Below are 72089 nucleotides of genomic sequence, written 5' to 3' on the forward strand. Positions count from 1 at the left end.
TCTCCTCATGGCTATTAAGTAGTTTGGAAACTACTGCAATTGTCTTTTTTGTATAGCTGTTTTTATTTTAATGACGCAGTAAAATGTATTTTTATTTTTATATATTAATTTTGCAATTAATGATGCTGTAAAATGTTTCTTTTAGATTTGTATTTTTACGGGTATGTTTTTACTTGGTGATGTAAATGATCATAAATTGTTAGAATAAATTACTTACTATTAATATGTATAAAAAACACACACGATGGCACAGTGGTATACAAGTCAAACACGTGCTGTCAATCAGATGTACATACAGCATGGAAACAGCACGGAAACAAAGTGACACACAGCAAAGACAGAGTGTCACACAATACATACACAATGACATAAAACTTGCACACTGTGACACTGTAGCATACAACACAAATACAGCGAAACACAGATCAAAAGCACAATGACACATAGCACAGAAAACAGTCCCACAACACACAGTACAGGCTCATAGTAATACAAAGCACATAAGTCATGACACGCAGCACGGACAGTGATGGCCACCACACAGCACAGGGATGCAGCAGAGACCACATCACAGCAAAACACACATCTGTGGCATGCACACACCTGTTGCTGCTGAAGACCCCATTGTCACAACAACGTCTAACACACCCAGACTTAACATAGCCAGACACACAGAGAGACTAATATATCAGACACAAGACACAGTCACAACGATGACTAACACAACTGCATTTGCTATATCAAGCCACACATGTACCACAGCCACAACCTTACCACCAGACCTCAGCCTTGGCCTGTTTCTGCCTGTGAAAATGATTCCTGTTCTGGGAACATCTCTCCACAGACCACAGCCCTGGCCTGGTCCTGTCTGTGGAAATAATTCATCCGGGTTCTACGCTGCATGGTGGAGTGAGTTTCTTGAGAGGAGGCTGACCGCACCACACTAGAGCCTCCAGTTTGCAAATGAGAGGCTGGGGTGCCGCCCATGCCCCAAATAATGTTTGCTCAGGTTCTTTTGTTGCACATACCTTCAGATTAGGGCCCAATCTGATGGTATTTGCAAAAAAATTAATTGGGCCTGTATTACTCATTGGCAAGGCCCCATGCCGCCCCTGAGAGGCCCAGCAATCACAATAGGCCATGATTAGATTAGGAGAACGGACATAGCAGGCAGCCTGCCTTAGCTTAGTTCTCCTACTTTAATCGCAGCCCAGCCGCCCGCACCATGCGCACCAAATCAAAAATTGTAATCATGATGACGAATCTGATTGTTTGTCACGGTCCCTGACGGTAACAATCATCATGGATTCATCATGATTACGAATTTTGATTTATTGCCTGCAGCCACAGCCCGCGACGGTCCTGTTAGAGCGTGCAACTAAGGCCAGTGAGGTCACCTCGCTCCACACTGCCTCCGCCCTGCTCACAACTTCACAAGTCACCACAACAATCAAATGAAATCAAAACTGGGAGCAACGCCCGGCCCGTGCCAACTGTGCCACCACTGCCCATTATTAATTGCTGACGACTGGAGTGGACAGAAAAACTCACCTGCTGCTGGCGGCAGACACGAGGGGGTAGGAATAATTTAATTGTGGCCATTGGCCGCACGGTCAAGCCTGGGCACAGTGCCTCTTTCTCAGTCGTCTGGGATCATGATGCAGGCATACACGGGCACTTTTAATTGGGAATGCGATATGACATCAGCCCCAACCTATCAATCAATCAATCAATCACAGCATTTATATAGTGCACTACTCACCCAGAGGGTCTCAAGGCGCTAGGGGGGTCCGCTACTGCTCGAACAGCCAGGTCTTGAGTTGCTTCCTGAAGGCGAGGTGGTCCTGGGTCAGGCGGAGGTGGGTCAGGAGGGAGTTCCATGTCTTGGCGGCGAGGTAGGAGAAGGACCGTCCCCCTGTGGTGGCTCTTCGAATGCGGGGGACGGCGGCGAGGGCGTGGCCGGTCGATCGAAGCTGGCGTTTGGGAGCGTAGAAGTTGAGGCGGCTGTTGAGGTATCCTGGGCCTTGGTTGTGTAGGGCTTTGTGTGCGTGGGTGAGGAGTCGGAAGGTGATTCTCTTGTTGACCGGGAGCCAGTGCAGGTCTCTCAGGTGTCCGGGGATGTGGCTGCGACGGGGGATGTCCAGGATGAGTCGTGCCGAGGCGTTCTGGATCCGCTGGAGTCTCTTATGGAGTTTGGCGGTGGTTCCGGCGTAGAGGGAGTTGCCGTAGTCCAGACGGCTGGTGACGAGGGCTTGGGTGACCGTCTTCCTGGTCTCGGTGGGGATCAACCTAAAGGTGAACTGAAGAGTGGCGCGCAGATGCGGCGGAGGAGGAGACAATGCATCTGCGTGCTGCGCACAGGCACCTCCTTCACCTGATTACTAAATGTTGCCGGCACGGTCTGCAATGCAGGTGTGCTTTTTTCGTGCAGGCTGTCCCTGCACTCCGGAGCGGAGACACGGACAGAGAGAGGAGTATTAGTCTCAGTCTTTCAGACTCAGACAGACAGTCAGACTTCTCTCTGAAGTGACTCACGTGAAGTCACTCACGGACCGAAAATCGTCCCCAGCCACAAAACCAGCCCCCTGTTAGAAAACCGGCCCCCACCCCATCCAGCCTACCGGGGGATTGCCCGGTGCACGGAAGTACCAGTCCAGTCATTGTTCGAGGTTCACAATGCAGACACGAAGGACCACTCGTATTTCCCCTCCACTGCCGTATATCGGTTCAGGGTTAATACATTAAAAGACAGAGGGGATGTGTTTGGCAGACAGTTCATACTCAGAGCACAAGTCACAGATGGATGGATGTCGTTACAACGCATACTTTTACAACGCATACCTTTACAACGCATTTTTTACACCGCAACATCCATTAAAACGCATTCCATTACAACACATGCCATTACAACGAATTCTTTGAAACTACCTTTACAACGCATTCCACTACAACGCATACTACATTTACAACTTATACCATTACAACGCATACCATTACATTGCATGTATGGTAAGTATTGGATAGTGTAGGGGTAAAAATTACTATTCTAACTCCAGGGGGGTGCAACAGAAGGGTAAGTGTTGGATAGTGTAGGGGTCAAAATTACTATTTTAACTCCAGGGGCTGCAACAGTAGGGTAAGTATTGGATAGTGTAGGGGTAAAAATTACTATTCTAAATCCAGGGGGTGCAACAGTAGGGTAATTGTTGGATAGTGTAGGTATGCGTTGTAGTGACATGCGTTGTAATGGTTGAGTTGTAATGGATGTTGCGTTGTAAAAGTTTCGTTGTAAAGGTAGTGCATTGTAAAAGTTGCGTTGTAAGTGTTGTTTCCCGTCACAGATAGCAGGGGGGGCAGAACGGGGAATGACATCAGCCCTATCCTTCCCACGTGGTGTATGTCATTTTGCAAGACTATTCATCCAGACTCTATGTCAACGTGCTGCACTCTGCCTGAGGTCTCACTTTGACACCTGCAGGAACTGCTTTTTCAGAGACAGCAAAAACCAAATTATTGGGAATTAATATTGAAATCCATATACTTGAATCTAGGTGTATTCAAAAGTAAGGGATAATGTAGGAGAGCATTGCAGCTAGTCCAGCCTTGGAGTCTGCGAAAATGCATTTTGCAAAATGTCATTAAAAATCTTGAAATTATGAGAATTTTTTTTGTGGAATATGTAATTTGTCAGTATTTTGCAATATCATCTTGCATGACTCATGTGAGGACATATCTTGAATATTTAAGAAACCAGGAGGAGATTGGTTTGAGCTGAAAATGTCTCTTGGCGAAGCATTTTCTGTATGAACCTGTCTCCAGCAGGTGGAAATTATATAAAAAAGTTCTAATGTAAAATGTAACTGTCACACGGATCTTAAGGGCCGGACAGGCCTTGTATTCCAACAGGCATGTCCCTAGTGGACTGGAGCCCTTGGAGCCAGTTTTAAAATTTCAGAGCCATTCCTGGTGCCTCTGTCTCTTTCCTCCCTAAGGGGAGTGGCAGTGGGCATGGGATGCTTCAAGCGAGAAAGAGCATAGGAGGGAGGGGGAGAAAGTTAGAGAGAAATCACAGAGAAAGAAGAGGAAAGGAGAGAAGAAGAGAGAGTGGATAGAGAGAGAGAGAGAGGGAGTTTGAGTGAAGAGATGAAGGGAGTGAGGCTAGTATGAGCATTTTTGACAGGGCTGTGTTTGGTTCTAAGTCCGGCCCTGCAGACCATGCCAGTTGGCAATCTTCACAGTGAAGTTGAGGTAAAGTCTGCAGCCCACAGATCAGTACTAGAATTAGCAGACATCAACTGTTGGCAGTGGTCACTCATTACAGGTGCCATGATACTGCCCTCCTCCCTTTTCCGAAAAGTGAGGGGCAGGTTGTCAAGCAGACACTGTACCAATCACTTTAAACCCAGCAATCATGGTGCACTTTTGAAGTCATCCACCTCTATTTCATGCCAACAATACTGTTCAGAGTATTCATTCAAATGTGGTTCTTCGGAGCCAGTGGGTGTAGTGGGCACTTGTACTGTACAGAAAATCATCACTAAATTATCTTCCAAGTTGGAATATCATTGTTGTGGAATTTATCTACAAAATCTTAATTACGTTGCAAAAGAATCTTACATTGGAGTTAATACAGTGGGCATATAAAGAAAGTAATCTGTAACGTTGCAAGCAACATAAACATTAAAAGTGCTGCATGCTGTGTAAAATTTAACATATAAAGCCTTTTCTCATTGTCCATCGTCTTGCAGATTTTGACATATTTAATCTTAGAATATATGCAGTACTCCACCACAGTAATGCCCATTCCTTTGCAATCTCATTCAAATATTCAATATGTGAAAAATGAAGCTACTACCTTCTATGTAGAGCATCCATTTCTTAGTAAGTGCACAACACATAGGATGCAAAGTCAGCTTCCATGACAAATCAGAACATCATCTATAACATCATCTATAAGGCATCAATGACAACAATCCAACCTTCTCAACAAGTAAAATTACCAAAACTATGTAAAGCTTAAAATAATGGTTCTAAGGGAATCACACTCATTAAAACAACATTGCAATTGGGGTTGGCAGTTCGAGAATGGGCGCTCTACCATTTAAAGATTTAAAAACAAAATGCAATATCACCTAATAAATCAGATTCTAGTGTTCGCCAATTTATTGATTATATTTTAAACTGTGGATTATTATTATCAGCCAACACGCAAGAATGTTCAATCACATAATTTTATAATATAGATTTCAGTTAATCAGAGCATTGCCTACCATTGGTTTACTATCCTGTAAGTTTAAGATTTACATTAAAATATCGACCACTGTCCATTTGTGTATGGGGTGTTGGGAACTACATCTCATGTAGAAACTTACCATAATAATGTAGGGCTTTTTATATAAAGTCAATTTGTGTTCATAAACCCTGCCAGTTTTAAAACCACAGGCAGTAGCGGCTTCTGGAGGGAGTGCTGCGGGGCGGTGAGGCAGGGGAGGGGCAGCGTGGGGGGTAGTAAACTCTGGCATATGGCCGACCAGAGTTAACTACATAAATAAATAAATAAAACAAATTACATTGCGCGCACGCTGCAACGCAAACGGCGTTGCAGCGCGCGCAATATAATTTGTTTTAATTATTTTTTTTATGTACTTAACTCCAGGTGGCCGTATGTCGGAGTTTACTACCCCCACCCTGCCCCTCCCCCACCCCACCCCCCGCCTGTAGCACTATCACCAGGAGCTGCTACTGACCACAGGATTTGCAGCCGCAAAATGGGTTAACTGACCCATTCCGAATCTCAATTAGGAAGTGCTAAGAAAGGGGTATCCCTCCTAATTGCAATTTGGAATGGTATGTTTCCATGTTTGCATTGACAATTCTAGTTGAAAAGGAACTGACTCCTCAACGAGGAAGAGATTTGCAAATGGGAAGTCATCCTCATTGTACAGCTTCCCATATAAAATATGTGTAGGCTGACCTACGAGAGAGTAGGGCCATTGCCTGTCATCCATGATGTGCTTCCTATCAGGATTTTATTTCGAAGCTGCACTGGTTTCTTTAATGAATATGATTGCTTAATAAAAAATTGAATGGGCCATATTTACAATGAAAGTGACTCAGTGTGTGCCGCAAGCCATTTGGCTGAACTATACTGAGTCCCTTTTAAAGCACAGGAATACAACATATGAACAGCAATATCTTGCATCTCTGTGCTTTCCCCTGCACTGCCGCACACTTGGTTGCCATGCACTGGCACAGGCACCCTTGCACCACGGTACAAGGATGCCTGCATCATGGGGAGATTGTTTTTGTGCTGGAAGAGACACCTTCCGGCACAAAAACAATCAATTGAGGTGATTTCCTCTTTCCATCCGTGCTATAGATGCAGCACGCGTTGAAAGAGGAAAAAAACGAGGAGAAACGTAAACAATTCTCCTTATTGCTCCTCGCTACGCCACCCCTGGGGTAGGGCAGCATTCTGATGCATTTCTAGTTTTACAATTTCTCGTGATTTTGGAAATGCATCAGAACACATGGGTGATTGGTAGGAACACCCTCGGAAACACCCATGTCCCGCCAAAGTGCTGGGTGAGCGATATTTACAAGCACATGTAAAGCCAAGCAGGGTGGCTTTACATGTCCATGTAAATATTGGGCAGAAGGTTGTGATGCTGTTGATCACGCAACGTGATGTACCGGTGGCGCAAGGGGCTTGTACATAAGCCCCAATGTTTTCTGTTTCAGAATGAAAACGTAGGGATGGTAGTCTGCTGTTACTTGCGGGATACCATCCCTTTGTTTGTAGCTAATCACAAGAGGTTTGCAAATAGTATAATGTCTAATTAATATACATTAGGCACGTCATTTTGAAACCCCCTTCGACTGCAGATTTTGCGATGTGACCGATTAGCCATAGTTTGAATAGGTACATTGAAGACTGTCCACAAAAAGTCAGTGCAGAATTTGATTCTTTTCATTCATTTTGCCTTCAATTTTTTTAACAGGAAACAAATCTATGTTTATTGATGAGCCAATTGGTCTATGTAATATAGAATGAAACAAGTTTCATCTGATTTCCTCATGTGTAATCATCTGAATTTTGAAGTAACATGAACAGTTTGGATAATATCAGATTCATATTTAGTGATGCAAATTCGGATTTATGTACAAATCATTGGATATTAATGTGCACAGGTTCTCACTTCTAGCCACATCAACTTCTTACTAAGTAGGAACATCAGACACAGAAGACGACCGTGCACCTACCTGAAGAAAATAACTTGGCTGTCTTTAGCAATTTGAAGTAGTTGAAGTTGCTCCGTGACTTCAGAGTCCTTTATTCATGCATCAACATCCATCTCTCAGATGTATACATTACTGAAGTACGCTGTATCTGCCTTTACCAGCATTCTGCAAATTAGTGCTGCATCGCCCCGACAGGGGAAGGCTCCCCGCACCAAAACCATCTCCAGGCTGTTGGAACCCCCTTCGTTTCCCTCCCGCCGTCCTGCTGTTTCGTAACATCTACAGCGGGGCCGCTGAGTGGAGCGAGGCGAGGGGCTGCCTACAACTCCCGGCAGCCCTCGAGGTCTCCAGCCACACCCCCAGCACGCCGCGCCAGGAGGCGCATAAAGGATGTCACCGTTCCCTCTTGCGGGACGCGAGCGGGACGCTGGGCCAAGCCTGGGCCAAGGGTGGGCCCGTCCTAGCCCGTCACAGACCAGAGGAGACCGGGCCGGAGCACCCCCCTAACATCCAAGCCAAGGTAAAATTTCGTGCCAAAGTCTGCTACGAAGTTATAGTGTTTAACCACCATTCACAACACATTATCAATCCAATGTTTATTCACCTCACTCTACACGGTCAAAAAATATACAATGACAACAAGAGGCTCCAGAAGTAAAACCATAAAAAAACATGGCGACCACTGTCGGCCCCATTGAACACTTTCTCCATAAAGTGAACGAAACCATAGATCAAACAGTATTGATGATCGATCGCCGCGTCTCATACGAGCTAGACCAAAACGACATTCATCTATGGGTATGCTGGCACAGGCCCAAACTCCAAACGCTGTACTTCAAAACAAGTCGACTTCGGAAACAAATGTCGAAATACACGCACTTCCAAACACAGTCGACCTATCAGTAACCTCGCAACTGTCTAATTCACAATCTTCTCAGGATCTCGAACAGACTCCCGATATTTTTGCAAGTTTACAACCAACTAATAATGACTTAACACAGCCAGAATCCAGAGGTATAAGGGAAGGAGCAATCCCTAAACAACAGATTCATACAGAATCACGTCCTAAGACTCCAACACATATTATTGTCACAAACTCTGATTCTGAATTATTTCTTAGTCACCAAAACCAACAGAATTTTGTTATCACAGAATCTACTAAGAACATTACGTCTAACGTGCTCATAGTCGAAGACCATGTGAACAGACCCAATTCTAAACAGAATCGACAAGAAATGTTGGTTCCTCACCCGACAAGAAGCACAAGTCATTCCAAGGTAGAATCATCCCTGCTAAAAGAAATCTTGGAAATAGTAAAACATCAACTACAACCTATACAAAAAAGTCTCGAAATAATAGAAAAACAAATGGCTATATTAATTGCCACCGCCAAAACAACCACCAACCTAAGGAAAAATGACCTCTCTGCTTCTTTAGGCACTACCACCAATTCCGGAAAAACTAATGCTACCAATACATCAAAACAATTAGTGAATAAACCGACTACCACAAATACCGCAAACACCTTAATCAAAAATACAAGAGAATCGGAAAATAAATCAACTAATCAAACTATTCCCCCGAAAACTAAGCCTAACCAGGACAATGTCAAAATCACTTCTGGTCCCCAAAACCAACCAGTTGCAAATCCTATTCCTACAAAAGCCATTCCGGTAACAACTCCTTCCATTCCACCCGCATCAAATACTCCCCGTCACGAACAAACACAGAGACAAACCAGTAAACCAGAACGACCTAATAAAAGATGGCCAAAAGTAGTAAATCTTCCACCGGAAGCAGCTCCCTTTGTAGCTATATTACCAGGTGTCCCAGAACTAAGTAAGGACACAGATGAACCTACCTGGTCCCTACTAAATAAAGCACGCTATTGGCTAAATAGCAACAGGCCCAATCACCCTAACAACATCACCAGAATCACCACGGTGAGAATGGTCTCTTGGATAGGCCACCAGCCAAAAACAATCCATGGTGATTGTATAATAGTTAACTTTGAAAACCCACGAGCAGTGGACTACACCTGTTCTTGGGATACTCCAGAAAATAATGAAGGAATAAATGTTAAACGTTTATCCTTTTTTTACCCTCGACAAAAACATCGCTTCGAGGACCCCAATTGGCCATCAAATTGGTCCTGGAGTCAACCCGACCAAGGACCAAGAAACTGGAATCAGGGTGACAGGGGTCAGGGAATCAACCAAAGTTACCATCCCCAGGGGGACTGGGGATATGAACACAGAGAATGAGGCGACTGGAATAATTATGGCAGGAGAGCATATCAACATCTGTACAGAGAACCCTGGACTGGAATTCCAACTTTCAATCATTACAGCTGCCTAGACATGGTCGACTGACCATCATCACAGCTTCACACTTCGAGTCATCTGCTTAAAACTAGAGTACATTTACTTTCCCCAGCTAGTACCCCAAAGTTTAAGACGTCTGAAAAGGTTCAAAGCTCATCAAAACTTAGAATACATGACCGCACCTCAAAACTCATAACTCAAAACGCAGGCAGTCAGATCAAAGTTGGTCCTCATCATCCCAAATCTGTCACTGGTCTGCAGACTATGCCACTACCTGCCTCAAATAAACGAATATGCGAGGCAGCTTTGAACATAGACCCTCCAAACTCAATGGCAGAAGTAGTACCCCTCGACCTGCTGATCCAACCTGTTAACATCACAACTGACGCCGAGAGGAACATGTTATTCTGGAACGTGGCGGGTCTAGCAACTAAACATCTGGAGAAAACTTTCCTGGACCTGGTTCACACAAATGACTTAATCTGTCTTCAGGAGACATGGTTGAACGATCCAGTCCACCTGGTGGGATATAGAACATACTTGTCCCATGCAACAAAATCACATTCAGGGAGAAGCAAAGGGGGTCTAATTACATACATCTCTAACCTTTGGCCCTGTCAGGAAACAACGCCTATAGTACTACACCAGAATTATCAGGTCATCAACATTAAAGTAACTAACCAAGTTATTTACACTATAATAAACTTTTATAACAATATGAGCCCGACGGAACTAACCAAAGCTTTAAGCGAAATCAGCGATGTAACAAATGAGCAAAAAATCAAATACGCCAAAGTCACACACTCAATAATCTGGGGCGGAGACTTCAATCTACATATATGCAGCAAAAGCAATGCCCCTACATGTGGGATCACAGACGATCAGAGTAACCTTTTAACTCACTTTTCTCACACGGAGGAAGGATTCAATATGCAGGCCATCATGTTCGAGCTAGATATAGGGTTCGCGAATATGTTAATGACGCCGATAACCCAATTTACATCAACTTTCAACGGAAGAGGCGCTCAAACATTAATTGACTACATTCTAGTTTCTACCAATAATGCCACAGCATAAAGCACTTTGAAGTGAATAACAACGCACTCAGTGACCTCTATCCACTCAAATTAACCTATCTAGAGCCTGATCACCACAAGAACCAAGTTAAGGACCATTTGGCTTTATTGCACCAAGAAACACTCACATTAAACAGATTGAACGGCTTCACCCTAAAATGGGGTAACCTAGACCAAGAAATAATCAGCGCAAGAATAATTAAAAAATGCAGGACTCACATTGACAATTGCCTAAACCCTACTGCAACTGCATCTGAAATTCTGATCGACTACAATGCAATAGTGAAAACTATAGGAAACGAATTAACCAAACCCAGAAAACAAAACAACACACTAAGAAAAGGTTGGTTTAACACCAAGTGCACAAAAGCTTATTCGAACCTAAAGAAAGCCCTAGCAAAGAAAGATCGAAATAGAGAAGAGATAGTGCAACTAAGGAAATCATATGCGTACGCACTCAAACAAAGGAAAAAAGAGATACAATGTAACCTCTGGACTCAACTTCTAAACAGCAGCACTCAAAAAAACAGTCTAGCCTTTTGGAGAATAGTCAAGACTCCATTTTTAGCTGGAAACAACGAGGGTCCCTCCTTAGATGTTGCAATAAATGCGGAGGACTGGGTGCAGCATTTCTCAGGGGTTTTTGGAGAAGTTAAATCCGGAGACTCAGCTCCTCCACCTCTCCTCCCATTGGTGAAATACCCAATAGAAATACACTTCACCATTAACGAAACAAAGAAAGCTATTAAGACAGCAAAAAACGGCAAAGCGCTAGGACCAGACTCCGTTCCCATGGACCTTTACAAACTCCTTCCTGATCTCTGGTCCCCTCTTTTAACCAAGGTTCTGAACGCAGCTAAGGAAATTAACCTCCCTAACTCTTGGCCAACATCAATCTTGGTCCCCATTTTCAAGAAAGGCAACAGAGACAGTCCTTCCTGTTATCGACCCATCTCGCTTCTGGACTCGGTTGGAAAGATGGCAGGGAGGATACTTCTTGATCGTCTCCAGGAGTGGTCTAAAGAACACGGGGTACTTTCAGATCTTCCATACGGGTTCAGGGCTGGCCTGAGTACCGTGGACCAAGTCTTGAATTTAACCTTACTGGCCGGAAAATACACAACAGTGAAAAAAGCAAGTCTACACATGGTCTACGTTGACCTTATGGCAGCGTTCGACTGTGTAGAACATTCTAAACTCTGGTTAATAATGCTGAAAATGGGGATTGAGCCTGAAATTGTAGACTTCTTACGCGAGTTATACTCTGGCGCCACGGGAAAGGTACGATATGGGCTGGAAGGTCAAATTACAGATAGCTTCCCAATACAGAAGGGGGTCAGGCAAGGGTGTGTGCTGGCCCCCTTCTTATTTACGCTCTACACTAATGAACTCGAAGCTGCAATGCTACAGGGCGTAAAAGATTTCCCAGCAGCGGGCCGGCGACCGATCCCAGCATTGCTATACGCCGATGATGCGGTGATCCTCGCACGAACCCCGATCCAGCTACAGCGGGCCCTAAACAACTACTGCACTTTTATGACAAATCTCAACTTAAAAGTCAATATAAAAAAAACCTATGTGATGCACGCCGGTACCAAGGGGAAAAAAGTGAAGACAATTTTTGTGGACAATCTGCCCCTTGAAAGAACTAAAACGTACCCATATCTCGGCATCACCATTGACGAAGAGTTTAATTGGAAAGAAGCAATCATCTCTCGTAAGTTATCACTCATAAGAACAGTGGGCGCTCTAAAAGCTTTCTCTCTCCGTCTAGGAAAAAGACCTCTGGCAGAGATGATAAAGATCTACAATGCAAAATGCATCAGCACGGCTATCTTCGGAGCAGGAGTTTGGGGAATAACAAACATTGAACAAATCCAGAAAATCGAAAATTCTTTCCTGAAATTCTTACTAGCTGTCCCAAAGAGCACGACTACCTTTGGCTGCCATTTAGAACTCGGAGTGGATCATATTTCAGATCTTATTAAGATCCAGCCCATTATGTTATGGCGCAGAATATGGGCCACGGACGAATGCCAGCTCACAAGAGCAATCATTGAGGACTGTATGAAACTAGAGCATATGAAAAAGATAAAATGGTTATGCTACGTAAAATCTTTCCTTGCAGATATTGGTCTTTCGAGGTTCTTTGACGAACCACAGTCAGTAACAGAAAAAAGCTATGCCTGTCCCACTTAACCCAACTACGGATGATGACAGAAATAGGTAAGCCATCAGTTCAAAACTGTCTAATGATACAAACGGCTCCATCTATCCAACCGTATCTGCAGCACGACCTGACGCAATTTGAAAAACTACTTCTCACCCGTTTCAGGTTCAATCTTTTTCATATTATGGTTTCATTCCCTTCTCAGAATATCTGGACACACAACACTACAGCGTGCCCTTGTGACTTTATTTCCCCTCAGTCCACAATTCATGTTCTTTTCTTCTGTAAATTTTATACGCCATTCCGTAAGAGGTGGATTCTACCAATTTTAAAAGTAATGAAGGTCAGAAGATGCCGCCCAGCATACCTGGCGTTGCAGTTTTTGGAAAATAGCTTAGTGTCAAAATCCGTGGCACATTACCTTAAAATGTGCCTCAGGCATCGTACAAACTTATGAGAATTATAGAGCTGCCTTAAATATGGACCTTAGTAAATGCTCTGTCCTTTCTAAGAGAGACTAATTTTAACATACCATGAATTTTAATGTTTTTAATAGTTTTTTACTGTGTATATTTGTCCTTTTATGGCTCTCATAATGAAAACCGAATAAAGTTGTTTTGAATTGAATTGAATTTACTGAAGTAATAGATATAGAAGCTTGTTAGACACTTTTCCATGAAGAAGCCATTGATGGTGCCCATTCATAGGAAAGGAAGAGTGACAGACAGCCAAAGAGGGTGTTCAGCAAAAATAACTCATGTACCCCTTGCTCTGGAAGATTTCTCTCAGAGTGTGGGTGCATTTCTGGATTTTTTCTGTCTGCAATCACCGCGGTTGGCATAGTGGACTCAGACAGAACAGACAACAGTGGAAAATGGAGTCAGATCCTCTATACTCAATTTCTGCAGAATGTTAATGAAGAGTGGCATTGAGAGGAGGGCATCTTCCAGTATTTTCAGGCCTCCTGTTATTACCATGCTCTATATTAGGACCCTGATGTAACAAAAGCTAAAGACATACTTACTTTTAAAAGCTCATCAGGCATACTGATTAAATAATAGGAGTTGAAAGCAGTTCACATGCCTTTTAAAAATTAACTTTTCACCTTTCTTTATAATAGGTGAAATTTCTTTATAATAGGTGCCATTTCTTTATAATAGGTGACTTGTGATGCACCCAATCACCCAATAACAAACAGTTGAGTACTGTAATCACAATTCCTGTGGCCAGAGCCGGCAACCAAGGGGTAAGATGGATCAGGTCAAGGAGCATAATTAAATCAGCTGTTTACACCAAATATGGCTAATCTTCCTTCTGCTTTTCTAGCTTTATAGTGACAAGTAGAAAGAAGATACTTATTGAAACGTTTATTTGTGTACTCCAATGGTAATTATAGAAAAGTTAGAATCTTTTCCATGTTTCTACATATTCTGAGCTACTATAGCTTTTTAGCTGATTCTAATATATTTTTCCAAAAAATATCTAACAACGTTTTGTGATTAAGTATGCACTCAAATTCTATTTTATTTTTCATGTTTTCAAACATGCTCGCTCTTTCATATGAAAGAACTATACACCAAGGATGTAAATGGTTTGTGGAAAGGGGATAATGTGATCATGAATTATAAGGAATAAAGTCCCCTCACCTTACATGATGAAGATATTCTAAGTCACCTTTGAGTTAAATAACCTTATAAATGATCTCTGCCTTTCGTTCATTCCTCTGTATGGTCATGGAACTCCTCAGTCACTTGCTGTATAATTACTGAGGGGGTTCTTTATCTCACATAAAACGAATAGACAAGTCTCTGAAAATTATATACCAGTGCTACATGTTGAATGATATCACAGTACTAAGATTTAAAGTTTGACACACCTGCATTCTGCTTTATGGTCAGTTTATCACAGAGTTTGATGTTGTGATTGGCAGTCATGACACACTAACCCAAAGACCTGAGGAAGCCAGAATAAAAGGCACAGCTCTAGCTTGGATCATATTGTACCTACACAATATAACAAACATTTTAAACACTCCTTCATTCTCTTCTTAATCATAAAACAATAAAGCAGGTGTCATTCAAGGATCAATCATCTCATTCATGCTTTTCAACATCTACATGAAACCCTTACCAGATTTGATCAATGGTTTTTACTTCACCTGGTATAACTATGCAGATGACACACAATTTTTTTCTGAAATTGGAAAGCACTTGGCCTGATGATCTAGGACCATTGCCATTACCATGGATGACAAGCTGTCAATGAATGCCCAAGCGGGGAAGATAACCAAATCAAGCTTTCTAACAATGAGAACAATATAACACAACTTTCTGTACCTAGGATTCCCCCACAAGGTTCAAGCCACCATCTCTCTTGTCCTATCGAAACTGGAGTATGCTAATGGTCTATATCATTGTTCACCTTGTCAACTATGAGATTAGAGATAATTAGGAAAGCTATTGCTAAATGCCTATGACAAGGAAAGCCACAATCACCTATTTCACCTCCAGTGAGGGCTCCACACTAGTTCCCAAATGCCAGAAGATCCACCTTCAAGCTGCTTTGTATCACACACAAAACAATACTTGGCTAAGGACCACTTTTTAGTAAGAAAAAAATCAACAGATGCATACAACAAAGGAATCTAAGCTCTAGAATGGCTCCCGCCTCATAATTCCTACCTACAAGATAAAAATAAAACATGTGGGAAACATCTTTCTAAAACCAAACTATGGCATTCACTGCCCACAAACATGATATCCAGTGACAACCAGCTTAAACTCAGAAGATTTGTCAAGAGCTGGCTCTTCCCCACATAATGAATATACTCAGTATACTCAGAACATGACAAACTATGCTGTTCATGGTATATTATTATTATTATTATTATTCTGAGTCTTGTATAGCGCCTGGTTACCAATAGGCATCCCAGCGCTTACCAGAGCATAACAAGTTCGCAAAACTTGCGACCCGACAGGTAAGTTCGCAATTTGCGAAAGTGTACAAAACCCTCGCGAACTGGCAGAAACACGGGCGAACACAAAAAAAAAAAAAATCCGCAAATTTGCGGGAATTCGCGGATTTTGCGGATTGCGAATCCGCAAATCCGCAAAATTCGCGAACGCGAGATCCGCAAAATTCGCTCATGCTTAGCCAGCAGTCTTTTTGGCGTGTGTTTTAAACGATAGGTCCTGCTCCAGCCATACCCCCAGGCTCTTGATCTCCTGCTTGGGGGGGGTACCGGTCCCAGACAGTCTGGCCAGCTGCTGGGGGACAGAGATGGAGAAGAGTTCCCCAGCAGCATCAATTCCGTCTTGGAGCCATTTAACTTTAGGGCTGAGCTGCACATCCACGTGTAGATCTTCTCAAGACATGTGTGCAGCCGGTCGGGATGGTGCGCCGACTGGGAAAGGCCTACCACCAGCTGAGTATCATCAGCATAACTGATGATTTTAATACCCAGCGGCAGTACCACACTCTCCAGGGGGGCCATGTAAACATTGAATAAGGTAGGGCTCAATGAAGAGCCCTGTGGCACACCACACTGGAGAGGGGTTGAAGATGATTTTTCCTGGCCTTCCCACACCTCAAATGTACGACCTTCCAAGAAGGAAGCGAACCATTTGAGGGCCAGACCCGTGACCCCCACCCCCGACAGCCGTTGGAGAAGCACCTGATGGTCCATGGTATCAAAAGCAGCACTGAGGTCCAGGAGGATCACTGCCACTGATCCCCCCGAATCCAGCATGCTCCTCGCATTCTCCACGACCGCCAGCAGGGCGGTGTCAGTCCCCTGACCGGGGCGAAAACCCGTTTGGGAGTCGCCCCGGAGGGAATTGGCTTCCAAGAAGTCCGAGAGGCGGCGGTTCACCAGCTTCTCAGCCACCTTACTGATACCCGGCAGCAAGGAGATAGGCCGAAAGTTGGCGAGATCAGCGGGATCGAGGTTAGGCTTTTTCAAAAGGGCCTTAACCACCGCCCCTTTCCAACTGGGGGGGACTACCCCTTGGGCGAGAGACAGGTTTATCAGGTCCGTCACAGGGCCGCCAATTGTAGATGACACCTGTTTGAGATATTTAATAGGTGCTGGGTCTTTCGGGGAGCCACTCTTCATAGACCTCAGAACCGCCAGAACTTCCTCCTTAGTGACCGGACAAAGGGAGGCCAGCTCCACCGATTGCATCTTAAGTTGAGAGCTGGAATTATCATCCAAGAAAGAGACCTCGCCTAGCCGGGGAAGGGAAGCCAATATGTTGTCAATTTTGGTTTTGAAAAACGAGGCCAGTTCTGTGCATTTTTTGCGAGGGTCCTCGTGGAAAACCTGAGGTTCGGGGGGATTCAGTATAGAGATGAGGTTGTTGGTATACATGCATCATTGTACATTGAACTAATCTTTCTGTTATAATCAGATGCATTTGTATAAGGAGCCAAAATGTATATTACCCAACAAGATACATGTGCATCAGACCATGACAAACATATTGCTTCTATGTATATGTAGGTGCATAGATAGAGGGGTTTATGCCTGTTACGAAAACTTTAAGAAGTGTTGTGTGTCTATGTATGTATAAGTTAATTGCATTATTTGATAAAAAATAAATGCATACATCACCACGAGATGCATTTTAAATGTGCACATACCATGTACATATTGCAGCTTCTATGTACATATGGGCATTATAGAGAGGGTTTTCCTCCAGCCACTAAAACGTTTACCAATTATCTGTGTACAAATGTATGCGTAAGTTAATTTTGGTTTTGTTATAAAAAAATACTCTACTCAACCTTAGACCCATCCCTCTTCTCACAAAACATTTTTTTAAATCGATATACTCCCGAACCTCCTTCTCAAACTTCCTCCTCCTTTTCATCCATTTCATCCAACTAACAAGCAGAAGGTTCACTGTTTACGAAACCAACTTTCTACTTTCCCTAGCAAATTCTTTCCCAACATTCGATCTCTAATTGAAGACACCCAAATGCACAACGAAGGAGGGTTAACATGAATTCAAGAGCCCAAACCTAACACAAATAGTGCACAAGTCAAAAACTCTTAATACTTATCTACAAAATATTAAGCTTTAATCTTGTGTTCCAAAATAGCATGCTACTCACCACAATTGACATCAAAGTCTCCTCAGGGGTAGTAAATGCAATATAAATGCAATTTACAATTACAATCACATGAAGATGTTTTTCCTCATTTTGGAAGCGGGGAAAGCTTTTGTCTGCAATAAAGTACATGCAGTAAACTACTGCTAGGAAGCATTATGCTGCAGCACTCACCACATCAACAAACAAGTACAAGAGTAATGGATTAAGCTAAGATTATGATACCACTGTGCCTTGACAGGTCTAATTTTAAATAATAACATGTTTTTTTCCTCAGAAGAAGACAATGATAATTGTGTGGAAGTTCCAAGTTTTGAGGTGCGCCCATAGTCACTGAGTGACCACTACCCTCCTATCATTAGTATTGCCATGCTATACCATCTTCTACTCTTATGAGTGCTCATCACTGTTTAATATATGGATCAATCCAGGCCGTTCGGAAAAAAATGGTCCCACCCTGATCCTAATTTAGTTTTTGGATCTGCACTCTAATAATAAAATAGAGATTTTAAGGTGCCTCTCAGAGGAAGTTGACCCAGTGGGTAAATGTGAAAGTTTTGCCAATATCTAAAAATCATTTGCATCAGTATTAACTTCAAATAGGCCTAGAACAGTTAATCAAGTGCAATCTTGGTTTAATCATGAATGCTCAAACGCCTATTAAAATCTTTAAAAATCACCAATGAGATGCCTCGAGACCAGCTAGTGGTTAGAACTGTGAGAGTGATTTACAAATAAGCAATTTAAAAATAGGAAAGCAATTTAAAATTAGGAAAGCAGAAATTAGAAATATAGCCTGGGAGGACTTTAAAGTAGTTCCCTCCAAAAGGATAGCAGGGTCCTTTGGGAGATACTAAATTGACCTTTTTTTCTGGAAAGACATCCACAGGTACTGAATGCTACATTATGGAACAGGCATGGGCTATACATTTCACAGCCATTTGTAACCCAACTAATAGAGGCAACAGGCCTTTTACCTCCAAATGACTGTTTTGTTTCACCTGCAGACCTTTTAAACTTTAGTAAGACCATTATGGTAAAGGAAGATCGCACAGTGATTTTAATGTTTCCCACAGGGAAAGATCTAGGATCAGATGGGGTTCCACCTGAGCTTTTCAAACATAATCTTGACTTCTTGGCCCTTCTGGTAAAAAATATTTTTAGAGCAACTGTTATGAAGGGAACTCTAGAGACTTGTAGGGAATCTATAATAATACCCACCTTTGAGAAAGGACAAAGAGATTACCCCTCCAATGATAGGCCAATCTTCGCTGCTGGATGCATCTGCTAAAATATTTGGCAGGGTAATGTTAGCAACTCTAGAAGATTGAGTGGTGGATAAATCCTTCTTTACTGAAGTGCAATATGGGTTTCACCCAGGTTTGGGAACAACAGAGCCAGCCTTGAACCTTACACTGATCCTAGGTAAATATGTCAAGGCCAGGAGAGAAGTAATTCACATGCCGTTCATGTACCTCTACTGTGCCTTCGAATAAGTGACAGGATATCCTATGGTACATTTTGGGTTCGGGTAGGGGTTGAACACACATTATTGCAAATTCTAAAATGTTTATATCAAAATACCCGTATGAGGGTTCGAAATTCCCAACATGGAGAGTGTTCTCTCCACATTCAGGCTAAACGAGGTGTCAAGCCAGGTTGCATTTTAGCCCCTTTTCTATTTTTAGCTTATATAAATACCTTAGAACCCTTTTTAACAACATGCACCTGTGACGTCCCTACAATAGGGTCTCATTTACTTCTTGTTTTATTGTATGACAATGACGCTGTATTAATTGCACAAACCGCAAATGGGCTACAATCACTTGTAAATGGTTTTAACCACTTCATGGAAGACCTGAAGCTCATGGTGAACCATAAGCAATGCTATGTAATGGCCTGCGGCCCAAAGAATACCCGCTCGAAGAAACATTTTATTGGGGGAACGGAAACTTTAAAACCTAAAGATTTAGACTATGTAGGCCTTATGTTTAACACCTTGGCTGCTATGGGTTTTCCCCCTGGGTGCTGCAATGCCGTAAATCCCACTTTACATGATGTAATGGCAGAGTTTTTGGCTTTATTTAGCAGTGATATAGATCATTAGTCTTGCTCGCATCTAGTATAGGTATTCTTAGCCTGTGTTGGCCCTTTTAAGCCTTTTTTCCAGATCTAGAAGAGGATAGCTGCTTAATATGCCTTTATTCTTGACTTTAACCTGTCTATTGCCTATTGGCTTTGACATATTAGACACTTTGGTATGGTTTATGTAGGTATTCTGACAGAGCTAAGGAGCATTTTGTCAGGATCCGACCTGTGCCTACCCAGTGATAGTGGAACTACAGCTCCCAGAAAGCTCAGCGAGCACCGAGTCGGGATGAGAACATAAAAACCCGTGAGAACCGGAGTGCGGTGCACGTAATTTTGTCTTTTCGGAGATCAGAGTCGAGAGCGTCAGGAATAGTATTCTGGATTACTAGTGCTCCATAGAGTGTTACCGTAACCCGCGGCTGCGGGGTTACCTAGTCAGGGACATTGGATCTACCCGAAACCGAGAGACGCAGGATTGCACCCTCTCGTGTATTTTTGAGAACTTTTGTTTGGACACGTTTCTTTTGTGCATTCGGGGAGACGTTGGATTTCACCCTCCCGAGTGCGACACTGTTTTGGGATTATTATTTTGTTCACTGGTGTTGGGAGTTTGTGGTTCTTGAGAGAGACGCGGGATTTGCACCCTCTCTATTTGACAAGAGGTTGAGCGGTTCTGGAACCCGTTTGAATCCGTTACCGTGAGAGACGCAGGATTGCACCCTCTCTATTTTGACAAGGGGTAATGGTAGGTTTCGGAGGAACATTTCTTCGGATCCCGTACTGGTAAGAGACACCAACTTGCTAGGGTGGGGGCAGAACCTACCATCCGTATTTTCTGGTGAAGAGTGTACTCCGTATCAAACCAGAACCATCGAACTTTTTTCCTCTCTTGGTTTCTGTGGGAATTGTGGCATTGGTATCCATAACCTTAAAGCCTGAGTAGAACCTTTTTAAAGCAAGGGACTGGGAACTAACAAGTAGGTATAGGACACCACATCAAGCTTTGTAGTCAGCGCAGCGGGGGGGGGAAAAGTGTATATAACCTGTGTGCGTGTTCTTGTGTTTTGCAGAAAACGTATTTGTGGAGAGACTGTATCTCACAGGTAGAAGAGGGAGGTCCTGAGGCGCATCAGGTAGGAAAGAGGCCAGAGGAGAAGAGAGTTCATAGGAAACAGGAAGCATAGGACTCTCGTCTTACGGTGTGTTCTTTGTATCCTTACAGAGACCGCATCTACCCTCGTTTCCAGTTCCGGACCAGTTATCCCTCGCCTGCTTACTATCGTGCTCTGTCGGATATTCTTTCCGGAGCACGGAGAAAGCGGGAGGTGGAACCCAAATAGCATCAATCGATCCAGAGGAGTCGTTGGACCGTGACAGAATTACGTGCCCACGAAATAACCTCCTCTTGATCGAGTAGTGATGGCTACCTTGGAAGATGTAATGGCGGCCTTGTTGCTGGTACAACAAGAACTAGTCACTTCAAGAGCAGAGGCAGCTGCTCTAAAAGAACAGGTAGAGAGACAAGGCAGGAATCCCTTCAATGCTTCTGCAGGTGTGCAGCAGGTTCAGGTCACCGTCCCTCAGCCTATTCCATTGGCCAGTCCCGAGAGATATTCGGGGAGTCCCACATCTGTCCAAAATTTCTTGACGCAAATTACATTACATTTTGCATGTCGCCCTGCGTCGTTCCCCTCTAATACGTCAAGAGTAGCCTTTGCTATCTCGTATCTGACAGGGGATGCGGCGAATTGGGCCGGGCCGTTAGTGAAAAATGATGACCCTCTCCTATCAGATTGGGGGGCGTTTCGGAGAGAATTCGAAAGGGTATTCGATAGAAGAGCTACGACCCTAAGTGCAGACACGGATATCCTGGATTTGAAACAAGGGCGGAATGATTTAATCACGTACATGACAGCCTTCAACCGTCTGGTAGCAGAAACAGCTTGGCCAGAGGAGAAGAGAAAGGCCTTATATTATCATGGTCTTTCAGACGAGTTGAAGGATGTTCTGGCGCAAATCGATCCGCAGCCTGTTACTTGTACCGATCTTATTAACCTGACGCTGAGGCTTGACCATCGTCGAGCGGACCGTGTGGGTGAACGGAGACGTGGGTATCAACCCCTTGGGGGTCAGAAGAAAGTTGAAGGAGGGATACCCCCGGAGAAGGGTGGTGGAGCTGAACCTATGGAGTTGGGGGCGGTTAGGGCTCCTTTATCGAGAGCAGAAAGGGAGAGCCGCCGTACCTTGGGCCTCTGCATGTATTGCGGAAAAAAGGGCCATTACGTCAAGGATTGTACGGTAAAACCCAAGAAAGGCCGTCCGTATTCAATGGGAAGGACCCAAGCTGTTCCAGTGGTAAAGGGGGATTCAGAGAGTGCATCCTTGGTATTGGAGGAGAACCCTGAGGAGCAAGGGTGGCGGTTGCCATCGCTGGCGGGGGGTTCCGCCACGACCACGGAAGCACACATTGTGTTGTCTATGTTGTTGCGAGTGCGAGGAAATTTATACCCAGTACATAGTATGGTAGACTCGGGAGCCACGGGTAACTTCATAGACGAAGGGTTGGTAGCACGTTTGGGGTTGGTGAGAGTGGCGATGCAGAAACCAGAGAGAGTGCTGGCAGTAGATGGCACGCCGCTGAAGTCCGGCCCTATCATTGAACACACTGAGGAAGTAGAGCTGCACCTCCCGGGAGATCCTATGGAGCACGTAGAAACCATTGTGCTGAATATTATCGAAGCACCTCAATATGAGGTTATCCTAGGCATGCCTTGGTTAGGTCTGCACAATCCTACTATGGATTGGAAACGGAAAACCATCAGCTTTCAGTCGACAGAATGCCAAACAACCTGCATGAGGGAAAAGGTCCATCATCTCCTTGCTCTATCACAAGGGTATCAAGTAGCGACAGCGGTTGAGAAAGATGTTAGCCTCCCCGCCGAGTACGAAGAGTATAGTGAGGTGTTTAGTGAAACCAAGGCTGCGTCCTTACCGCCTCACAGAGAATACGACTGTCGTATTGATCTGGTAGAAGGAGCAGCGATACCCTCATGTAGAGTATACGCCCTTTCAGAGCCTGAAACCAAACACCTGCAGGAGTATTTGAGAGAGTTTTGTGCCATGGGGTTTATTCGGCCCTCACGATCCCCGGCGGCCTCACCTCTGTTCTTCATAGCCAAAGCCAACGGGGAGCTACGTACCTGTATTGATTACCGCCTGTTGAATAGACAGACCATTAAGAACCGGTATCCGTTACCACTCATCCCTGTACTGTTGGACCAAGTAAGGGAGGCCAACATTTACACTCGGTTGGACCTCCGGGGTGCGTACCATCTGGTGAGGATCCGCAGTGGGGATGAGTGGAAAACGGCCTTCAAGACTCGATACGGGCTATTCGAGTACTTGGTAATGCCGTTCGGGCTTTGCAATGCCCCTGCGGCGTTTCAATACTTCTTAAATGACGTGTTGAAGGATTATATAGACCAGTTTGTCATCGTATACATCGACGACATCTTGGTGTATTCAAGGTCTATTCCTCAACATGCTAGTCACGTCATTTTGGTTCTGAAGAGACTACTGGACAACAGCTTGTATTGCAAGCTTAGCAAGTGCGAGTTCGGAGTGGAGGAGGTGGAGTTTCTGGGTGTTATCTTGAGCCCCTTGGGTTTCCGCATGGCAGATCGTAAGGTGGAGGCTGTTCAGCAGTGGCCAACTCCCAAGAGTGTGAAGGAAGTGCAATGTTTCTTGGGGTTTTCCAACTACTACCGAAGATTCATTGCACAGTTCTCAGCAGTGGCGGCTCCGATTACTCGATTGCTGAGAAAGGGAACGACATTTGAGTGGACGAATGAGGCGGACGTGGCTTTCAATACATTGAAAGAAGCGTTCTGTATGGCTCCCATTTTGAAACATCCCCAAATGGATGTTCCGTTCGTGGTAGAGGCGGATGCCTCGGATGCCGCGGTCGGAGCTATCCTCTCACAAAGGGACAAGCACACTGGACAATTGCACCCGGTGGCTTTTCTATCGAAAAAGCTGTCATCCGCTGAGGCCAATTATACCGTGGCGGAGAAGGAATTGTTCGCCATAAAGAAGGCCTTCATGGAGTGGAGGCATTATTTGTGGGGTGCGAGACATTCCATCACGGTGTATTCGGATCACCGGAATTTGGTCTACATGAAAACAGCTCGCCATCTATCACAGAGACAGATGAGATGGATGTTGTTTTTTGCGGGTTTTGACTTTGTGGTCACGTTCCGTCCCGGGGCGGACAATAAGAAGGCTGACTCCCTGTCAAGGCAGACAGAAAAAGAAACATCAATACAAAAATCACAGGCCATCATACCCGCAGAGAAAGTGTTGTGTGCGAGTGCGATAGAACAGTTTGTGTCTCAAGTGGTGAAGCAGAAAAGCCCACAACAGTGGTCTACGTGGGCGACTCAGAATACCAATCGAGCCCTGACACATGGGGTGCCCTTATGTAATGGAAAGCTATACCTGCCCACGCATTCCCTCAGGTTGCAAGCCTTTAATTGGTGTCATAATGCTGTAGTGGCAGGCCATACAGGGATAAAGAAGACCCTTCTCCTGATGCAACGCCATTTTTGGTGGGAAGGGATGGGTAAAGACGTGGAGAACTGGGTAGGACAGTGCGAGGTGTGTGCAAGGGCTAAGGGGGAGCAATGTAGGGCGAAAGGGAAACTCATGCCACTTCCAACTCCTTCCCATCCCTGGCATACTATCAGCGTAGACTTCATAGTGGGGCTGCCAACAGATCAACAGTGCAACGCCATATTAGTGGTAGTAGATAGCCTTACAAAAATGGCGCATTTCATTCCATGCCATAATCTCCCAACAGCCAAACAAACAGCACAGCTACTGTTGACTCAGGTGGTGCGTCTGCACGGGATTCCTCGAGTCATTATATCTGACAGAGGGCCCCAGTTCATCGCCCGGTTCTGGCACATGTGGTGCACCGCCCTACAGGTGGAAGATGCATTGTCCACCAGCTTCCATCCGCAATCTGATGGTCAGACGGAGAGGATGAATCAAACGCTCAAGAAATATCTGAGGTGTTATGCAAAGGAGGCGGAAAAATCATGGGTCTCTATGTTGTGGCTCGCGGAACTGTCTTATAATAACACCTGGCACAGTTCCATCCAGGAAACACCATTCAGGGCCAACAACGGGTTTCATGCTAAGACCTTGCCCATTGTGATACCGGGTGAAGTGCAGAATCATCCCTCTGTGGCGGCCCATGTGGAGGAGTTGGTTAAACTCCACAAAGTCATCCGAACCACCTTGAAAAGATCGAAATTAACTTATAAGGTTTGGGCGGACAAACATAGGCAGGATGGGCCAGAATACAAAGTCGGGGACAGAGTATGGCTCTCGACTAAGAATATCCGGTTCCGCTATCACAGTGTGTTCCATCCTCGCTTCATTGGGCCCTATACTGTACTACGGAAGGTCAATCGGGTGGCGTTCAAACTCAAACTTCCGGGGCATTTAAGAATACATCCAGTATTCCATTGCAGCTTGTTGAAGCCCGCTGGGAAGGCGAAAAGGTCGGCGGCTCCTCCGGTTTTGAGGGATGAGCAGTTGGAGTACGAGGTCCGGAGGATTCTGGACTCGAGATTCCGCCAGGGCAAGCTGTGGTTCCTCATTTCATGGAAGGGATACCAGCCTGAGGATGATTCGTGGGAACCGAGTACGGCGGTGCATGCTCCAAGAGCAGTCCGTGCTTTCTATCGCCGACACCCGGGGAAGCCGGGCGCTAGGAGGCACGGTGGAGGGGGGCATACTGTCAGGATCCGACCTGTGCCTACCCAGTGATAGTGGAACTACAGCTCCCAGAAAGCTCAGCGAGCACCGAGTCGGGATGAGAACATAAAAACCCGTGAGAACCGGAGTGCGGTGCACGTAATTTTGTCTTTTCGGAGATCAGAGTCGAGAGCGTCAGGAATAGTATTCTGGATTACTAGTGCTCCATAGAGTGTTACCGTAACCCGCGGCTGCGGGGTTACCTAGTCAGGGACATTGGATCTACCCGAAACCGAGAGACGCAGGATTGCACCCTCTCGTGTATTTTTGAGAACTTTTGTTTGGACACGTTTCTTTTGTGCATTCGGGGAGACGCTGGATTTCACCCTCCCGAGTGCGACACTGTTTTGGGATTATTATTTTGTTCACTGGTGTTGGGAGTTTGTGGTTCTTGAGAGAGACGCGGGATTTGCACCCTCTCTATTTGACAAGAGGTTGAGCGGTTCTGGAACCCGTTTGAATCCGTTACCGTGAGAGACGCAGGATTGCACCCTCTCTATTTTGACAAGGGGTAATGGTAGGTTTCGGAGGAACATTTCTTCGGATCCCGTACTGGTAAGAGACACCAACTTGCTAGGGTGGGGGCAGAACCTACCATCCGTATTTTCTGGTGAAGAGTGTACTCCGTATCAAACCAGAACCATCGAACTTTTTTCCTCTCTTGGTTTCTGTGGGAATTGTGGCATTGGTATCCATAACCTTAAAGCCTGAGTAGAACCTTTTTAAAGCAAGGGACTGGGAACTAACAAGTAGGTATAGGACACCACATCAAGCTTTGTAGTCAGCGCAGCGGGGGGGGGAAAAGTGTATATAACCTGTGTGCGTGTTCTTGTGTTTTGCAGAAAACGTATTTGTGGAGAGACTGTATCTCACAGGTAGAAGAGGGAGGTCCTGAGGCGCATCAGGTAGGAAAGAGGCCAGAGGAGAAGAGAGTTCATAGGAAACAGGAAGCATAGGACTCTCGTCTTACGGTGTGTTCTTTGTATCCTTACAGAGACCGCATCTACCCTCGTTTCCAGTTCCGGACCAGTTATCCCTCGCCTGCTTACTATCGTGCTCTGTCGGATATTCTTTCCGGAGCACGGAGAAAGCGGGAGGTGGAACCCAAATAGCATCAATCGATCCAGAGGAGTCGTTGGACCGTGACACATTTCACTCCTTTCAGGCCTACAGGCCTAGAGCTAGAGAGACTCCATCTTGATGGAAGCAGAGAGGCTTTTTAGGGCAAAGGCAATGTTTTCAGTTAAGGCTGTTGTGCTAGAGGGAAAATCCAGTTAGGACTGCTTCTTATCCGAGAAATGTGTTTTTCTCTTGGGCCCAGACGTAACATGCAGAGGCGCACTGCGGTTGCGTGGAAGCCTGGGAGCTGGCACAGGAATTCGGTAGGAGACAGCCCTCCGATGGAAATTTCCATGAGGGGAGAGGAATCCATATTAGTGAGCTACAGGAGAGGAGGAGTGGTCAGTTCAGTTTTGGAAGTCAGTGCAGCGTGGTGTGCAGTTCAGCGTGGTGCTCAGAACAGCTTGGAGCACAGGACTGCTGGGAGCCCAGAACAGCTTGGAGCTCCGAATAGCTTGCAGAGAGAGAGAGGATGTCTGCTGGGAGCTGCAGAATAGAGTGCAGTTCTTGAATGGAGAAATAAGGCAGACGATTGCTGAAGATGAGGAGAGAGAAAGCAGTGCAGAGAGCATCAAAGAAGGCTGTCAGCTGGAGCAACTGAACCAGAGGCGTGGTGATGTGGTGAAGGAGGGAGAGACAGAGAGAGCCCTAATCCCACCAGAGGCAGAGAGAGAGCCCTAATCCCACCAGAGGCAGAGAGAGAAATCTTCCTTCTAATAGGTGAGGTAGTCTGAATTAGTTACATTTACACTTTATGTCCAATCTCTTCCCTTTCAGCGGAGTGTTCCTGTTATGTTTAATCTTTTCTCTTTCAAGCGGTGTGTTCTACCTATAGTCTTTGTCATATCTGTGTGAAGGTTTATATTGTACTAATAATAAATGACCCCATTGATTAGTGAATTAGTGTGCATGAGTTCTTTTATGATAAAGTTATCCTGGCTTCAAGCCAGTTGCTGTTGAGCCACTGATGGATAAGGGGGGTAGGAGCGCTTAAATCAGGAAAGAACTCAGTCACGTAGTGTGTATATCTTTATCCCCATACAGTGAGATTACTCACTCCTGGTAGGTATTACTGTTTGAACAGATGCTACCCCTGATCAGGTAAGTAATAGTGAGGGAGAGAGGAGACTTGCAACCAAGGGACTAAGTTAGTACACCATCCCATAATATTATTGTAGTAGCAGACCCTTAGTGAAGAGACTTCCCAATATATATATATATATGTATAGGTGTTCATAGGAATGTGGTCGTCGTTGATATGCGGCGTTAATGAGAGCGTTGGGAGGGAGACCAACGTGTATACCCACTGGATTGTGGCTTGAATAAGTGAGAACGCCAGGGAGGATACTGGCGCTTAGTTTCGCAGGATCGCGAACAGTTTGGAAAAGGGAGCATTGGGTTCTGCAGGCCCATGTGTAGACACACCGGATTGTGTGTCAGATCTGCCCTAGGGTAGAACGGTCTGGGTCAGGGTGGCCGCGAGACCAACTGATGTAAATAAGTGTGGTGTAGGGTATGGATATCCCTAGTAATCAGTGAGTATTCTTAGTATCCCTATAGATTTAGTGGTGTTTTTAATAATATGAGCTTGTATATTGCGAGTTCCCCATCCTCAGGTAGGTACCAGGTGCCTGGATATGGGTGGTCCTGGGGAGGGAAGGTGAGTACGTTCTGGCTGGGTTGGAGGGGCCCCTGGGGGCTGATCCCACCTACTCAGAAAATCCAGCCATTACATCTGGCGTAGTCGTCATCTTACGAAGCCTGTGTGCCTGGCCATGTGCTTAGATTGTTTCCCATGTGTTGTGTGGGAGTGCCCTGAGCGCCAGACATAACATCTGGCGTAGTCGTCATCTTACGAAGCCTGTGTGCCTGGCCATGTGCTTAGATTGTTTCCCATGTGTTGTGTGGGAGTGCCCTGAGCGCCAGACATAACATCTGGCGTAGTCGAACAGTTTACGAAACCTGTGTGCCTGGCCATGTGCTTAGAGAGTTTCCCATGTGTTGTGTGGGAGTGCCCTGAGCGCCAGACATAACATCTGGCGTAGTCGAACAGTTTACGAAACCTGTGTGATCTGGCCATGTGTTTAGAGAGTTTCCCATGTGTTCTGAGGGAGTGCCCTGAACACCGGTTCCATCTGGCGTAATGTTGCAGTTTATGTAGCCTGTTAGACCTATTGGCTTGAACAGTTGCAGCGTGAGGAGAGTGCATTACATCATGGCATTTGGCTTATTCAGGGTGGAAGGAATGGTTTTCATCTTGGTGTTTAAACTGTCAGAGTTGAAGGATGGCATTACATGAGGAAGCCAGTTACATCTATGTGATGGTCCAATTGTATAAATGTGTGTAAAAAATGCTTTTAAATTGCCCATTCAATTGCTTGCTGCATCTGCTTATGCTGTGCAATGTGAAATGTGTTCATTGTAATATGATTTGTGAAGTTCTTTGAATATAGCTCCTTGTAAATATGACTTGTGAATAGCGCCATATTAATGTGGCTTGTGAGGTGCATGTTCTCATGTTGATCTGCTGTGTTCCTTGTGCATTGCGCCTTGGAAATGTTGTTTGTGAAAGGCTTGTCTTGTAAATATGGCTTGTGAATAGCGCCATGTGGTCATGGCTTGGACAGGGCATGTTATCATTACGTTTGGCAGGAGGGAGCTGGATCTCTCTCGGGTGCTTGGGGATAACGTTTTGAAAATATGTGTACGTGTCATCTGTAAACGTGAAGAAATGTGCTTATGATTTTCCCATGTATCCATGGACGTTGGGAAATGATTCTGCTTGAGCTGCCAAAGGGTTAATATCTTGAGTTGAGATGGCAGTCTTTATTTTTTACATGCTGTCAACATGCATGGTTATCTGACCTGACTATAAAAGTCAGTGAATTATTTTAAGGATTATTTGATGGTTTGATTTTCACTTTTTGTTTGGTTCCTTGGTCTGCCTACGTGCTTTGTCAGTTTCTTGACGGGAAGGTAACATCTTGTGTTTTGAGAAGGGTTCTGTTCATTTCACATTCCTTTTGAAATGCGTCTACGTATTTGTGTGGGTTCACCTTGGAACTGATGTGGTTATAAATCAACCTTACGGAGAAAGCTGTGTTCTTTTAAAATGAGTGAAATGTTAAAAAAAAAATGGCCCGTTAGAGTGCACGCTACGAGCTGTTTTCATTAATTATTTCTGTGAGGGGTTTCCATCTAGACAGGAATGTGCTGGTTTAAGAATAATAAATCTTGCCCGACGGTGCATGGTAACATGTGCTTTTAATTAGTGAAAGGCAACCATTTGCCTTTGAAAGGAAACATGTTCAAATGCAACATTATTATTTTCCCGAATGCAAATTGAAATGTATGCTTTTATAAATGTGAACTTAAATACAATGTTGAAATGTATCTGCATTTTATGTTGTTTTACAAATTATTTCTCTCTTCCCCTTTCTAAATAAGTGCCCATATTTTAAATGTCTTGCCTTTAGACAAACGTCTTTTTAAAAAAAACTGGAGCTTTTTTAATTGGCAGTACACTGTAACAGAATTGTTTTTTGTTAAATTCGAGCTTCCGTTAGTTAGAAAATAAGGCATGAGAAACTTGTTTTTCGACTTTGGCAGACCAGCTGGTTTGTGCCTTCATTCTGCAAGTTTCGATCACGTCCCAGTTTGTTATGATTGGCTACAGTTCAATTTTCTTCCGCGAACGGCTTGTTTATATAAGGGCGGGGTGACCTGGCTCTTCCCTTGGAGTTAGTTACTCGTGACGGGCCTGGGCGGGCTTCTTTGGTCAGGGAAACTGGGAGGCTTGCAGTGCCCTGCTGAGGCTGTGAGCTCATCATTTGGCGGTAATTCAAATTTTTTTTTTCATACTGTAGCCTGGCTCCTGCTCTGAAGGGAGGGGTTGGTTTGGAGAGGCTCATCATCTTGCAGTGTTTAAAGTAGCTTCCCACTGTAGCATGGCTCCTGCCCTGAAGGGTGGGACTGGCTTAGTAAGGATTAGGGTATGTTAGGCCCCACACAATGTTATTAAAAGTTAAATTTTGAATGTTTTTAATTAATTAGGATATTTTCTTTTCAATAATGAAAGGCACCCGGGGTGCTTTTTAAATGGAAAATGTTATTTTACAAGAATAATGATACTTGTTCTCTTGTTCCTAGGTTGCTGGGATGTGGTGCGTGCGTGCGTCTGCCCACTCCCCTCCCACTCCTTTTATTGTTTTAGCTTTTTACTTTCATGTTTTTATTTTAGTTTATTGTTTTTGGATGATGGAACTAGACCAGACCAGACCAGACCAGACCGGGTGATGGATGGCCGCATTGGAGGAAGTGTCCGGATACCGAGGATGCAGGGTGGTGGCCTACACTGAAGAATTTGGACATTGAATAATCCCTTGGACAATCAGGCCCCACTTTTAAAGCAAAAAACATGTCATCTATTATAGTTTTTCTGTTTTCTTCAAAACAGTTTTTGCCAATGACTAAGTTATTTAATTCCTTGGCCTGCATTATTCCCATATTTTTCTTGTCATCACTACGAGCAGGCCCCACTTTTAAAGAACAATTAATTAAAAAATGTTTTATTTGTCACATTATTATGAAAGAATTTGATGAATAATACCTTGGACAATCAGGCCCCACTTTTAAAGCAAAAAAATATGTCACCTATTGTAGTTTTTCTGTTTTCTTCAAAACAGTTTTTGCGTGATTTCGATGAAGGACTTTTTTGAATGGTGGTGCCCACATGTGTTTTTAAAGTTACACCTGCTATTCTGTACAACTGGGGTTATAGTTTTTACTGTTCTTACATTTTCAACCTGATTGATCAAAGGGTGGTTACCTTAAAATTTGGATTGTTTTGGGTGGTGTGTCTTTTAGTATGATTATGTATTAATGTTTGCCCAAACCTTGACACAGTTTGTCATGTTTATTTCTCAGATTTCACTTTAAATTGGCAAATGTCAGCAGGTAGGCCTCATTTAGGCCTATTGTTATTTCATCTCACATATTAGCCCCTACACCAATAGTTTCATGAGTCATCATTAGCTTAAGTTGCCTATAGTACGTAGGGCTCATTTAGGCCCTTTCTTGTTCTCTCATTAGGAGTTGAAACACATTTAGTTCTTAAGTTGACAATAGTAGGTAGGCCTCATTTAGCCTTAAGTTGTCCGAAGTAGGCCCCATTTAGGCCCCTTGCTGTTTTCATTCAACACATAAGTCCCTACATCACTAGATTTCACCAGTTATCATTAGAAGTTGAGGCACATTTAGTTTGAGGATGTTTTGGTTAGTTTCTGTTGTTATCAGATCCAATCTCAGATATGTTTCAGCATTCAAGTCAAGGGTGCTTTGATTTGTTTTTAGGTTTCTATTCCCTACAATTGAGTTTCAGGTGGAATTTTCTTGAGTTGTCATTGTTTTTAGGGAGTTTTTTAGGTTTTGATTTGTTGATAGATTGTGTTGATGTTTGTTTATTTAGATGTTATTGTTTGTCAGATGTTCGCAAGATAAGGATCTAAGGGTGGATGGCAGAGATATTTAGCAGTGATATAGATCTTAATCTTGCTCACATCTAGGATAGGTATTCTTAGCCTATGTTGGATAGATTATGTTGATGTTTGTTTAGATGGTTGTTGTTGTTTATAAGATGCTCGCAAGATAAGGATCTAGGGTGCAATGTAATGGCAGAGTTTTTGGCTTTATTTAGCAGTGATATAGATCATTAGTCTTGCTCGCATCTAGTATAGGTATTCTTAGCCTGTGTTGGCCCTTTTAAGCCTTTTTTCCAGATCTAGAAGAGGATAGCTGCTTAATATGCCTTTATTCTTGACTTTAACCTGTCTATTGCCTATTGGCTTTGACATATTAGACACTTTGGTATGGTTTATGTAGGTATTCTGACAGAGCTAAGGAGCATTTCACTCCTTTCAGGCCTACAGGCCTAGAGCTAGAGAGACTCCATCTTGATGGAAGCAGAGAGGCTTTTTAGGGCAAAGGCAATGTTTTCAGTTAAGGCTGTTGTGCTAGAGGGAAAATCCAGTTAGGACTGCTTCTTATCCGAGAAATGTGTTTTTCTCTTGGGCCCAGACGTAACATGCAGAGGCGCACTGCGGTTGCGTGGAAGCCTGGGAGCTGGCACAGGAATTCGGTAGGAGACAGCCCTCCGGTGGAAATTTCCATGAGGGGAGAGGAATCCATATTAGTGAGCTACAGGAGAGGAGGAGTGGTCAGTTCAGTTTTGGAAGTCAGTGCAGCGTGGTGTGCAGTTCAGCGTGGTGCTCAGAACAGCTTGGAGCACAGGACTGCTGGGAGCCCAGAACAGCTTGGAGCTCCGAATAGCTTGCAGAGAGAGAGAGGATGTCTGCTGGGAGCTGCAGAATAGAGTGCAGTTCTTGAATGGAGAAAGAAGGCAGACGATTGCTGAAGATGAGGAGAGAGAAAGCAGTGCAGAGAGCATCAAAGAAGGCTGTCAGCTGGAGCAACTGAACCAGAGGCGTGGTGATGTGGTGAAGGAGGGAGAGACAGAGAGAGCCCTAATCCCACCAGAGGCAGAGAGAGAGCCCTAATCCCACCAGAGGCAGAGAGAGAAATCTTCCTTCTAATAGGTGAGGTAGTCTGAATTAGTTACATTTACACTTTATGTCCAATCTCTTCCCTTTCAGCGGAGTGTTCCTGTTATGTTTAATCTTTTCTCTTTCAAGCGGTGTGTTCTACCTATAGTCTTTGTCATATCTGTGTGAAGGTTTATATTGTACTAATAACAAATGACCCCATTGATTAGTGAATTAGTGTGCATGAGTTCTTTTATGATAAAGTTATCCTGGCTTCAAGCCAGTTGCTGTTGAGCCACTGATGGATAAGGGGGGTAGGAGCGCTTAAATCAGGAAAGAACTCAGTCACGTAGTGTGTATATCTTTATCCCCATACAGTGAGATTACTCACTCCTGGTAGGTATTACTGTTTGAACAGATGCTACCCCTGATCAGGTAAGTAATAGTGAGGGAGAGAGGAGACTTGCAACCAAGGGACTAAGTTAGTACACCATCCCATAATATTATTGTAGTAGCAGACCCTTAGTGAAGAGACTTCCCAATATATATATATATATGTATAGGTGTTCATAGGAATGTGGTCGTCGTTGATATGCGGCGTTAATGAGAGCGTTGGGAGGGAGACCAACGTGTATACCCACTGGATTGTGGCTTGAATAAGTGAGAACGCCAGGGAGGATACTGGCGCTTAGTTTCGCAGGATCGCGAACAGTTTGGAAAAGGGAGCATTGGGTTCTGCAGGCCCATGTGTAGACACACCGGATTGTGTGTCAGATCTGCCCTAGGGTAGAACGGTCTGGGTCAGGGTGGCCGCGAGACCAACTGATGTAAATAAGTGTGGTGTAGGGTATGGATATCCCTAGTAATCAGTGAGTATTCTTAGTATCCCTATAGATTTAGTGGTGTTTTTAATAATATGAGCTTGTATATTGCGAGTTCCCCATCCTCAGGTAGGTACCAGGTGCCTGGATATGGGTGGTCCTGGGGAGGGAAGGTGAGTACGTTCTGGCTGGGTTGGAGGGGCCCCTGGGGGCTGATCCCACCTACTCAGAAAATCCAGCCATTACACATGACAAAGCCAGCTCGTCATAAGCACAGGGCAGGTAAAGCCCATGACGAGCTGGCTTTGTCATCAGCACTGAAGGGGTTAATGAGAATGTGAACTGGGTTACATTAATTACCCAGAGGAAATGGGGTGGAGGCGTTTTGCTCAACAATTTCTAGTTTTGCCAGAAAGCTAGCATATACGCCTGTTGCAAACATGGTTGTGCTGTACAAATATAAAGCTCTCAACGTGGCACATAGGGAGCTGGAGTCTGGGGGTACACTGCAAATAAGTCCCTGCTGAGAGTACAGAACATATTTCTGAACAAGCTACTAGGGACTTCAAAAGCTACCCCTAGTTTTATTACTCATAATGGACTTGGGGCAGGGTTCTTGGGAGACAGGGTAGGCCTTGCCCACCTCCAAATATGAAGAAAGATTTGGTCCACTGAAGAATTAGGTTTTACTCGAAGTATAGTTAAGGATTGCCTAGGGCAGAATAACATGGTCCGGGTACATTAAAAATACTCTGAGTGACATAGGATTGACTGACTACTTCATGGATCCTATAAAGATTCCCCCTCTTTCGAAGAACTAAGTAAAGGAAAGGTTTATTGCACACAAGGAGAAGGTTAGGCTTGTAAATGTGCTAGACTTTGGTATGGTTCAATCATATGTTTCATTACTAACTACAGAAGGGATGGAGTCTTACCTGACATGGGTAAAGGAATCGGTGCTCAGGTTTTATCTCACTCAACTCCATGTAAACAAGATCCACTTTTAAGCAGCTTTTCCTGTGCCGGTACTTGGTTTCCAAAGTTACCATGTTGTTCCTCAGACTACAAAGCATTTTATTGTGTTTTGCTCTTTATATTCTGTTTTTAGGTCATGGTTTCTCCCATCCATATTTAGTGGGAGATCTTTTAATAATCATCAGGAGGGCTTACTTTTCCTTCCCCACCTTGAGACTCCGGCCATGTGTTATTCAGTTTTTAATTTTATCACACAATCAATGAACATGAGAAGAAAATATGTGGTGTAATGTGAGTGATGTTAGTATATACCTGGTGATGCTAGTCAGCAAAAATAGTCTTGACTTAATCTTTGAAACTGCCCACAATAAGTTAAAGATATCCATAAATCATTCATAGGGTCATTTATCAAAAACATTCACATTTTAATTATCTAGTTAATTATCTAGTAAAAAATACTTCACATAATAGTCAAAACGTACGAAAATACAAGTTCCATAGATCATAGTAACAGATATAAACTGTCTGCATTAATAATGGATGTAATCCCAATGTGTCCTCAATGTTTTTTTGAGGGAAGATGGCAGCCGACATGTGTTTTGTTACACCCCGTAACTTTTTCAAGGCTTTAGACACTAGTTCCTTCCACAACTCAAAGTAAAAATCTGTGACGAAATAAAGTTTATCTCAAATTGCACAAATAATCCTAGAACTTAGAAGCACTTAGTCCTTTCGATTCTCTAAATTAGAGAGTCTTACAGCCTGATTCATGAAAGACCCGTTTTGCGAGTCTCTAATAGCGATTCATAAGGAATCGCTATTACAGGCTCGCAAAACGGGATTCATGTAGGAATATCCCCAAAAAATGCGATTCCTACTTATTCCTTATTTGCGATTAGCAAATTGCTAATCGCAAATAAGGAATAACTCCCCATTCATTCCTAGGATCCAAAAGGCTCATAGGAATGAATGGGGAGTATTCCTTATTTGCGAAGGGTGCCAGGGGTGTCCAGAGGACACCCTGTAGCACCCCTTAAATGCTAATTTAAACAGGTGTTGTGCACACACATGTCCAAAGGACATGTGTGTGTGCAACATGCAACTCAGAAAAATGCTTTTAAAAGCATTTTTCTGAGTTTTCGCTCTTTACCACGAGGTTTGACCTCGCGGTAAATAGCGGCCCGAAATTGCGATTTTGCAATTTGAAAATGGATGATGAATTGCATTTAAGGAATCTCAAATAGAGATTCCTTAAATGTAATTCCTCGCAAATTTGCGAATTCGCTATTACCGATTTTTGCTTTTGGGATGATGAATCCCAAATGCGAAAATCGCACTCGCAAAGGGCCAGATTCTCAGAATCTGGCCCTTTGCGAGCGCAATTACCTTTGATGAATCAGGCTGTTAGCCATTCAACATACATCATTATGCAAAAGATATCTCATTTGAAAGAACTAGTGAACAGATAGTATTCATAGGTCCAGTCCTGTCCCTGTTAAGTAGTCTTCTCAACAATTTCTAGGAAGAAGTATTACGACCAATCTGGATTCATACGTCTGCTACACGTCAGAGCAGTTCCTGTTTCTATGTAGACTACATAGGACTGCAAATATTTCATTTAAAGGGTCAAAGTCATATGTTCACTAACTCCCACCCTGGAGCACGATCAATACGCACCAGCGATGAGAGGGAGTCCCGATATTATGCAAGATCGCTCAATAATGTTATTGTGGGCAGTTTCAAAGATTAAGTCAAGACTGTTTTTCCTGACTAGCATCACCAGGTATATACTAGCCAGGTACCAGGTATATACTAGCATCACTGATATTACACCACACTAGCATAAAATGAAATATGGACATTAGGAGTGCCGAGACACATTGTGTGTTGTTCTAGTGACACTGAAGCTCTGTGGAATTTCTGTGTAGCGACATCCTTGTTGTGTTCCTGGTTCTGGCACGCCTGTGACGCCACGGGCGTGCAACGTTGGGTCATGTGACCTCCTATAATAAAGAGGGGCCCCGCACGCACGTACGCCAGTCAGGCGCGTAGGCGGAGAGCCATAACGAGATCCCAGTTGTCCAAATCTCTTATTTCTAAGGCCACGTGTTAGGCCCAAGCCTCATTAGGTGCCCCCTGAGTGTAGGGTCCGAGCTGCTGTCCCTAGGGCTGTCATAAACCCCTAATGACACAACAACTGGCGACGAGGGTGGCTGCCGAGCCCTCGCCGAGGTGCGTGTGCGCCTGCTGTCTTGTGCGGCGGCCGCAAGCGCATTTCCCTGCTCGCGGTGCTCGTGCCTCACGTCCGCACACGCACACGCTGTGCAAGCACAAGGACTTCGCTCGGAGCCCGGTGGGCGTACAGGTGAGACATTCGCCCCCGTCCCACGCCTGCTCCCCAGCTGTGCCGTCCTGCGACCTTGGGGGCGTACTGCTGCAATCGCCTGCCGACCGGCGGCCGTGAGCGCCCCACCTGGTGGATCCCTGGCCAGAGCCGCACCAGGCTTCCCAGCCCGTGCGTGAAGCGCGCTGCCGCCCGAGCCGAGTGGCCAAAGATACCGCGCCCTGCTGCCTCCCACGCATCCCGCGGACGCGGTGTCTGCCGATCCCGCAGCGGACCCCACTCGCACGTGGAGGGTGCGCTGGTCGCACGCGCCTCGCCACTCTGCTATCTCCTACAAGGGAGGGAACATCTCCTCACAGGTGGTGACTTATCCCCATCTACCTTCTAAGCTTCCTCGACAAGGGAGCGGGCCACAGCAGAGGGGCGGTCACACCTGCGGCGGCGGCCTACGCTAGGCCCCGGTGGACACCGTCATCGTCATTCACCACACCCATCAAGGGCCCGACACGACGCCTGCAGTGCAATGGCCACGATTCCGCCCATTGAGCCCTTCGTGGTGGAAGGATCACCATCATCTCTGGCTCCCAAATGGAAAGAGTGGGTGGACAGGCTCCTGGTATTTTTCAAGGCCACAAAAGTACACAAGGAACAAAAGAGAGCCATGGTGCTCCATTTGGGAGGAAAAGACATAAATTATCTCGCCAGAACACTCACCGAAGCGACCCCCAAAACGCATCACACGCTCATCAATGCCCTGAATGCACATTTTGAACCCATGGTCAACCAGGACTACGAACGGTTCATATTCAGGCAAGCGCGACAGTTGCCAGAGGAATCTTTGGACACGTACCACACGAGGCTCAAAAAGCTAGCGCTACCATGTGGATTTGCTGATGCTACGGAGGAAATAAGAGGACAAATAATCCAGGGCTGTGCCTCCGCAAAATTGAGGGAATGCGTACTGGAGGAATCAGGCAAGCCACTAGCTGACATACTAACCCTCTGTCGCACGAAAGAGCTGTCCAAAGCTCGGGCTGCTCACATGGAAGCAGCATTACAAGCGACGGTCAAAGCAGAACCAGTCAACAAAATCCAGGTCCACTCGCCGGCCAAATGGAACAAGAAACCGGCCCGGCCACCGAATGGAGCGTCCGGACACCCGTGTGGATACTGTGGAGGCCCGAATCACCCGGCACCAGAGTGTCCAGTTCGAGGGAAGCGATGCTCAGGATGCGGTAAGCTCAATCACTTCGAGAAGGTGTGCCGCTCGAAGAAATTCCGCAGGCCTCGCCAGGTAGTAAATGCAGTGCCGGAAGGTGAACCGAGTCAAAGCGACATGGATGATGACGAAGAAGAAGAACGGACGGTGCACAAGGTGCACATGATTGGTACTGCCACTCGACGCACCAGAAAACTCCCGCAATGCCCGATCAGAGTGGCGGAACAAGACATCATGGCCGTAGTAGACACAGGAGCTACCATCAACCTCATGAGTGCCGCACTCTATAGGACAATGACTCGACCCCCTCCTCTGAGCTCCACGCCCATCACCGTATTCGCATATGGCCAAGATACCCCTCTCAAGATCCGGGGAAAATTCCGAGCTGCCATTCACCATGGCGACAGAACAATCAACGCCAATATCTTCGTGTCAGAAGATGGGCAGGGCATGCTACTGGGTTGTCGAGCAGCTGAAGACCTAGGGGTTGTCACCTTTGCTTTTGGCGTTCATGAAGAATCCGTGCAGCAGCTCATAATGGAGTTCTCAGACATATTCAAGGGGATTGGATGATTCACAGGCCGAGAAATACATCTGCACGTAGATCCAACGGTACAGCCTGTAGCCCTGAGACACCGACGCATTGCGTTTCACCTCAGAACCCTGGTAGAGGAAGAACTCCGGAAACTAGAGGCGGCTGGCATCATCGAGAAAGTATCGTGCCCAACCCCCTGGGTGTCGCCCATTGTGGTCACCAGGAAGCCAAAACAGCCAGGAGCGGTCAGGATATGCGTAGACATGCGCCTCCCCAATGCGGCCATAAAACGGGAACGTCACATCACGCCCACCATTGACGACCTAATTGGAGAAATGGCCAGAGCCTGTTGGTTCTCGAAGCTGGACCTACGGTCGGGATGCCACCAGTTGGTACTGGACAAGGAGTTGCGAAACATACCAACATTCTCGACTCACATAGGCCTCAGGAGATACACCCGACTCAGCTTTGGCGTCTCCAGTGCCGCGGAGGTCTTCCAGAACGTGATCCAAGAGTTGATAGCGGACATACCAGGCGTGATCAACGTCAGTGATGACATCATGATACATGCCCGTACCATCACAGAGCTCAACCAACGGCTAGCCCAGGAATTCCGGAGTCTGAGAGAGGCTGGTCTCACTTTGCACAGAGAAAAATGTGAGTTCCTGCAAAGAAAGATAGGATTTTTTGGATACACATTCTCTGCAGAAGGAGTCAATCCAGACCCGGAAAAGGTCAAGGATGTCAAGGACGCAAAACCCCCCACCACAGTCACTGAAGTTCGGAGTTTCCTTGGCATGGTCAATTACTATGGGAGGTTCATCAGAGACCTTGCCAACCTCACACTTCCCCTGCGAGTGCTCACGAAGGACTCCACACCATGGACCTGGGGTCCGGAGCAAGAAAAGGCATTCGAGGACATCAAGGCATCTCTCTCGGACAACACTACCCTGGCATCCTTCGATCCCAGAAGCCTCACCATGATAGCAGTAGATGCTGGCCCAGCCGGGCTAGGTGCAGTCCTGATGCAAAAACAGCGGGATGAACTGGACTGGGTGCCGATTGCATTCGCTAGTCGCTCACTCACGGACACGGAACAACGTTATTCTCAAATCGAGAAGGAAGCTATAGCCATTCACTGGGGATGCCAACACTTTCACCTCTACGTGTATGGCAAGCCCTTCACGGTCGTGACCGATCACAAACCACTGGTAGCACTATTCTCGGGGACCTCGACAAAGCCACCACCACGCATAGAAAAATGGATGCTACAATTGCAAGAGTACAACTGCAACATTGAATATCAGCCAGGGGCAAGGAATCCAGCAGACTACCTGTCACGGCACCCCCGGCCCGCTACTCCGGAAGAAATGGAAGAAGCTGAAGACACGGAGGCCTATGTCAAGTGCGTGACCGCACGGTCATGTCCACGACCCCTCTCAGTAAGTGACATAGCGGAGGCCACGGAACAAGATGTTTGCATACAGAGAGCTCGAGAAGCTCTTCGGAAAGGAAATTGGCACCGTGCCAAAGAAAGCTGGAAAGTCCTCACACCAGAAGCTCAAAGGATATTGGAAAGCCTACACCACGTAAAAGAGGAACTAAATGAGGACAGCACCGGATGCCTGCTGCGAGGACACCGGCTGGTAATACCCTCCGCACTGACGGAACAAGTGGTACAACTCGCACATGTCGGCCACCAAGGCATGGTCAAGACTAAAGCACGATTAAGAACCAAAGTGTGGTTCCCTCTTATGGATGAAATGGTGGAAAGAATGGTGAGATCATGCACGGCCTGTCAAGTCACGGGTGATGTCCCGCGCGAAGCCCCAGTCATAGTAGAACCTCGGCCACAGCAACCATGGGAACGGGTCAGTATGGACTTTGGCATCCTACCGGATGGAAGACACATCCTAGTGGTAATTGACGACCACTCCAAATATCCAGAGGTTGAAATAATAACGAGCACAAGTGCCGGAGATGTCATACCCAAGCTGGAAAAGATCGTGGCTGCTCATGGGGTAATGCGCGAACTACGAACCGACAATGGGCCCCCATTTCAAGGACAGGAATTAGCCACCTATCTAGCCTCCCTCGGCACTCGGCATCGCCGCATCACCCCTCGTTGGCCTCAGGCCAATGGAGAAGCGTAACGATTCATGAGAACTCTGAACAAAGTAATCCGCATTGCACATGACAAGAGCCAGTCCATAGAAATGGCCATCTTCACATTCCTCCGGAGCTACAGGCAAACACCTCAATCAACCACGGGGGTGGCTCCTGCCCATGTCCTCATGGGACGAGTAGTGACTGACTCTATCCCCCACCACCCACATTGGACCCCAGAGGGGGCGGATGAAAGCAAGATTGCGAAGAAACGGCAGGCAACGTATGCCCAGGTCAGCAAGAGAAGAGGAGCTGTACCAGTCAAGTTTAGCAGGGGAGACTTAGTGCTTCTCAGAAACCGAGTAACCAGCGGGAAATTCAGACTGACTTATGAACGAGGACCCTGGCGTGTGATTAGTGTAAAAGGTACCCGTATCATAGCTGCCCGAGGGAGAGAGACAGTAACCAGGAACGTGTCACACTTCAAGCGATTCCATCCAGAACTTGGATCACGCTGTCCTTCAAATCTCCCCTCAACCAACGGTGCAGCCGTCAGTCCCACTACCCCTGAATCAGCGACAAGACAAGAAGTCTCTCGAAAAAGTAACAGTCATGTGGACTCGAGCAGTGGGCTGAACGAGGATACAGAGGCTGTTGAGAATATGGGAAACCCCGATGTTGTAAGTAACAGCCCGCAGTCACCAGGTCAGACCAATGAAGAGGACACACTGAGGCGAGGAGAGTCGCAATATGGGCTGAGAAGAAACCCAGAACCCTCCTGCCATCTGCGGGACTACCTCACGTAAGACTGTTCTGATGCCAACCCAAATGTCGAGGCACTAGACTGTTGTTTATCACATATCATGCATATTAATCTGAAACGTTGTCGAGCAGGGTTTGCCAGCTGCACTATATCAAGGTGAACTGTTGAAATTTTGTGTGTTTCATTTCTTCATGTTTTAGGAGGAATGTTGTGTTCCTGGTTCTGGCACGCCTGTGACGCCACGGGCGTGCAACATTGGGTCATGTGACCTCCTATAATAAAGAGGGGCCCGCACGCACGTACGCCAGTCAGGCGCGTAGGCGGAGAGCCATAGCGAGATCCCAGTTGTCCGACTCTCTTATTTCTAAGGCCACGTGTTAGGCCCAAGCCTCATTAGGTGCCCCCTGAGTGTAGGGTCCGAGCTGCTGTCCCTAGGGCTGTCATAAACCCCTAACGACACAACAATCCCTTGTGTTCTCCAGAGGCACCAAGTGTTGGAATCGGTTTTTGGAAGGAGACTATTTGTTGAATGATAGGATTGATGTGCTACTGTATATGCCACCATTGCCCTTTTTTGCTGTGTTTATATGATATACCTGATGATATTCCTTCTTATGACGAGTTTAAAGAAATGTTTCTTTTTTTTAAAGGTCATGACTTTTTAGTCTCTGTATCTTGCAATGTAGGAGTATAGTAATTCTGTGATTGATGTGTCATAGTTTGTATTGCGATAAGATGCCTTTGGACCCTGTGCTATTGTGATATTTTTGTTGCTTTTATGGTGGATTTACTACAGAAAGTTGTTTGGCGTACTGATGCCACTGTGCAGAAATATATATGTCTGTGCAGAAAAGGGCAATGAATGCGAGGGACTCCCGCCCTCTGTGCCGGAGTCTTTGATGTTTCCGATATGGGCTAAAGCACAGAACATCAATTCTCTGTTAGTTATATTCTTCTTTACAGACATTTGTTCAAACATCTCAGTCTGTATAAATATACATCTATTAAGATCGAGGAGCGATTATTTCAAAATGGTCGCATAAAAAAGATTAATGTGTCCTGAAGAAGTTGCTTAATGTGATGAGTTGTGTAGTAAAAGTTTTATTGCATTTGTTGAAAGCAACATTTCAGGGCTCAGACAGTCACGTTTTTGAAGAGTGAAGGCGATTTTTTGCTTCGCGAACTCTATCTTAGGTTGATGATAACTCACGCAGACGAGAGCAGAAGTGTCTGAAATAGCATTAAATTAAACATTTTGTCAGTGCAGAATCCAGCTAGAAGTACTACAAATGACACTCTAACATCAAAGCGTTATGTAGGATATAAAACAGCACTGCTTGTTAATAGGAGCCATGGCATTGCACACTAAAAATGTTCTCTTATTATGTGTGTAGAAAAATATTAGGAAGTTTTTTCCCTGAGATGCAAATGAGATTTTATGACTGTGTATAAGAAATTAAAATGTTATCTTATACATCTTCGTTGTTCAGAACTGCTATCTCACATATAATGCTGGCTGATGTGTGGCGAGAGCATGTAAAATGTCATCTGTGGCCCTATGAAATGTGCAATATATTTTACGTATACAAGCTCATGTGCTCTTAAAGATAAAACAGCGCTAGTCAAGATTTTTCACAATATGAAATGTCCCTCGTGCTAAATATGTCGAGGGGGTCCTGAGATACACATGTAAAAGAGTAGCAGAGTAGCAAAGTAACAGTGTAATTGTGGCTTGTAGGTAGAGACAGGAGCCGTCAGTTTTATTAGCCCTCAGTTGTAATTGTGGCTTTCTGATGCTGTTAGAATCTACTGCTATGGGGAGGGGAGGATGCAAAGAGGTACTCCTGCGCGGGTGGGTCCCTGGTGGCTCCCTTGAGCAGGTGGGTACCCCTTTCACCACAGGGACCACAGTGTGTGTGTTTTATACATGATGTCCTTTGAGTGTTGTGGTACTTTTGTCATTCTGATTCTCCATCTATTCTATTTATTTCTCTTCAGTTTCATTTTTCTTTATTTGCATTTTTTAAGAACATGTTGTCTACTAGGTTATTGCATTAATGCAACTAATATGACTCTAATATGAGGAACTTAGATCCATCTTCCTAAGAAAATATATTGTGTTTACCTATCACTGCTCAGACATACTAATCAACCTTCTTCGTTGTGGATTTGGTTGTTTCGACAAAGTAGCATGGGAAGAATACTGTAAGACACAAATAATATGTCTTAAATAAGATGATGCTAAACATATTGTGGGTCTGAACACTGCAGGTACGACTATGTTTTTACATAATTTTTGTACGTTTATGTTATGTCTTTTTTTTAAATTGTATTTCTTTCAAATATGTTTATAATTTTGGATTTAGGAGTAGTGAGTTGGGTTTATAGGGCAATATGGTGGGGATTAATTGAACATTTTTAATGTGCTATGTTTAAAATGTGTTAATTTGCTTTTTTATTTTTAAATTTTTTATTTTGTTACATTCTTTTCATCTGTCCTTTTTTATTTTCTAGCAATGCAAAATTACCATTTTTAGATGTACTATTTACTTTAAAAAAATGTGTTTCCATATTCCTATATTTTTAAAATTTGTAATAAGTATGTTTATTTGAATATATAATTTTATTATATTTTTCTTTCTTGATAATATTTTTTTTTAAATAATTCAAATTATTGTATTACATTCATTCTAATATATGTATTGGTTTTAATTATAGGTGTTTTGTAATAAATGTAATTGTCTACCTTGAGATTGTTAATATTTTTTTTTACTCTTTATTGATTTTAGCACCCGTGACACAGCATTATCCCCGGCATTATTCGGCAAGGCAGCAGACAAGAAAAGAAGTGCATATTCAACTGAATTTGGTGTAAATTCAAAGTGCTTTGGGGGCATATCTTAAATATCCTCCTCCTAGTCCGAGTGCATAAAATCCAGAATACATAATCCTTTATATTATATATACATAATTCCTTCTATTACGATAAAGTGCTGAAAAAAAGTTCAATTGTAAGATGTATATATACTAACACATTTAGAACATTCTACAGTAAAGCGCAATGTCTATTTATCCCATATATCATAAAAGTAGGACAAGAACAGCTCAAGTGTTAGGATAGCAGCGAACTTAACTCTATCAGTGTCACAAAGCTATAAAGTGCAAATGCTTCATAGTTTGACATACAAATCAGTAAAAGCATACCTAGCAGCATATCTGTAAAGTGCCAGTACATACTCGTACCTAATTCATCCAGTAAATACCCCCATAATAAAACCATCTCTTTAGCAGCAACAAAAAGTAGTATCAGATGAATAAGAGATTTAAAGGTGTATATATACTCAGAGGAAATAGAGAATGAAATCAGTGTCCTGCCAATAGGCCTACACCCTTGAATTAAGAGACAGACTACCATTTAATCACCATACACCACTGCACACTGATGTATCATCAGCCCCTCCATCCAGTTGGTTATTAAGACTCATATCCTAACCCCACAATGCATCTTCATCTGCCCCTTGAGTCTAGAGAGGTCGATTTCCATATTATACACAGCCAAAAATCCCAGCCCCCACATTACAAATGTTGGGGGTTCTGGGCTCAGCCAATCCGATGCAATGGAGAGCCAAGCTACAGCCGTTGCAATAAATAGCAAATAAGGTTCCCTCCTTCACACAGCATTATCCTCTGAATCATCCACCACCCTAACATCATGAATAACAGAGTAATCCGAAACTGCCCTCTGATGATAAGACTCAAAAAGCGGCCAATATTCTGTATAAAGGGCTCTAACTTAGGGCATGAGAAGAATATGTAGACTATTCAGCCTGCTCAGAGCCACACCGAATGCACCTACCATCGGAGCTCCACCCATATAGCCACCTTTAGCCGGGATATAGTATAAGTTAAATGCTGTCTCAAAATGTTGACTTCTCAAGCTCGCCATTAATAAAACCTTGTTGCTACGATCTAGTGACTCTTGAATGTCTAGCGCCTCTGTATCATGTCTGGTACACCATTTAGTATTCTGAACTTCCAAATCATTTTTTTGATTATCTATCAGTAAATCAAATATTGAACCAATTTCGTCTCTTCGTCTCACCGCTTCAACTAAAGGAATCTTCCTCATTAATGTTAGGTCCTTATTCCTTTTAAAAAGAAAATCTTGTATCTCTAAAAATGTTTAAAAATCCCTCAAGCTAATCCAAAATATTTCTAGAATTCAGAGAAGAAGCATAGTTGGGCATCACTATACAAATCACCTAATACTGGGATTACCTTCTGCCCCCACCTATCCATCATAGCACCTTGAAAGATGGATGGTAAAATTGATGAGGCATACATAGGCGTATAAAATTTGATCTTAAAAAAACCCAATTGATGCTTAATCTGACTCCAAACCTTATATGCTGCTTTTCAAATCTTGAAATTCGTTTTCTTATTATAACTGTGTTCTATTTCTTCATCAAACATTCCTTTGCTTCAGTTCTCAGCACCATTTAATTGCTTGTTGGGATTTCTGTTGCATATATTCTATGTGACTGCCCCATTACTAAGACTCCCATATGTTGTAACATGCAAGCCCAGTAATAAAAAGTGAAGTCATGGACCAACCATCCACCGTGTGACCTTGGTAGAATCATAGCTGCCCTTCTTGGCTTCTGATGCCCAAGTCCAGACTGGCCATAGCGGGCACCAGACACTTCCCCGTGGGCCGCCAGGGTGGAGGCTGGTTTTGGGCCCCTGGTGGGGCTGCTTTGTCATAGAGCCGTTTTTGCAGCATAGCTGCAATATCGGCCACTGTAAAGAGATTAGCCAAAACCAGCCCTGGCAAACAGCTTGGCCACACACCCAACCCTCCGGGAGCCAGCCGAGCACTTTGCCAGGGCCAATTTTTATTCCCAGTTGGACCCTGCCGATGCCCCCACAAAAAACTAACACCTATGGTGTCTAACTTGCCCAGCCAAATGTACGAATCTCCACAGGGATTGTCCTAAAAATATATAGTACCTTTTGTAAAATATTCATTTTCAATACATTGCATCTATCAACTAACAAAAGCTATAGGTGATCAATTCTATCAAGCTCCTGTTTAGCGTTGTAAAATATTTGGGTTATGTTCAGATCTACCAGCTAATCCAATGCAGCTGTAATTCTAACTCCATGATATACAGCTTCTGTCACTACTTGTTGTTCCCTTAGGCAGATTCCCTCCATACACAATACCTGGGTTTTATCCTCGTTTAACTTATACCCTGGGAGCGCCCAAAACTTCCTGGCCAGGTCCTCAACTTCAGATAATGAGGTTGAGGGATCTGCAGTAACCACTGCAACGTTGTCTGCATATGCAAAAACGTGGTATTCTACTTGATTCATAATAACAGGTTTAATATGTCGGTTATCTTCAAGTTTTGCTAAAAAAAAGTCAATGTAAAGTTCAAGTACTAGATGTGAACATGGGCATCCCTGCCTAGTCCCCCTTCAAATGTGTACGCTATCCAAATCTAATCCTATTTAACTAATGTATATTACTCTGATGTCCTTTATAAATTTGCTACCAAAACCTTTCCATTCTAGGACTGCCCATAAAAAACCCATTGAGTAAACAGAACAAAGTGGCTGGATAGGGAAAATTCATATTAAAAATAACAGCAACGCAGTCAATATGTACTACGTAGTCACAGTCTTATGTCCCAAAACAAATTTATTTTCTTTTTATCTGGTTTTTCAAAATTTCAAAAGCACATGGGCAAACCAAAGACTGTCACGACAGTGAATTCATGAGTACAATATCTACACTTATACACAACTACAAATATACAATATTTACAGAGTGAATAAAACACAGCGACTAAGGACAAATGGAAATGACACACCAAAAGCAATGACGTAATTCAGTATTCAAAAATTAATTGCATTTATATACAGTGAAAAATTCGTGCAAAAGGCAAGGGTACAACCAGTCCATGGGAATGTGAAACCAAGGGACAGGCGGGGACAGATGGAGTGGGACGCCTGCCTGCCTCACAAAACTGTGGTTCAATGTTTATATTGGGTTGCACGACTAGGGTCCCAAATGGTAGACAATTTCTTTTCCTAGGTGCACCCTTTGGAATAACCACAGGGTGGAAGTGTCGACGCGTTTCGAACCGGACTATTGACGGTTCTCTTCAGGACGGGGACTGGAAACAGTGAGTCTGTAACAATATACAGAATAGGTGTCAGGGTTAAATACCATAGTATTGTAGCAAAAAACAATAAACAGTGACTCCACGCAATGAAGTGGACTTTTACCTGCACGTGGTAAAGAAAGTGCCGTGGTGTCGGTAATTCGCAAGGGATAAAAAACCCATGACACATGGTCAAATGCCTTCTCTGCATCTAAAAAAAATCAGCCCAAGGGATGTCTTTAGATCTTCGGCCACATCTGTAATCACTCTCCTGGCATGATCAGCTGTGCCTCACCCCAAAATAAACCAATGTTCTTTGCAAGAAACGAATGGCGATATTACCCTCTCCAATTGGCTTGCCAAAACCGTAGCATACATTTTTCCTTTGCAAGGTAATTACGCATTGCATGTTACAACTCAGGTAACAAGGGTGGTTTATCTTTTTTCTTGAAGTCCACTATATTTGCTGTTTCCCATGATGGAGGAATCAGCCCCTGTTGCACCTCCTGAAACGTTTAGAATATGTCCTGTTGAAGCTCTTCAAGAACACCGGAAAAAAATCCAACAGAAGGGTATCTGGACCCACAACCTACCCAGTAGCTAAAGAGTTCTCTGCTTTGGAAATCTATCCCAAAGACATTGAAGAGTCGAGGGTTGCCTGGTCCTCTTTGTCTGATCTAACCCTATCTATTCCCATAAAATAATCACTGCAGCTCTCCATTTGGGGTTTAAGATACTCTGCATATAACGCTCCATATAATTCCCTGAAAACGCTGATGATATCAGATGGGGCCTCAAATGTTCTACCTTCCTGATCCCTCATAGCCATTATCCCTTTTTCCACCTCCTTCTGCCTCATACGTTTGGCCAGTAATGTACCAGTAGCCTCGCCATATTCACAGCATTCTTATCTGTGTGTGTGGAATTTAACAGCCACTTCTTTACTAAAATGCTAGTTGGTTATTTGCCTTCAAAATAGCTATTTCCTGCGGAATCTCTTGGAGATTGAAACCATTAGTCAGTCTCCTTGTCAATTTTCCCTCTGCAGTGGAAGCTCGTTATAGAAGCCCGAATTCTCCACCTGTTTTGATTTCCGAAGACATAAACTACAGCTGGTGGTTTCACCCCTAATTCTTGTCTTTAAGCATCCCATACCATCCCAGTCGGAGCCATCCCTCTGTTGATTACCAAAAATTGCTTTATTCATGGCCCCATATGATCTAAATAGACTAGGTCTGACAACAGCTTCCTATCAAAAGTCCAAGACCCCAGGGGTTTAGTGAAGCCAGCAACAGGAATTTCAAGGACCAGTGACTATGATCTGATAAAACTCTAGGAAACATCTGTTTTTTGGTGAATCTAACCAATGCAAACACAAGGAGATGATGGACTGAGAGCAGAAACTTTTTAGTCACGGACCCCGAGTCACAGATATGGGTTTAACCGACCATCATTCTGTAGCTCACTTCGCCACCTCAGTTCAGACCCAGCTATATGCAAATAAGTCTTGACCTTGTGCCTCATGGGAAAGGTCCAGCCTGCACTGCCAAGCCAGATCTTCCCTGACCAGAAACAAGCATCCTGGAACCGGTTTCTGGGTAACACCCTTCATCATCTACACACAAAAGAAAGTACGGTATCTTAAAATCACCATTTTTATGAAGTTACAATCTATTCTACAGTGTAGAAAAAGCACATTAACTTTGTAAAAACTACCCTTACCCTATTTAGAGTTTAAAAGATTATAGGGCTGATTACAATGTCGGGCAGAGTTGCCTCCGCCCGACATTGCCTTGGTCATTGGACCGACCGACACCCGGTCAGCGGTCTAGACCGCCCAATTACAATGTGATCATACACTGTTACAGGACTTACCGTTTTTTCAAGTATTGGTAAGGGACTGCAAAACCTACTACAGCCACTCACAATATTAACAAAAAAATTTGATGATTTCCTTGTCCCTTCAAGGGACATCACCAAAAAAAAATACATGTACATAGCCCTCCCAAAGCATTTTGGGATGCTCCTTGAATTTGCATTGAATTTCTTTCAGGAATCAATCAATCCAAAAAGGCGTTTCACCGTGCGAATCCGGGAAACAGCCCCGTCTCCACGCTTCAACTATATGTAAGTAGCCCCCGTCTTAATGATAGCAGCTACCGCCACCAGCTTAACCATTAGGTCCCCTGACTAGTCCTTCCATTCTTGTAGATCTCCACTTCCATCACTAATTGATGAGAACAAGACTTATTGAGAGCGCGCCACGCGCAACACTATGTAAGTACTCACGAGTGAATGTGACAATCAGGAAAGTGCTATTGCGGTTTTTTTCTGAATTAGAGGCTAAAACAGGTTTTGTTTTTATTACAGTCTTACTTTCAAAAGAGAACTCAGCAACTAAAAGGTATGATTAGTTTCCCTTTTCCCCACTGAAGCGTTGAGAGGTAGAGTCCGATCCCCTTGGTTGACCCAATTTTGTTTCTCCATTCACAGGCGCTTGGTCCTGACGAGATTTCCCCACAACAAGGGGTCATCGAAACGCGTAGACCTTCTCTACCCAGCATTAGGAATTTTCGATTTACTCTTAAACACATGAAAACTCTTTAGTTGTTTATTTCCAATGCTATGCTTTTCAAAAATCATGTTGTAAATAGAATTTTCGAATGTGTATATGTGTATATATATCAGTGTGTTGTCCCGTATGAATGTTGAATGCAAGTTGTCAATTTGTCTTCAAAGTGTCTTTTTTACCCGTTTCATTCTGTTGTTTGACATACTTTTGTGGAGTTATCTAAATGTTTATCTAAAAAACAAAAAAATTGCTCATTGATATGATGCATGTGATGCAAAAATAATTAAAGTCATTTGATTTATTTCGGACAAAACTTTTCTCCGAGAGTCACTGTTTCAGTCAGCGATTCGAGTGATCATCCTTGGTCCAAGTTCAATTAGTTAGTTTTTGGTTTATAGTTAATTGAATAATAAAAGAGCAGCTGTAATCGCCTCATTTATTATTCACTAGTTGCCTTTTTTTCTAGGTGTCCTGGTCCTACCGGGACAACAACCTTTGTTTTTATCAGGGGCCGCGAGGGAGCCCAATGGCCCCCGCAGCCATGCTGGCTCCCTGCAAATGACTCCATTTCATGGGGAAATGCAGAAGCTGGCACTTTTTAAAATCTATGGAGTGTCACTGTGCCCACCCAGGGCACCCCACATCATTATTATTTTTAGGGGATGTAGGGGGAGCCCAGGGACCACAGCAGCATTTTCATTTTTTATTTTATTATAAAGTAGCATGCTCTGATGCCAACCCGAGGCACCCCACAGCTAGTCCCTCGTTAGATGCTGCAAGGTGAGGCCTAGGGCCCCTGCAGCCCTGCTTGCACCCATCATGGGGACAGTGGGAGCAGTTTTCTTTAGCTCCTGTGAAGTGGGAGCAACTCAAAGCAGTTCCATGCTTGAGAACGCAGGCAGGGAAATCTTTTGTTCTTCAAACGGGTGGGAACAGCTTTGTGCATCTGCCCGATGGGAGAACATTTGTACTTTCCCTGCCCACACCCGCATGCAGAGAAATATACAGTGTCCAAGGGTTCGGGATCACAGGACACTGTGACTGAGCTGGCACCAGGAGATGCAGTCCCCAAGGCCATTGTATGCCTCAGGGACGGGGGAACGCACAGTCAACTTCCCCTTTATTTAAAAGAAGGCCACTAGTGATGGGGTAACCAGGGCTTCTCATGACTCAGAGAGGGTCCACATGGCCCCCTCACCTTTATTTAAATTATGAGCCCCGGGAATGGGGGCCCCAGGGCCTCTTGAAGGCTTAGGGAGGAAGGCTGCATGACCTCCTCCCTTCATGTGCAACAAGGCTCTAGGGATGGGGTCCTCGGGCCCCTTGGAGGCTTGGGGAAGGGGGCCCATGTTCCCCCTTCACTTTAACTATAGTCTGTGCTTCCCCACACCCAGGTTTTTTTTTTGACTGGCACAGGAGCCCATGCTTTTTTTATTGTGACAGGCCTAAGGGGTCAGGGTATTCCTACCCTGTCCCCTATGTCTTTTTTATGGTTTTTCTTAAGATTTCAAATTGAATCCTGAGTCCTAAGATGGCCGCCACTACTTCCTGGTTGAGGTGGTGGCAGCGAATCAGTTCTCAGGATTAGATCTGTCGGCTCCGCTGATCCTCAGTACTGTGACATATACAATTTATTTCAACCTTATGTTTTTCTAAATTACTGCATGGATCTACACCAAAACACAAAAATCACTCTTTCTGGACCCAGATACAGCTTTCTGGCAAATTAGGTGTAATCCGTTTAGTGGTTTGGGCTGTAGCTGTGTCTACATTTCCTATGGGAAACCGTGTCTTGGGACACCTCCCTTTTTCTCAGACACCTCTTAATGGATCATCCTGAAATTTCCATTTGCAAACTAGTTAAAAAGTATCACTTTTTTGTAAAGTTTTCCAGAGATTCATTAAATGACACCTAAGTTATTGGCAACACAAAAATTATATCTTTGGTAGCACAATCCTAAAAATAACTACCCAGTGATGACTGCCACTGAGTAATATACATTAGTTAAAAAGACCTATAAAAATATCTATATATTTTAAACCATGAGTAGTATATACATTTGTACAAAGAAATGCCCATATCTAAAACATACATATAAACAAATTATACATACACACGAATATGCTGTACCTTTGTGTTTTGAGTATGGTAGTCCTGTAGGAAATAGCCAACTCTTGAGTAGTCTTCTGAAGATAGGATAGTTATCTGTGGATCTTATGTTTGGGTGTAATGAATTTCATAGTTTGGCTGCTTGCCCAGAGAAAGATGTACCACCCATAGTTTTTCTTGTATGCTGGGGTTTTGAGGTGGGGCACTAATCTTGAGCGGAGATTACTTTGTAGTACATATTTGGTGATTTTATTCCTACTTAAAGTGGTCCTGATCAATGTATTACTTTGTGGTTGATACAAAACAGCTCGAAGGTGGATCTTCTGGCAACCGGTACCCAATGTAGGTCCCTCAAGGCAAGGGAGATATGGGCAAGAGGCTTTACATGTAAGAGTAGTCTTACATCAGAGTTCTAAATGTGTTGGAGTCTTTTCATACTTGATAAAAATAATATGCGGCAGAAGCCATTGGTGTAATCCAGTTTAAACAATGGAAGAAAGATAGTAACTTGGCCCTTGTGTGGAAAGTCTAGGTGGGCGAAGATGCAGCAGATTTCTTATAATAATGAAGCTTGATCTTGCTAACTTATACACCTGGGAATTCATTGGCCTCTTGGAATCCAAGCTAATTGGAAGGTTTCTGACTTCCTTGGATACTTTAGGAGGTGGTCCCAGATCGTCAGGCCATTCGCAAAGTGGGTCATCATTTTTCCAATCACCGAACATGAATATTTCAGTTTTGGATGCATTTAATTTGTGATGGCTCCATGTCATTCACTGACCAATGGCTTGGAGGCAACTGAAGATTTGTGAGTTTCCAATGTCTTTGGGGTTTTCCAGTTGAAGAAGTAGTTGTTTGTCATCTGCGCAGTTATAGCATGTGAGCTGAAATTGATTGCTAGTAATGACATCATACAGATGTTGAAAAGCATAGGGGAGATGAAAGAGCCTTGATTGACTCCTGCTTTTGTGAAGTATGGCTTGGATGAGAAAGGGAGAGTATGGATGACATTTGTTCTCTTTTGAAGGTAGGATGTGATCCAGTCGCGAGCAGTTCCCCCAATGTCATTTTTTTGAGTCTTTGGTTTACAGTGATCAACTGTGTCGAAGGAAGCTGATATGTCCAAGAGAAGTAGTGGAGTACACTTTCTGGTCTACTGTGTTTTTAATGTCATCCTAGATGGTGATGAGAGGAGTTATGTGCCTCTTCCTGGACAGAATATTCTTTGGAAGTCAGAAAGTATGGAGTCAATGAATTGTGGCATCTAGGTGAAGGCTGCTCTTTCTATTAGTTTGACCATTGTGATTGGTTTGCAGTTGTTTGGGTTATGTGTGTCCATGTTTGTTTTCTTTAATAATGGGTGTATGTATGTCTTTTTTATGGCTTCAGGAAAGACTCCTTTTGTTAAAGTATTATTGATGATATTTCTGACTGGTGCGGCAGCAGAGGTAGTTAAAACAATGTGCTAGAAGATTTGTGATTCTGTGCTGGTTTTTACATAATCCATCAATTCAGTTTTTCATACTTGTTTGAAGGAAGGCAGATTCTATGTTAGCCTACCCTGGAAGGGGATTGTTGGACATGGATTGGCCCGTGTGGAAATATGTTCATGAGCCATTATCAAGACATAAAGAAAGTTATAGAAATGACACCTCCAATGATTAGTTGACATATTGTTTGTTTGTCTGTTTCTGTAAACAAACAAAATGAGTAAGTGTGCTCTCAAAGTAAAACCATATGAAAAGTATGAAATCTATTTTTGAAGGATCCCGGATGAACCCTTTTACTCTGCAACAGTATGTGCACCCATGTTTCATGTTGGTTAACAGCAATTGGCAGGGTAACCCTGGTTGCATTGTACCAATTGAGGTTGCCAGCAGCATCAGACAATGGGCTGGGCACTGATTGACTAACCTTCAAGTCTAATTCTTTAATAAACAGAGATTACAATCACAGGCCTACATTTCTCTTTCCGGATACATGAAGGCAACCACCAGAATGTGCTACAAAAGCATCCCATAAGAGGAGCGTCTTCTCCCATGCACTATGAGCAAACAGTTTTCAGCTGAACTAATCTTACAATGAGTAAGAATGGAAGAAATAACATTCATGAAGGGCAGAGATTGTTGACAGTAGCACTGTGACAACAACATTGTCAAATAATGGGTAGATAGTGAGATTTCTAAATGCATGAGCTAGTGATGTGCCCGATGCCTTCCCTTACACCAATTACTCTTCACTGGTGTGTGTTCTGAAAAAAGCATGGATTTGTAGAAGGTTCGATTATCAGGAACACGTACTATGTCAATACACTGGGCATACCTATTCTTAAAAAATGCTTAGAAAAATGGGTGCACCTGATAAGGCAACTTACTCTGGTGAAACCTGGAAGAGCATGTCCTACACTTTGAGAACCTCTCACAGGCTGGTAAGCAATTACATTTGTGGTTCTCACTCTAGCCAACTAATGCCTTTATTGCATGATCCATATCCACTGTATTTGAAGAACAATATTTTCATAAATTTGTCCTTAATCAAAAGTGCACTATTTACTATGGATGTGCTAAATCCAAATGTGTGTAGTGCCATCCGTGCCTTTTCTGTAGGACTCCTCCAATTCACTCACATCAGGCCTAAAGTAACACAGTCTTTATGATACTACTATGAAGAAATGGCTATTCCTATCATGGGAGATTAGACCACAGCTTTCATTATTTCTGCTTCACAATAGTCTTTTGTATCATTTGAATCCTTAAATCTTATATGTTAAATCTATTTATGTTAGCTATTTTAAATGGATCAAACTCTAAAGGGGTTGAGAAGTGCAGAAGGTACAAGAGATGCAGCACTGCACTGGCCTAATCTCTTGATCAGCCTGTAACATTGATGTCTTGTCCCTTAGTTTACGGCTCTCCAAGCTGTCTCACAAACATGATATCTAGCTTGAAAACACTCAAAACAAAGTTGGAGATGTTGTCAAGCAGTTTCAATGTGGGCCCATTCATATCTTTCCTCACAATAGGAAGGGCCTGACATGAATCAGCAAACCCTGAGGAGTCCAACAAGTTACGATAAAATGTTCAGTAGACAAATTGGGAGCACAGATACCACTGATCTGCACTTTGTTATACTCCTGACTATCATCTTATCGAAAATGTATCACTAGAGTAGAAGACATTACCAGTAACTTTTGCTTCTGTGCCATCATCATTTCTGAACTCAGTCTTGTCACTGCTCAGAGATGTGATGGCGTATCTCCTAGATAGAGAAATGGCACATGAACAATGCTCCTTCAGGAGCGGGCACTCAGCAGGTGAAACGGTGTTTCTGGAGAGAAACACCGAAGAAAGCAGAAAATATGTGCTTCATCTTGTAACTGTCACCCTATTAGATGTTGAATCATCATTAAAAAAAGCAAGCAAGAGGACTTACCTGTATGCTTTAATCTCTGAACAGACGATGTGGCAGATGGTTCTTCCGCAGGACCCGATGTGCCACGTTCAATCTCTGAACTGCCATTGTCATCGTCAGAAGCTTCATCAAAAGTAAGCCTACCCCCTACCCCACCGCAGTCCAACACTTTCTCCACTGTGGTTCATTTTGGGGTTGGAATAGTGAATCTAAGCCTGAAAAAGTGCAACTCTTTCACCAATGGAGGTAGGTTGGGGTGAGTAAAGTAAATTTTAACCCTCCAAAGGAGAATATTTTCCTCAATGTGGTTAATCTTGCAGTTGGAATAGTAGAACTGATTCTCCAAAGTCCAATACTTTCCTCAGAGTGAATAGAAAATATAACTTCTCCAAAATCCTACATTTTTCTTAATGTGTATAAGTTTGTATTTGGAATAGTACATCTTCACCACCCCAAAGTCCAATACTTTACCTAATGTGATTAAAATTGGATTAAAGCTGACACCCCTTCCCAAAAGTCGAACACTTTCCCTAATGTATGTTAATTTGGAGTTGGATTAGTAAATCTGAACCCTCCATAGTTAAAATTTTCCTTAATGTAGTTTCATTTCATTTCATTTTTCATTTCATTTCATTTCAAAAAACTTTATTCGATACATAAAATGAATCATAAAAGTATTGAACATACAATTCATCATGCCTCATAGGATTAAAAAGTTCTGATTTAAAAAGCACGATTTTTCCAGAATTTAAGAAAGACAATAGAAAGACATAATAATGACCATAAAAGAATATACAAGACATGATTTTCAACAGGAAAAATTCTATACATGTAATACTACCCATAAGTCTTCCTAATCTTTAGTGAGATTCTAATAAAATTTAACATGGAACAGCAAATTTCTATGGAGGATAATGATGACAGATATTCGTACCCTTCCTCATAAGTGCAAGGTTGCCTCCCCTTCAGGATTGGTTTGATAAACCGGAGTCTTGGCTCCTTATATAGGGAGCAAAAAAGAACCAGATGTAAAGTGCTTTGTCTATCCCTATTATTACAAGGGCAAGGGGGCAGCCTCTCACACCAACCCCCTTGTTTCGGGAATGCAAGCAAGAAGTGCAGAATCTCCAGCCTAAACCTTGTTAGAAGGAATCGCCATTGCACATTAACAGTAAATGTTAAATAAAACTGAGGTTGGGGTTTACAGGCATAGGCAATAGCATTGTCAGTAACATTGACTATAGGCGGTGGGTTCAGTGTTTCCCAATACCTTGCATTTATATCCGCCTTATAGTTTCCCTCAATTATTTCCGGATTGTCGTAATATGACCCCAGTCCAATCTTTTTCAACATATTATAGACATAAGACAACCAGGGAATCTGTTTTGAGTTTTCTAAAGCTATGCAATCGGTAATAATGTCTTTGGTAAGTTGCAGGTCTTCAGATTTCCAAATTTTACCCCATAACAGTAGAGGGGACAAGCGAATTATATCAGAAACACAGGCCATACCGATTTCTTTGTGGCAGAAAATATTTGAGGAACCTTTAGGAACTGATAGGACCCTTTTTATAAAGTTATTTTCCACCACCTGGATTACGGATGGTATTTCGGTCCCCCACACCCCTGCCCCATAAGTGGCTACTGATAAACATTTTGAGGTGTAAAGGGTTCTGAGGTGCATAATATGTTTTTGCCCTAGTTTACTACAGAAACGAAAAATACCCTCTATCGTCCTTGTCATGTTCTGGGCTCGAACCTTCATGACCGGTGTCCAACTTAGTTTGCTGTCAAACAGATTACCAAGGTAGTTAAAGTTTCCCACTTTTCCAATTATGCGATTGTTGACCACAAATTTCCTAATAGTTGACCCTTTAGGGCCACAAGACATTACAAAAGATTTCTCAAAATTCACCTTTAGGTCAAGATCAAGCATGAATGTTATGTTATGTTATTTATTCTTTTGTATAGCGCAACGGTACTCAAAAAGAGTGTCCCGGCGCTTTAGGTAAGGAGAACTGATTTCAGCATAACACAACACAGATAAAAAGGTTAAAAAGCAAACAGACAAAAAAAGAGGGACTGCTAGCAAACCTATTGGGTAAACAGCCAAGTTTTAAGACCTCTTCTAAAATCAAGGATAGTAGTCGCCCCCCGCAGTGGGAGCGGTAGTGAATTCCACATCTGTGGAGCCAACAAACTGAAGGAGCGGCCGCCCAAGCGAGCCCTCTTAACACGCGGAACAGCGGCCAAAAGTAGAGATTCAGACCTCAGCGCGCGGGCCGGGTGATAAAAAGCCAGTCTTTTTTGGAGATGTTTTGCTCCCACGGCATGGAGCGCCTTGTAGGCCAAAGTCATAGCCTTAAAGGCGATCCGTTTGCGGATGGGTAGCCAGTGCAGCGTCACCAATAACCCGGAGACGCTGGAGCGTCTATTTAGGCCAAAGATGGCCCTGGCCACCGCGTTCTGCGCAACTTGAAGCCGCTGCAACAGGTACTCTGGCAGGCCCAGGTAAAGAATGTTGGCATAATCCAACCTGGAGCCTATCAGAGCCTGCACAGTCAGCCTCCTGTGCTCCTCAGACAAGAGAGGCAGAAACCTCCGCAACATTTTTAAAAGGCCGAAGCAGGTGCCTGTCACCCCCAGGATCTGGGCTTTCATCGTCAGCCCCTTGTCCATCTTGACCCCCAGGTTTTTAGCCATGGGGGAAGAACCGGAAGGAGGGAACATGTCGATGGGCCACCAGGCCTGCCAGCTCGGCTCCGTATCGAAAGCATCTAGACACACTTGCATGCTATTTCCTGTCAATGTCATGAGGACAGTATCATCTGCATAAAAAAGCATGGGAATACTTTTACCATTGATTTTTGGGAAGTCACAAACCTGGTTTAATAGGTACTGTTCTAATCCATTTGTGTAAACCAGAAAAAGAAAAGGCGCTAGGATGCACCCTTGACGCACACCTTCAGTTGAAGGTATTGGTTTTGTTATTTCCCCTCCAGAACCAAATCTAATAGATACAGTTGTTACTTCATGTAACCTGCGAAGCAATGTGACTAAAGGTTCCTCAAAGCCCATATCATCCATCATCCGCCACAACTTATGTCTGCAAACAGTGTCAAAAGCACTCGTCAAGTCCATGAAGGCAAGATGGACAGAGGATTTTTTTGCCTTCATGTACTTGCCTAAAATTAGTGCCAAATTAAGGCACTGCTCGTTTGTCCCCTTTCCATGTCTAAAACCATACTGAGAGTTAACTATGAAACCTGTGGAATCTGCCCAACTTTCTAATCTCGCCAGGATTACCCTACCCAGAATCTTACATGAGGCATCTATTAAGGAAATCGGGCGGTAGCAGCGTGGGTCAGACCTATTGCCCTTCTTAAAAATCGGCACTACAGTTGCCTCCTTCCATGTACCAGGAATACGCCCAACCACAACAGCCTTGAACACATTCAGTAAGATGGGTGCCCACAGACTGACATTGGACTTAAAAAGGTCCAAGGGGACAGCATCTGGGCCTGGGGCTTTTAGTGATGCTCCTTTCCCTAAGGCTTCCTCAATCTCAATCAGTGTAAGTGAAGAGCTGAGGGTCAAAGCCGAGGGAGGTGCCACCAGATCCCCTGTCCCTTCGGTACTTGCCATTATTGAGATAGAATTGGGGTTAAAAATCTTAGTAAAATGTTGAACCCATTGATCAGCGGTAACCTGCACAACTATAGATTCTTTATTGTCGCTCTTGAAGAGAGGACGATTTATGACCTCCCAAAAGAGCCTACTATCTTTTAGTTCTGCAGCCTTTTCGAGATCATCCCAAGCACTGACTTTTAAGTCTTGCTTTCTTTTTGCAATAGCATCCCTGTAAGCCTTTCTGCTAGTCCTTACAAGCTCTTTGTTTCTTGGCTTTTGGCGCAGGGCTAGTTTTAACGATTGGTGTGTAGCAGAACACACAGAGTCAAACCATCTAAAGGCCTTTTGGCCTTCCTTCCCCTTGGGTTTTCTAAGGTGCTTTGCTGCATGACCACACAACTTCTCGAAGCTTTCAATAACCTGATGGGGGTCAGATCCTGGGGCTAGACATAATTCTATTTCCGTTTCACAATTAACAACAATGTCTTCCTCCAGTTTTGTCACATTTACCTTCCCCCATTTCAATGTGACACCCTGATTCTTATTATACTTAATTGGCTGTTCCCAAATCCTTGGTGATTCTTTTGTTGGCACACACAATAACAGCATTAAAGGGTTATGATCACTTGCAGGATTTGCCACCACCTCCAACTTATCAACATACTTGAAAAAGGTAATAGATACCAAAACAAAATCAATTGTGCTCATCTCCCCCCTCGTACCCTGAAAGGTTGGTATATGCAGGGTATCTGGGGCAGACCAAGGGTCTACTACACGCAAATCATTTGTGATAATAATATTATTCAAAGCATCCCCCTGAGGTGTATGTCTAAAGTGGGTCAGAGGCTGGGCATTCAAGTCCTCTAGTCCACACACATTTGAGCCTCCAAAACTGCACAAAGTACAGTTGAAGTCGCCGACCCAAATGAGAGACGATGTAGGGTGCCTGTTGCGTGCTTTACCCAATGCATCCTCCAAACTTTGGATTATCGAGATGTCGTGTTCGTTGAAGATGTTATAATACCAATTAATTAATAAAACGGGATCTGGGTAGAGATGTTCTAATAACAGCACTTGGTACCAGTTTGTCTCCACCAATTTCGAGGTTTTCAGTTCCTGTAGTTTTGTAGACAATGCTGTCATTATTCCACCTTTTGCCCTCCCCGATGTAGATGGAACAGCCGGAACAGTAAATGACTGAAAACCCTCGATGTCACAAGTGGTCCTAGACCACGTCTCCTGTAAACACAGGATTCCATGAGCTTCCACAAAGACCAGCCATGCCTCATCTTCCAGTCTACTCGCTAATCCGGAAATGTTCCAGGATAGTAAGGATAATAATAATGATGGTGATGATGGCCCTTGTATTCCATGGATGCTTCCCAAAGCATCTCTTGTGGCGGAGGTGCTTTGTTCAGGCAATAATGATCTATTCCTCTCATAGCCCATGGAGATGGAGATGTTTCCCACAGGCGTGAATGTAGTTAAATTTGAAGTTACAAATACATATGTGATCTAGTTGTAGTGTATGTACATTTTTATTTATAGTTTAAAAAAAATATAATTTTGTGCAGTAATTTTTAATGAGCATGTAATTCTTTACATTACTTCCTTTTTGTAAATATTAACATATATCACAAAGTACTAAAAAAAGGTTTTATGTTGTTATCACCATTAGTTTCATATACTTATACCTAAAACATGTTTTAAAATGTTTTTAAAACATGCCTTTTTCCATTTTTAAAATTTTATAGTATAATGAAGGACATTCTTTTTTTTAAAATTGATATCTAATGGATGGAACTCTTTTTCATTCTAATTTTCTGGTCATTTTTCCACTTTCTTGATTTTGTAGTCTTTCTTCGTCATTTAAGCCTGTTTGTGAAGTTTGCAGTCATGGTTTTCTATTGAGATTCTTTGGTTCAGGTAATACTATTTTAAAACTATTTTCTAAGAGTTTTGTTTTTGGGGAGAGGTGTCAAGACTAAGGGCCTTATTACGACTTTGGAGGTTATACTAGGACCGCCAAAACTGTGTTGCTGCCGTCCATCAGATTAGGACTTTTATCCTGGTCTGGTGGGTGGTTGTGCGGTGGTCTGACAGTGGCAGTCTGTTAGTCTCATAGAAGAGCCTATCATGCAGACTGTCGCTCTTGGAGCACTGACAGCACCTTCCATACATGCCACACTGTGCAGGAACTGGGGGTGCAAATCAAGGGGTCACTACATATGCCCCCTGCATGCATCCCCTAGCCCAGAGGTGGCAGCAGGTCCTGTTAGGGTCCCCTTTACTGCCTCCCTGCAATATTTTCATGATGGGCTCACCTCCCTGAAAAGGGCGGTATAGAGGCAACTCAAAATATGCTTGGAGGTGTCGCTGCGGCGCTGCCAGCATATTTCAGCCTTTAACCACAGCATGACCACTGTGGTATGCTAAATCCCCGTGGTCGTAGTGGTCCTGTGGCAGTCCGACCACACCAGTCGTAATACTGCAGGTGGTCCGACTGCCACCACTGGTTCTCGGAATAAGGCCCTTAGTCTTGCAATATATTGATAGACTTTGCTGTGAAATATAATTTTTATCTGTATTTTATAGGTATCTTCTTTGCATTTAAGTTTGATGTTAATGCTTCTTTTTTTACTGTAGTTTGATTTTAACACTAGGGCGGTGATTATGATGGTGGGCGGATCACCACCGCCGGCTGGGCGGTGGCGATCCTCCCACCATCACAACCTCATTTACCTCCCACATATTACCATGGTGGGGGTATTGTGAATGAATGAATGATTACACATTTCTATAGCGCATGGTTACCCTGAGGCATCCCAGCGTGTGTGGCAGGCACAAAGTGTATCTGCCGCTTTTCCACCAGTCGGCAATCGTTACGATTGGCGGCAGGGCGAACCTGGGAACTAATATGGTGACTGTGCCTACCAGGCACCGCCATCCACATTAGGATGGGTGTGAATCGAGGCTTTTCCATGGTGGTGATGCCGCCATGGAAAGGCTGGTGTGGATTCACTTTGGGGGCCTGTTGCGGTCCCTGGGGAGTGGTGGGGTGGGGTTGTTCCATTCTTAGCTCCTGGCAGCTTTATTCTTTTTAATATTTCTAGGAGTTGTTAGACTGTTGCTTGGCTTCTTGCAGGATTTTCTTGGAAAGAATTATGCCACCCTTCCACACTCTTATTTGTCTTTGCTTTGTTAGACATGGTGCTATCATAGACACCACTGAATGTGATACTTGGGTTGGCATCTGTGGCCTGATTGGTGCAGGCAGCCAACCCAAGTATCCAATAAATAATATGTTAGTGGAGCTAATTGTTTTACAAGGTAATAGGGGGGTTCTAGTAGCATATCATAGTGTTTAGTGACTTCTGTTACATGGATGCATGCTAAAGCCATTGTATTTCATGTTCAAATTCTAGGTTTGTTGTATATTCCATGCTCAGGGTGGATTTTTTATGTGCCTCCGTATCCTCTGGTGAAAGTGACAGTAGCATCAATAAATTGCAGTATATGGGTAGTTTTTAAGTTTGGTTGAAATCATAGACTGTTTAAAATCTATGATGATTTTTTGTGAGTGATGTTTGTTAGTTTGTTGTTTTCTATGTGTAGCATTTTATTGTAAGCTGCACCCTATTTGTTAGGTAACAGTGCATACACTAATAGGATGTTTAAAGTTTGATCTTGACCATGCATTGTGTATATTTGCCTGAATGGTGGAGGACACAACATAGAAGTGCCATCCATCATCTTTGTGTTACATAGTGTTAAGGTTAGTACATTTTAATGGTATTATAACTGATTATTTATTTATTGTAGACATATAGGGCCATATGTATCAAGCCATTTTTCATTCGCAAATGCTGCGAATCGCAAAAAAACGCAATTTCTAATGTATGAAGCAAAATCACATCGCAAATTGAGAATTTGCAAGAATAGCGAAAATCGCAAACGAGAAATCGCACATTAAGAAATCGCAGGGGAATGTATGAAAAATTTTCAAATAGCGAATTAATAACATTCCCAATTTTTAGAATCGCAATTAACACCAAGTAGGATCAGGTGGTAACCAGGTGCAAACTATTTAAGGAGTCCCACAATGTAACAGACTTTTCACCACAATGGCTGGTCTGTACGTGATAGCCAGGAGGCTGCGACTCAGAGCTGCTGCACAGAGGAGGAGACGCCAGGAGAGGATATACCGTGAGCGCATTACCCTGTTCCATCGGACTGAGGAGGACATCCATACACACTACAGGCTGGATGAGGAGAGCATCCTTGATTTAATTGAGGAACTAAAACCCATTCTTGAACACCCCACATGCAGGACACAGTCCATCCCCACCCACATCCAGGTCCTGTGCTCACTGCACCTCTTGGCATCAGGCAGCTTCCAGGGGGTGATAGCCTCAGTAGGAGGGGTGTCACAGAGGGCATTGTCGCGTTTTTTCCACGCATTCCTTGATGCCATGGTACAGAGGATGCAACACCACATTTATTTCCCAAACACCCCACAGGCACTAGACCAGACCAAGCAGGGGTTCTATCAAATCGCACTATTCCCCCACATCATAGGATGCATAGATGGGACACATGTTGCCATATCCCCCTCCCACAATGAGTATGTGTTCAGGAATCGCAAGTCATACCATTCCCTGGATATACAAGTGGTGTGTGATGCCAAGCACATTATCACTGACATCGTAGCTAAATACCCAGGTAGACCACACAACTCGTTCATCTTTCGCCACAGTGGGATCCACCGTCGACTCACTAATGGGGAGTTTGGAGAGGGCTACCTTCTAGGCAATTGCATAGGAAACAGTGACACAACAGTAAAGCACAGCAGTGGCAGGACAGCGAGTAACCTATTTTCCCTTACCTCACAGGCGACAGTGCGTATGCAGTCCGGTACTTCATATTGACCCCATACCTGAATCCTGCAAACGCAAGGAAGCGGAGGTACAACAGTGCACACATTGCCACCCGCAGTACCATTGAACGGACCTTTGGCATCCTTAAGAGCCGTTTCAGATGCCTGCATAAGAGTGGAGGAACCCTGCAATACAGCCCTGAGACCTGCTGCAAGATGGTGGTTGCGTGTGCCATGCTGCATAACATTGCCACAAGGAAAGGCACCCCAGTGGAGGTTAGCGAATCAGACACATCAGATGAGGAGGGGCCAGCTCCAGGACGCAGCCAGATGGTGTGATTGGAGCAGCAGCTGGGCGACAGAGGCGAGATGACATTACACAGAACTGTTTCTAGTTGAGAAATGATGACACAATGCTATGTATTCAGGATTAACTGTGTTTAATATCCTTAAAATCAGGAATCATGGTATCACACAGCCTGTGTTGCACACAATGTGCATAGTGTAATCACGCACATGTTCCATTTACAGTGCTTTTAAAATAATAGTCACTGATCCATGCACTGGGTTGATCCACCCATTGTCATTTGTAAGTCCTGGCACCTCAACGGCGGCGTTGAAGTTCCATTGCCCTGCGCCCCGCGTGCAAATTCTCCTCATCATTGGCACCTGCAGCCCTGTCATGTTGCTCAGTATGGCGCCTTTCCTGTTGGAGGGATGGGGTAAGGCTGCTGCGGCTTGACTGTGCATCCTCCTCTAGGGAACTGAGGACTCCTGTTCCACCTGTGGCAACTGCACGCAGCTGATCCACAGCACATGTCACCTGTAGTAAACCCCTGGCCATGTCCTGACTGCTGTGAGCTACCTCCCGCTGCATGCTAATGCTGCGCCTGGTCTGGATTGAGGTGGCTGAGGCCAGTCGGTTTACAGCCCTTGTGAAGAGTTCAAGGCGTGTGTGGAGGCGCTGAGTTTCACGGCACCTAACAGCACGGTCCGCACGTATCTCCCCATAGAAGTGCCTCCAGCCCACCCATATTGCCCCTGAGCCCATCCTAAGCTGTTTTTGTATTTGATGTATTCATCTCCCCTGCAGGAGCTGTGCCTGAAGCATGTTTCCCTCGAGGCCGCGGAACACTGACTCCTCTCCTGGGGATGGATGGACCCTGTGCCTAGATGGAATGACAGTTGTGTGGGACTTTGTACAGCTCGTGGTCTTGATTGTGGCACAGACTGTCCCTGGAACTCATTGACCTCTTCATCTGTGTCACCCAGTTCATCTTCCAGAGGTGGCAATGGAGCCACTGCAATGCGCCGGGCGTTTGGGTGATATGACTGGGCTGCCCTCAACATCATCCTCCTACACTTGCCCTCGTCCTGCAACGCTGTGGGAGTCTTCCTCCCCTCCACGCTTCTGGCCCTGTCTTTCCTGTGGTGCTGTGGATGTCAAAGCACACTTTAATTTACTGTCCAGCCTTGCATTGGTAATGCAATAAATTACACTTTTTGCTTTATTGCATGGGTCCTGACTGTCTGTGCAATGACTTCACTCATACACACATACTGCTTGAGACTAGCTGGGATTAACTATTCCACTGTTTGCTTCATGTGACTACATCTCCCATAATGCATTGCTGTGGTTGTGTGTGTGCCAGCACTTGATTGGCATTTGGGATGTGTCCCTGGGTCTCTCATGGGGGTGGGGGTGGGTGGGGTAGGGCAGTATCAGAGGTGTGATGGCATACTTCTTACCTTGGCTTGGTCCTGGTGACTCGGAGCTGTCAAGCTCAGCCACGCCGCTAACACTCTCCGGTTGTAAGGTAGCATCCACCAGTTGCTCCATTGGTGTTGACGCAGGAGAAAGTGGATGTCCCTCCACCTGTCTCTTTTGCCTCCTTCAGCCTGGCAGCAACCCTTTCCTTCGAACGCTGGCGCATATCGTACCAGCGTTTCCGCAATTCCTCGACGCTGCGGTGGGTCACGCCTATGGAATTCACTTTTTCTTGGCTCTCCGCCCATATCCTCCTTTTCCTGGTCTCTGGGACTCTGAGTGATTTTTTGCGAAAAAAACGGCTTGTGACTGTGCACCATTTCCGGAATGAGCACCTCCTGCTCCCTTTCAGAAAACTTCTGCTTCCTCTTTCTCTGGCTTTCACCCTAGTGCTCCTGTGTTGCCATTTCTCCACTCTCTGTAGCACTGCACTGCTGCCTCAGCCCTTCTTCCAGCCTCTCACTCTGATTCTGGAACTCAGGTGCAGCATGGGTAGTCACACTTCCGGGTTGTGATGTCATCAAGCTTCACCTGAGTTTCAATTCCCGTTTTTGTGATTCCTTAATTGCGAATTCGCAAAAAAATTGCAGTTAAGGAATCACAAATCGGGTATTCGAATTAAATTCTGCTAATTTTAAGAAATTGTTAAATATTAGTGATATTTTATATACATACCGATTTGGTATTCTCAAATAGCAATTCGCTATAAATCGCTATTTGGAAATCGCAAATTCGGTTTTTGATACATATGGCCCATAGTAACTATGTATTTTTCGTGTGATTAGTAAGTATTGGTATGTCTGTATCTTCATATTTGCTATAGGTGCAATTGGAGTTTCCCTAGCTTTTCTACAAGTTCTGGTAATTAATCTTTCTTATGATAGGGCGTTGCACTGTTAATTATTCAGGAACATATAGCTTAATTATTTAAAGTATGACTTCTGTTGGCTCTTTTAAGCTTCTACAAGCCTCTTCAGATCCTATTAAATACTTTTTGATTATGTTCATTCACACATTCAACTATTCAGTTGCAGTGGTAGCCCTGCCATAGCATTTGTTTTGTTGATCGGATATGAATTTACCTTAAATAAATGAAAATACAAGAGGCATTTGGCAAAACAGGAACAAGTTGGTTTAATTAATTGCTGCGGCCAGAAGAAGCTAGATGGTGTGTGTCTTCGTGGAGTTTCTGGATGTAAAAGGTTTTGCCTGTCAATACAGTAAATGAGGTACCATAAAATGATCTTTACATTCCTAAAGTACCTCTTAGTCGTAAATCAATCAAATGTGTGCATCTTCTAAGGACATAGGTGACTCACGATTTTGGGGAGAGCTAATGTGGGCCAGTTTCTATGTATTATTTATTTTTAATCAAGGAGGGGGGAGAAGGAAGGTTTGTGGTCCCTTCAGCTTCTTAGGCTAGTTACAAAAAATCTAGGATCGGGGGAGAAGGGATCACTTGTCCTGAGTATCCAGGGTTTTTCTTAATTTTCGTTCCTATACCGATAAAAAACACTCATTCACGTACTTAGGTTGGTTGGCGGTATATCTTGTTTCTCCGCCTCACTTATTACGTGATAGCATCATCATAGGGTTAGTTGTTGTGCTTCCTCCGCCAGGAGGTGAACCACTGGTTAATACAGTGGTGATGAGAGACAATTGTGATAAGTGAAATTAAAGAAATATGTTAAAAAAGCCCTAATAACCATAGAAAAGTGAGAGAGAACACATACTAAATATCAGCAACGCAGTCATCCAGGGAAAATACACAGTTGAAAGAACAACAGGTCTAAATATATCAGACGTATCTGCAAGCTGGATTTTCTAGCATGTGAAAATAATGATTCCCTTAAAAATAAAGTAATTTATTGGTTAAGACCAGTTTAATATGCAGGTCATTAATTCATGATGAACAATAAAGAGTGTATTCAAATTGTACTATGTAATAAAATGATGCCAGGTGAGTAAGTTCAACTAGACCACCAAACCCAACGTCCTAATGGATTGAGCATGTGTTTTACAAACAAACATCAATTTCAGCCGTTGGTAATACCAGCAAATAGGGTTTCCAGTAGCCTAATATGGCAATGTCTGTCTAGATTACATGACAAGCATAAAATCACTTTAGATCTTCATGAATTAGATTGGCTTAAAGACAAATAAAATGCATCAGTGCTAGCTAACACTGGAACAATCCCAAGTCTTAGCCTAGCAGATATAATAGTAGAGGAGAAGCAGAGAACAGTAAACAGGTCCATGAAACCTAATGAAGGGGAATGCCTTGATGTCCCTCGACCACAAATGAAGGTGATATCATGAAATCATGAAATTTAGCGGGGATAAAGGATTTCTTTTTAAGATACCATATTTGTGCCTTCCAAGAAACATGGGCTATACAAACACATTGCTGACCTGGTTACTTGACCTTTCATATATCATATGCAAAATCATCAACATCTGGGAGAGCATTGGAAGGTTTACTTATATGGGCAAAAATAGTTCAAAGTGCAAAATAAAAGAACTCAAAACAAATAACATTGATATTATGTGTATCATTTTAAAAATTACCCCAGGTGTAATCTCTAAGCAGGTGTATATTATCTATATATCTATATAACTGTGGTGTGGACAATAACTGTGAATCTCCCATACTTCATTTGCTTGCTGTGATATTAAACGAAATGGACATTAAAGGCCCAGGCATTGTAATGGGAGACTTTAACACAACTTATGAACCCCTCGAAAATCTGACTAATATATCAGTGTATGTGGGTGTACTAGCTCTGATAGACAAAGTACCCATATGTTCAAATGTGGAATGAGCACAACTAAAATTGATCATGGAATACTCAACCTGACAATAATCATCATGCCTTAGAACTACTTCTGCAAGGAATGAGTTAGGCCTTTTTGATTGCAATGACCAAAAATCACAGAAGTATTAAATCACCATGAATCATGAACCAAAGGCGAATATTTCATAAAATGTATACTGGGGGATACCAGTGTGAGACTCCTATGAGAATGGGCACATAGAAAACATCCCTATTGTGATTGTCCACAGAGAACGTTTTGGAGCCAAAACAAAGCTTTTTGACAGAGATTTTACTCATGTGCATAAAATAAGAGAAATCACATTTATTCTGTACCCAAGCATGTAGAAAAACAAAAACACAATTGGTCCAGGCAATAATATCTCAAAATAAGACTCTAATTTTATAGGCTAGATAAATATATAAACACACATTAACAGAAAGTAAGAAAACCTGAGAAAAAGAAAATTGGCTGGACATGCAAGAAGCCCTTGGAGAAATTACAAACATGTTTTTTTTACATAACTGAGCAGAGGCTCCTAAAATCAAATACGTTGGTGGAATCTTGTGTAGGTCAAATGGTATGGGAGAGGCACTTTATGAAGTTGTTTGCACCATATAAGGGGATGAGGGGGAATGCAATGGGAAGTATTGGGGTGGGAAATTCCATTAAACATGTTACATTGCATTGCGGGACTGAGCCTTAGGTGTTCTTCCTACAGGAAACTTGGAGCAATAAGAACTAAAAAAGAGAATGCCCCAGGTCCAGAAATATTTCCTGGAGATCTATATTTCTCCTAATCCTGTATTTGGGTTCCTTATGTCAACATCTTGACAAACCATATTGGGAATGGAGCAGATATCCCTTGCACATGGAAAGGAGCAGATATTTGTCCTATGTATGGTGGGGGGAAGAGGAGAACCCACCAATTACAGGCTAGTAAGCCTAATTGATAAAAACCACAAAAATATTCTGTAAGCAGGTTTTATTTAAGTTGCTGCAATGGATGGAGAAGCTCCATGTCCTCCCTGACTTACAAACAGACATAGGAGCAAAAAGAAATACTGTTGACCAGGTCTTCGGGTCTCAAGTTCTATGTTGGAAGTATGTTTCATCCAAAGAGGATGATCTATATTTAGTGTTTTAAGACATGAGGGCTGCCTTTGATTTAGTACCCAGAGATATACTATTGTATTATACGAGTATGGCACACCACAATCTTGTTAAACCTCCCAATATGACTTCATTCAAATACTTATGCTCAGGTGAGATGGGGTGCCTGTGGTGAGTTAACTAATAAGATTACAATAAGGGTGCATGTGGGCCCCTACTCTTTTTACTTTTAATGGAATAGTTGAGGATTTACTAAAGTTCTAGTATGATGCACCAAAGTTAGCAGGAAGGAAAAATCCCCGCCTTGATGTTTACCACAATAATCTCTTCATCTCACATGAGCCTGCAAAGCGTAATGGATACATATTCAATGTTTTGCTCAGTTAGAGACCTGGAGAAAAATTTTAAAAAATCTAAATATATGACCAAAAACCTTCACCACACATTTTAGGGCATCTGTTAGGGTTGAACGAATAAGATTGGAAATGATTTTTATTATACAGGAGTAAAGCTCCGAAGGCACACCTAAGGCTAGCCCATCTGCGCCCGTCCGCGCTTCGACCGCACCCAGTGCCAGTACCCCGGGCCCCCGCACCAACCATGAAGAACGCCTCCGAGACGACGCCAGCACCCTGAATGCTCTCAACCCAGGACGGTTCCTCACCTGCTGCTGGGCCGCCCTGAAGCACACCCACGGTCCCTTCGCCTGCTGGAACTGCAGCTTCTCCTGCATCAAAGCCGCCGAGACACCTGGCACGACAGAACACAACCAGCTCCGATGCATCTTGATCAACACCCGCTCAGCCCGCAGAACACGCCGTCGAGCTCTGGGACCTACTCGACACCTTCATCACCAAACGTCACCTTCCTGACCGAGACCTGGCTGAACGAAGCCTCCTCTCCAGACATCGCCATAGCCATCCCCGCGGATACAAGATCGCCCGCAGAGACCGCACCAACGGAGTCGGAGGAGGAATCACCATCGTCCACAAGAAGACCATCAGGGTCTCGACAAACACCGACGACACTCTCAGCACCGCCGAACACATGTACTTCCAGATCCACATGGACCCCAAGACCACCCTAAGAGGCAACCTCGTCTACAGACCACCCGGACCCGACCACAATTCTGTGACGCCACTGCCGACTTCAGCACGCACGCACTGACCTCCACCGACTACATCCTCCTCGGAGACCTGAACTTCCATCTGGAGAACAACAACAACAGCAGCAACTCCTCCACTATGATAGACAAACAAGCCAACCTCGGATTTGAACAGCTCGTCACAACGCCGACCCACATCGCCAGACACACACTCAAAGCCATCTTCTCCTCAAGCCCCCACGTCTCCTTCAGCCACGTCTCC

This window comes from Lissotriton vulgaris, chromosome 3_1, assembly GCF_964263255.1.
Source record: "Lissotriton vulgaris chromosome 3_1, aLisVul1.2, whole genome shotgun sequence".
NCBI classification, from domain to species: domain Eukaryota; kingdom Metazoa; phylum Chordata; class Amphibia; order Caudata; family Salamandridae; genus Lissotriton; species Lissotriton vulgaris.